Below are 72,089 nucleotides of genomic sequence, written 5' to 3' on the forward strand. Positions count from 1 at the left end.
CCATATGCTTGCTGCTGAGAGGTAATACACAACTCATTCATGCAGGCGCACACATACCTTCCTGCATGCATATCACAATAAACAACAAGGAGCAAGAGCCTGCATGCAAAGACCCAGTTGCAAATATCCATATCTAATATTTATGTACACACACATTCTTCATCGTAAATGCACTGTGACACAACAAGCTGTCAAAACCATTCTGACCTCACCACAGAAAATGATTTTTTGATCTCAGGAAATCTAAATAGGAGAAATAATCAGCCACATGTTCCCTCCCAGCCTTCCGTACTATAAATTCCTAGTATTACAACAATACTTGACATCCTGTCGCTGCAGACCAAGCTTCCTGTTTTGATGCAGTCATCACTTTCAACAAGGGCCGTATATACAGACAGACTCAGGCTAAAGACACTACACAAATCATACCTCTTACCCATCAGGTGTTCCAATAATTACATTTTCTATCTGAGAGTAAAACCATCATCAAATAGGCAAAATTAACCATCTGTTAAGTCTGCTGCACATTTGACATTGTTGTGACGCAAATGATCTCTCTGTGATGCAGCTGCCAGATTTATTTACTGTCGAAATATTAGCAGCTCTCTGAAGCAACAGAAGTGTTGGCCATGGCACAATCATCCACTCGCCCCCAAATGGCTTTAATCTCCTCAAATCATCAGTCTTGTGCACCATGATTTGATGACTTGTGCCACTGCCAGCAGGTGATGTTTTGACTGATGTGGCTTAGGTGGTAATTACTGACCCCAGAATTTATTCACTAGTTTAGCAGTGATTATTAATATACTTACAGAACACAATTTCACTGCCAAATAAAAGCTACACACACACTTGTTGTCACTTTTCGAGGTGATTGCTGAGGTGCGTGTGTCATGATATGTGTCCAGGATCGCAGGAGACCACCAAAATCAGGTTGCCACTTCTGTTTATCCTTCATGGGAAGAGGTGTTGTAAGAATATGCTATGTTGACATGTGACGAGGGAGATAACACTGTTTACTGGCAATACAAGACAGTCTGAGCCCAGCACATACAGTGGCTATAAAAAGTTTGCCCTTTTTTATTGCTTTTCAACTTTAGGTCACTGTCAATTTAATTAGTTTTTTTGGGGGGGAGAATTTTTTAAAAATGAGTTTTTTGTGTGAAAATGAAAACAGATTTCTACAAAGCAATGTCAGTTGATTAAAAATATCAGCTGTAAATTAAGTGATTGCATAAACATTCACCCCCTTCAAGTCAGTATCTAGTAGATCCACCTTTGGTCTCAATAACAGCTTTGAGCCTGTGTGGACTGGTCTCAATCAGCCTTGCACATCTCAGTACTGCTGATTTATGTCATTATTCTTTGCATAACTGCTGAAACCTGGTCAGGTCAGTGTTCATGAGTGAACAGCCATTTTTCAGCCCAACCACAATCTCTCATTTGGATTGAGGTCTGGGCTCTGATTCGGTCACTCCAGAATATTCACCTTGTTGTCTTTGAACCTTTTCTATGTAGCTTTGACTGTGAGCTGTGGGTCATCGTCTTGCTGGAAAACAAAACTTCTCCAATGTCACAATGCTCTGGCAGACTGTCAGGTTTCCCTTTACTTTTCTGTATTCATTTTACCCTCCTTCCAGGACTTGCTGCTGAAAGCATCTCCACATCATGATGCTGCCACCACCATGCTTCACAGTGGTGGTAATGTGTTTTTGATCATTTAATGCTAAGCATAGCATCTTGTCTGTTAGCCAAAAAGCTCAACTTTGCTCTCATCAACCAAAGAACCGTCTTCCAGTTAACTTCAGTCGTCCAGATGCCATCTGGTGAACTCTTTAATATACAGCAGTGGTGTTTTCTTTGCCACCAATCCATAAAGCTTTGATTGGTGAGGAACAGGCAACAGTTGTTGTACGCACAGTCTCTCACATCTCAGAAGAAGCTTGTAACTCCTTCAGGGGAGTCATAGGTGTCTTGGTGGCCTCTCTTACTACTCTCTCTTACACTTTCACTCAGTTTTTGAGGATGGCAGGCTCTTGGCAAATTTACACGTGTCATATTCTTTTAATTTCTTAATGATGGATTTAATTGTATTGTAAGAGACAGTCAGTGACATTTTCTTTTCACAAATTTGGTCAGGGTGTCCTTTTGTCTTCATGGTGAGGCTATAACCAGGAGTACTAATTCACCGGTGACTGGACCTTTCAGATACAGGTGTCTTTATGCTACAATCACTTGAGACACATTATCTGCACTCAGATGACCTTCATTTCACAAATTTTTTAACTTCTAGCACTAACTGGCTGCAAGTGTGTTCAATGAGGGTAGTCATTTTTAAGGGATGAATACTTGAACATTTTATATTTTATTTAACTGACATTACTTTGCAGAAATCTATTTTCATGGTGACATGAAAGAAGTCTTTATTTGGTAAACTCTTGTCAAAGAAGCCAGGTTGAATTGATCGGGATTCATTGTTGAAAAGCAATAGAAGGGGAAAACTTCCAAAGGTGGAGGATGAATGCTTTATACATGTTCCTGTTAATACGTCATTTGTCATTTTGGTTACAAATAACTCAACAAGCATAAGCCCATGCATGTGTCCTGGTTATCGTGGTGATTAACAATGTGGTATTTTCACCTCATTTCAGAAGTGTTCATTGCTTGGGTTTCAACATTATTTGTGTCACTAAGCCAGCTTACTCCGGTCTCTACACAGAGATTACTGCAGGACTGGATTTCATAATAAAATACCTCACTGAAACCATGTTTTGTGCGAGCCAAGACTGTTGCAACATAGAAATAGTATAATAAAATGTAGAAACCAAAAGCCAAATATATACAGAGAAGATAACCCGAGAATAAACATACAATCTGACCCTGCTTTCATTCTCAATCACATTGACTGGTCTAAACATAAGGAATAGTTTTAAATATTTAAACTCAGTGTGAGTTTTCTGATGCTGCTGGAAGGTTTATTTTCGTCAGTAAAACTGGTAAAAGTACTGCAGCAAACTAATCATGTTTCAAAAGTTTTTACTTAGAAGCATCTTAAAACTGAACAAGACTTATAATATGGAACAAGACAAACAATTTGGTATTATTTTAAATCTTTTTTCAGTAAAGTTCAAAGTTCAAAGTTCACTTTATTTGTCTCCCATGGGAGAAATTTGTCTTAGACAAGGCAAGACATCGAGCTGCACTGCAACACAATAAAATAGAACACATGCTATTAAAAAATACATCATAAATACATGACATATAATAAATAAATACATGACATATGATAAATAAGTTTAGATAAGTTAAAAAAAATAAATAAATAAGCAGACTAAAATACACACATTCCCCATCCATACATACATACATGTCGCTCCTCCCCAATTACCTCCCTTTGCTACCTGCACCTAGCCGCTCATTAATGAGCCTGACTGAGACGGGGATAAAAGAGTTTTTAAAATGGTTGTGCCTGCACAGCAGGACTCTGTACCTCCTGCCTGAATTCAATAACTCGTATTCTGTGAACAGGACATGGGATGGATCAGCGAGAATATTGTTTGCTTGCCTGATGGTGGCCTGTATAAATAAGTCCTGTGGCATTAGTGGAACAGAGGTACCCATGATTTTACTCACCATCTTCACCACATTATGAATCTGTGTTTTTGACCTGACTGTGAGAGCCCCAAACCAGCAGGTGATCCTGTACCTAAGTATGGATTCAATGGTTGCACAATAGAAGATCAACATGATTTCTCTGCAGACACCAAAAAGCCTGAGTCGTCTGAGGAAATGGAGACGCTGATGGATTCTGGCACAAACACTTGCCACCTGTGTGTTCCAGCTGAGGTCGCTGTCAATGTGCACACCAAGGTACTTCAAAGAGGTGACCTGTTTAATGTTGTTGGCAGGTATGGACACCGGACTATGGTCACCTACTGATTTGGGGTCGATCACCATCTCAACAGTTTTTTCCGTGTTAATCTGCAGCTTGTTGTTGTCACACCAATGAACAAATCTATCCACAGCAGTTTTATGACTGTCTGGATTGTGGGTAAGCAAACTGAGAATAACAGTATCGTCCGAGAACTTGATAATGAACTGATTTGGCTGAGTGCCGACACAGTCGTTGGTGTACAGAGTGAAGAGGAAGGGTGAACTGACGCACCCCTGGGGGACCCCCGTGCTACTTACCTCTGTACTGGAGAGGACAAAGTTAAATTTCATCTGCTGTGAACGGTTTGAAAGAAAGGAATGATACCACTTGATAAGAAATGGGTTTACCTTTAGCTCAACCCTTTTTCTGAGAAGAATGTGTGATTGAATGGAGTTCAAAGCAGAACTAAAATCAATAAAAAGCTGCCTGACATACGCTGCAGGGTTTTCTAAATGCTTTAAAGCCAGGTGCATCACAGTGGACATGGCATCACAAGTGCTGCGTTTTCTCGAATAAGCAAACTGAAGAGGATCGAGCGATGGCTCCACCTCTGTACGTAAGAGATCCAGTAGGAGTCTCTCCAGGGATTTCATGACAATAGAGGTGAGAACCACAGGTCGATAATCATTGTCCACCTGGGGACATGCTTTTTTTGGGACTGGTATTATAACAGACTTTTTCCAAAGCTCTGGTATGGAGTGTGTATCTATGGAGAGCTGAAAAAGTCAATGCCAGACTGGTGTAAGCTCTTCTGCAAATGTTTTCAGCAGGAAAGCTGGCATGTTATCAGGTCCCATTGTTTTTCCAATTTTTAAGGATTTAAAAACATTAGTGACAGACTGACGGTCAATAACTATTCTGTCCTTATCCACTCTGCAGCATACATTCTCTAAAATTGCATTGCATTCCCTGACATTGTCCGTTTCAAACCACAAATAAAAGTTATTTAACTCATTTGCTCTTGCAGTTTCATTTTGAGCATACAAGGCCTTCCTTGTAGTGTCCATGTTGGTCATGCCTTGGATAGAGTCCCACAGTTTCTTAGTATTGGATTTTGACAGCTCCTGTTCTGCCCTCTCCTTATGCTACAGCCGTGATGTTCTTAGCTGCTGGTTGAGGTTCTTCTGTGCAGCCCTGACTCCTGCCTTATCTCCTAATTTGAAGGCTAATTTTTTTTCTCTTTATACACTCCTTTGCTTCCCTTGTGATGTACGGTTTATTGTTAGGGTATATCTTAACAGTTTTGTTGTGTATAATTGAGTCAACACAATAGTAGATATAAGCAGTGATTGAGTCAGTAGCAGCATATATATCGCCGTCCTCGAAGAAAACGTCCCAGTCCGTGCACAGGAAGCAGCCCTTCAGCTCCTCTTTTTTCATGAGGGACCACACCTTTACAGTACGTAGTTCAGGTTTGTTTGACTTGAAAAGAGATCGATAAGTGGGGAGTAAATGAATTGTGTTGTGACCAGAATTATTGAGCGGGGGTCTTGCTCTTGCCGTGTAGGCATCTTTGACATTACCATAGCATTTATCCAGAATGTTATTGTTCCTAGTACCGCATTTCACATACTGATAAAAGTCTGGTAAACATTTGTCTAAGATGCAATGGTTAAAATCACCTAGAATAAAAACAGGAGCATCAGGTTTGTTCTGGAGATGGTGGTGAACACAATCTGAGATCTGGCTGGCTGCTCTGGTAGCATTCCCACTTGGGGGGATATACGCAACACATACAAAAATGTTGGTAAATTCCCTAGGAAGGTAGTGTGGCCGTAGGGTGACAAACAGCAGTTCAAGATCAGGGTTGCATATTTTGTCCCTGACAGCAAAGTTATGACACCAGCTGTCTTTGACATATATGCACAGACCTCCACCCCTAGTTTTACCAGTCTGCATTTCTGTCCCAGCATTATAAGCTGCTGAAAATGACTGCTTGAAATTATTTTTCATTGCTTGCCACTTTATGAGCTCAGTGTGTCGGACATCCTCATGAGATGATGGATTTGCAGCCAATTCACACTCAAACTGAAGACAAAGCTGCTTCACTTATCGGCAAATTATTATAATATTAGTGAGTCAAGTTACACGCAAATATGAAACTATTCTGAAACGGAGCAAGTTTTGGTTCAGCAGCTCTCCACTGACAGTTCTCTTTCCTTTCTGTATTGGAAGTCTAATTTCACTTTTTGTTTGATGGCATGACTGCATCAAAGTTGACCTGAAGTCCTCACCATCGCCATCAACACAGTTACCGATTAGAAACTAGTCAACTGCAGGAGTGGACGAAACCGTGAGAAACTTTCCGGAAATTGGGAGGCACCTCAGAAACCTTAATATTGTTTAAAATACAAGAAACAGCAATAGCTAATATTTTAAAAATTGCTTTTATTGCAGTATTTATGACGACCCTCCCCTTGTTGAGACGCTGATGTTTTTTTTTTATTATTCAGCTCAATACAATACCCCTCCATATAGATGAAATACAAAGATCGCTGAGAGGGAACCCACATAGAGGAGCGACTGATGGCTGTGTTTTTCTCACTGCCTCAATCCTCTTACCTTCCTGTTTTCTTCTAAGGAGGCTGTTTGGCTCGATGTGAGCAGAACCCACTGCTGCATTATGTAATGTTCCAGGAATAAATGGCCCGAGGTTGTGTGTGAAAATCTCATCTCAACTTGCAGGTGATTTTTTTATAGTAAACACTTTTCTTCAGGGGGAATTTAGCAGGCAGAATTTCAGCTATGACCCTGCATGATTACTTTAAAGCTGTATATGTATCTTAATTTGCATGTGTGGTGAGAGGATCCTTGGCTCCTGTGGATGTGTATACTTGTAGGAGATAGCGTACAAGGGAGTGGGAGGGACTCTGTTTGTGTGTGTCACAGCCACACTGTGATTCACATGTTCTTTTTTCAGAGATCGCACATCTTCCACATCTCCCACTTTCTTCTAGTGTTGCTATTGCTGCCAGTTGGCTTAGCAGGTCGGGATAAATACATGACGACTGACCTTTGTTGTTTCCCAAACAAACAAGATTTCCCTCCGATTTTTCCACAGCTTTGGACAAACCTGCACTGGAATGTGAAAGCATGACCGAATTAATAAGGCCTTGAAGGTCACATGTGTCAGGATATTTCCTGATATGGCTTTCTATCAGGAAAGCTTTTCAGGCAGAAAGGGCAATGCAAATATCAGCAATATTGTAAATTTGGACATTTAAGAACAGTTGGCTCTTTTATATTCCAATACTTAGGCAAGCATGAAATCGCATCTGTAGATCATTAAAATAACTTTGAATGTGTTCAAACTAGGAACTGATCAACCCAATTCATCAGCTGCTCTTTAAATGGAAATGATGTCTAAAGGGCTTTGTCTTTGATAAAGAGCTGTAATAGTTCTGTGCACAGGAGAGGAAGGCGCTTTTAAATTCTCTTCCAAGTCTGATAGGCTTCCTGCAGAAACACTTAAGTGAATTATGCTCCATTTCATCCTAAGGGAAAGAACACACTTTTAGCTGGTTTGAAGTGGCTCGTGTTCTGGGTGTTTAGTGTGATTTGGTTTTGTGGACGGTGGGCCTTTGGCCTCAGATTTAAATGAAAAAGAATGGATGTGGAAAAGGAAGCAACAATTGAGCAGAAAGGCCTTCAGCAAATCAAGCTTTATTTTGTCTTCAGTAGCAGGATCAATTTACTACACTCTGAGGTATGGTAATGTTCTTACATTTAAAATTTTAAAATCCACTTATTGACTTCACTCTGGAGACACTGAAAGAGTAGAGCAATGACTGAAATCAAAATACGATTCACAAGACTTTAACATAACCATCTATGAAACATGAGTTGTCTGATGACGTTGATACGAGGGGACATCAGGACTGCTCTTGTAATGTGAAATAACTGATTTCATTTTTAGAATGAGATCAGTTATATTTTAGAAAGCAGTTGTTTGATGAATTACAAGTTCACAAAATGTATGAATATAAGATGCTGTTGAACCAGACAAAACATTATTGTACCAAATTCTAATCTATACTTTCTGGGAAAAAGGGGTCATAAATTAAGCTAGAAGACAAATCAGGGCATCACAGTTATCTTTAAGACACATACGTGACCAACCAACATGACCGACAACACTAAAAGCATTACCATGAGATGATCAAATATTCAATTTGTCTTGCAGGACAATTATCAGAATAATCCCAGGTTCTAAAATGTTATTGTAATGTAGGAGGCACACTGACTGCACACGTTTCTAAATGACCAGACGTGGAGATGTGAGGATGTGGACATTTGGCATTCATGCCATCAGGAAAAAGAGCTGCTTTGTTTACTGTGTTTAGCTGAACAACACAATAAAAATCAAATGAAGACAACATTATGTGCAACTGCTTCATAAGAGACATGTTAAAAATGTAGAAATACATCATGACATGCATACAGAATGAGTATAATTTAGATGTCTGTGTAGTTTCTTATTCATCCAGGTCATGGTTATCCAAAGTTGTTTAAAACAATCCAACTGGACTTTAAGAAAGTTCCTTGAAGATGTTTCACCTCGCAACATCAACCACCACCAGAACTGAAGAAGTCTCTTGGATGAGAGGTGAAACGAGTATAATTTACTTTTCAGACACACGTGCAGTCAGTGTACTTTCTGTACAGATCATTGCCATGGTCTCAAATTTAAAGACACTTCTTTACAAGGGTCCACAAAGGTCAGCATGAGTCTACATTAAATTAATGTTCTCGTCTTTGCAAGTCAGCACAGATCACTTGTGAATCGTACATGCAGCAAGAATGCAGACTGTTCACATAGTCATAGTCATATGATCAAAGCGGAAGCTTGTTTTAGTATGTATGGAAGTCTTGTCAGGCCCACTGTCACATGGACCCCTGCAGACTGAGACAAATGACCAAACTGACGTCACTCTGACCTTTGCAGAGAGACCTGAAAACAATGACTTCTTTCGGAGAGCGGAGGGACAGATTTATTTGTATTAGACATAGCAGCATGAGCTCGAGGGATAACAACATCAGTTTGTAGGTCCATCCGATGGTCCAGATAAAAATATATCAACAACTTGCAAAATTGTCAAATTATATTTGTGTTTCTTCAAAACATGTGGCTTATATAGAGCATGGTTATCAGATCCTACGTCAACAACACCAATATACAGCTGGGTGATATTACAGCCAGAATCGGCCCAGATATGGAAGTTTACTGTCAGACTTGGGCAGAGGACGCAGGTTATCTAAATAAATATATGCAGTGAAATTCTCATCAGCTTCAATTACTTTGTCTTTGTTAGCATACCATGAAAAATTTTTTTTTTTTTTAAATGGTTGAATGACCGGCAGCAACAGCTTCCAATCAAGCACTGTAAGGTAAAATATATTATCCTAATCCAAATAAAGCGTACAAACAAACAAAAATATCATGTGTCCAGAGAAACATTGTTATTTTACAGATTTTGTTATCAAACTATTAGGAAGAAAACATCTTCACTAAATTGATAGACTGAAAGTATTACAGTTAAACACTTATTTTAAGGATTAATTCAGAATTATTACAATCTAACACCCTAAATACAGTGATATACCAAATGTTTTGCAGTGAAATGGATGTAGTTTACTTATTTCCCTTAGAATATTTCAATCAAATGCCTTCAACAGAGCACTGATGTGCTGAAATTTGTTTTTAAAAACATCCGATTTTGAAAGACGAAGTACAAATAACTATTGATTCGAAAACACTGTTGTTTAATTAATTCAGAAAATCTTTTTGAATAAAAAAACAATTATTCATAATACTGAAAATGACCTTTTTCTTTGTTAGAACCCGTCTGGTGGACTGCAACATAAAATGGAGATGGAGACAGTTTACAAAAATACAAGTTTTATGTCAGTAAATCTGTAAATATTGAGGTGACAAAGTGCAAACATATAGGCAGATATTAAAGCAGCCATCAGAAATGCCTGAAAGATTATCCTCCAGAGCAGTGCATCTTCGTACTCTAATAAAAAAAAGTCTGCATTTTCTTGAATGTAATAATAAGACACTTAATAAATTTGTATCCAGAATTACCGAATTGGAATGCAAAAGTGCACTTCAATATAAACTTGTACAATTTAACTTAAAATTTCAAGGGAGAATGTTAAACTGATAACATGGGCATAAACCAGAGCTCCATATTTAATTACTGGTTATTGCTGTAATTTAATGTAATTAAAAATTCTGGAAAAAATACTGTACAAATAATATACATTTAAAAAAAAAACAATGGAATTTATTGGCATAACATTTAAATAACTGTTTATTTTTTTATTGTTTTCTGTAATATTTTATTTTATTGTTACAATGCATACTCAGACACTAAACTAAAACAGAGAACAATGTACCCTGTACACAGTAACATGTTCACATAGTTGTGAATATGTTATTATGCTGATGCTAGTCTTTAAAATTTCCTACTCATCTTCTAAACTGTTTCACGCTTGTGATGGGGAAACTGAGGGAGTTTTCTGATCTCTGCACATTAGGTAACTTTGAATTAGGCGGTGGTCCTCATGGCCCCTGATCTGTCAGATGTGAAAGTGAAGTAATTTACTTTGAAACATTTCTTGTTAAGTCTTAATCTGCACAATTTTCTGACTGCTGTGTACACATCTCAGCTCTATAAAGCGAACACTTAGTATTCAAAGTATCCCTCAACATCCTGCCACCAGCCCAAGCGCTCATTAGAGCATTCATTTGGATTCTGACTTCAGCCTCATTCCCTGTTATTATTGCATCAGCGTGCATAGTGCACCTGTGCCTTTTTAATATCGTAGAAAACATCTCTGTTTATTAAGTGGGAGCATTTTTGGCTCACAATGCTTTTCTCACAAATATAGCCCATTATTTATGGGAATAAAAAAATGTTTTTAAAAAAAAAAAAGGAAAAGTAGATGACTAATTAAAATTACTTTATATATAAAATTTCCTAAAGATGAGCACATAAAGACAAACTCCATCAAAACTGTGAGCTTGACTGGCATCTTATGTTTATACACTAACCACACATCTTTGTCAGCTTCATTTAAAAAAATTTTTTTTTTAAAATTTGAGTCACTGATTTATCGTATATTCTGGAGTTTACACTTCATTAGATTAAAGTTAAAATTATTAAAATTGCCCCACACAAGCCTCAGATGCATGAAATCCATTCAGGGAGACAGGTGTGTGTGCGTGTTGTGGCCGAACACGACATCTCAGGAGACGTGCTTGGATTGTTGAGGTGTTTAAAAAATGGCAGATGCCACAACGCTATGAATACCCTTGCAGTCTTTTTGACATAGCTGTCCAGTGAAGGATCCTGTTGTGACATTCGTCAGTCCCTGGGGTCACAGATTGCAGAGTGAGTCATTGGGCTGTGGTCCACCATCAGCCTCCTCTGTCTCTGGACTCGGCACGCTCTGCCATTCAAATGAACCTTGTTAGGGATATTGTGCTGCGCCACAGAAAAAAAACAGGTGACGGGCACAATCCTGAATTAGATGGGAAATGTGAAGCATAAAGTGTGGCAGGCGTCGTCTAAAGCGCTTAAGAGCTTGACATTTATATGAGCAGCGAAAAAGAAACGTGAGTGGGTGGCTGGTGGACAGTTTTCGACCAGCATCATTGTGTTAACATCACTCCACTGTCTCTTTCCTGTTGGGTTAGTGACAGCTGACACCTGTTGGTTCTGTAAGCTGTTGTTTCACTTGATCTATCTTCTTCTACCTAGAGGGTTCTGTCTTTCCTTACTGCTGTCATGTTGCATTTCCATGAGGCAGTGCTCTCTGGCCTGACCATCTGTTGGGGTTTTTTTTGGGATGCTAAGCCCAGTCCCTTGCCACACTGCTCTGTCAACAAACCTGTTGTGATACATCTCATGGGAATTCGCTATCCAAGTCCAAAAACAACTGTGACCCTCACAAAACACTCCCACTAGGAGGAAAAGATCTGACCACAATATTGCAACAAAAATGAGGATTTTTGCATGTGTAATAGATTCCTGAAAACACACACCACTTGCTCCCTGATACTTTAATTGCACAGTACTATTTTCATTATCACAGTATCTAGCTTTGATCTAACCATGCTAGTGTAGCATTTCAGGACATACTTTCTTGGGTTTGTTTCTGTTAACATTATGTTACAGTTTACATTGATCATATAAGGGGATTGAAACAAAAACAGCAATTAATTAGTTTTATTTTATTTATTTTTTTAAGTTACAGGTCAAGTGCAGTTTAACTGTCTGTTCCTTTGTTCACACTTACCTTTCTTTGTTCCTTTGTCCTGATTCACCATGCAGGTCTAGTGTTTGGGAGTGTGTCGCCCAGCACTTCCTGAGTTTATGCTTCTGGTGATGTCAGAGTGATTTCACAGGGCCAGACCAAGTGGAGGGGTTTTTCTTCCTTTACAAATGTTTCTTCGGTATTGAAATGCATCATTAAGTAGATACTTTGAATACTTAGCTCCTACAGAGACATTTTGAAATGTGAATACGTTTGTAGTTTGTATAGTGGTATTGTTTGGGGTTTTTCTTTGCAAACAGGTTGTAATGTAGCTCCCCATGCTGTCTGATGATAGAACTGATTGAATTGATGACCATATATAAGGAGTTGGGGTTCTGCTCTCTGGAGGGAGGTGAGGCTGTGTTGCCAAAACATGTGCCTTTATGTTTGATAAGCTAAAGGTTTATTTTGAAATGATTTTTCCTTGAAAATGTTTACTTGTAATTATAGTCTTGTATTGTTTTATTATTTTGAATTTTACATGAATGGAGATTCACTGTAAATACACTCTTCACCTCTATTGCATTCAAGAAATCTGCTGATGCCTGGCTACCTCCTTCCTCAACCTTTCTGCTAGACAACTGTACAGAAAGACATCCTGTCTTTAAGTGTTGGTTGACGACTAAATGGCTGCATGGCTACATTTTTATTTGCATCAGACTAATTATGATAAACAAGAAAATGAATCAGCTTCTCTCAGATTTGCCAAATGTTTTGCTGGTTTTCTCACAGGTGTTAATTAAAATCCAGGGACATCAATGGAAGATACAGTTCAAGCCAACTTTGTAAAACAGTTCACAGTGTACACTATACTATACAGTTTAACTTTATGGTAACTTAAACTTTAAAATCCCTATGCAAATGAAAGTGACTAAAAGCCAGATTTGAAACGAGGGTCATGGTTTGAACATCACTGGTGAACACGACATCTAAAGTGCAGGACATACACATACAACTCAGAAGTTTTAGAACACCCCAATTTTTCCAGTTTTTTCATTGACAATTATGCATTTTAATGTCTCATTGTACTCTGAAATGAAAGCATAGAACTAATAAATTAAGCAAAAAAAAAAAAAAAATTAGAAACCAAAATATATTCTAAACTTTTGACTCATCAAAGTACCACCTTTGGCAGATATAACAGCTGAACATGGCATTCTTTCCACAATAGAAATCAAATATTCTTCAGAAATTTCTTCCTAACTCTGCTGCAGAAGTTCCCATAAATGTGTGGCACTTGTAGGTTGTTTTGCTTTCACTCTTCTGTCCAGTTCATCCCAAACCAGCTCCATGGGGTTCAAGTCTGGAGACTGTGCTGGACACTCCATGTTTTCAAGTTTACCATTTCGTCCTTTTTTCCTGAGGTACTTCTAGCATAGCTTGGACTTATGTTTTGGGTCATTATCTTGCTGCAGGATGAACCCCCGACCAACTAGGAACATATCAGAGGTTACTGCATGGTGCTGCAGAATGCTGTGGTAGCAGTTTTGGTTCAGGGTTCCTCTCACTCTGTACAAGTCACCAACCATGGATCCAGCAAAACAGCCCCAGACCATCACGCTTCCTTCTCCATGTTTGACAGTTGATGTCACACACTGAGGAACCATCCTTTCTCCTACTCAACAGCGTACAAAAATCCTGTGTGATGAACCAAAGATTTGAAATTTTGATTCTTCAGTCCATAATACTTTCTTCCAGTCCTCAGTAGTCCATTGGTGGTGTTTCATGGCCCAGGCCAGCCTCTTTTTCTTATTCTGGTGTCGCTAACAATGGCTTTCTTGCTGCAGCTCCACCTGTCAATCCTGCACCTCCAAGTCTTCTCTTCACAGTTGAAACTGAGACTTCTTACTACGATCACTATTAAGCTGTACTTGAAGCTGTTGTCTTGTGAGCAGCCTATGACCAAACTGTTGACTCTCAGAAACTTGTCTTCTGATTCTGTTGTGGCTTTGGGTTTCCAGACCTCTTCCTGTCAGAAAACTTTCCCCCAGTTGATGGTGAAAAAAAAATTGTACTCACTGACACCTTGATGTTATTTCACAATTTCTCTGTAGGAACTACCTACATTTTTAAGTGTTATGATGGTCTGTCTCTCTTCCATTGTTAACTGCCTCTTCCTCACCATTTTTATAGCAACAGCAGAACAGCTTTAAGTTGTTAACCCATTTCTTGTCCCCTCAAAAAGTCCTTTTTGTCTTATTGTAAAATGTACATTATTTTTCAGCTTTGGGTAACCTTACCTTTTTTTAACCTCTGGCATTTCACCACTTACCTTTGTACTATTTCAAGGAATTTGTTGGACTTGAACTACTTGATTTTCAATAAAAAACTGGGAAAAATGGAGTTCTAAAACTTTTGACTCGTAGTGTAGGTACAATTGTGAGGTATTTTCTTACTTGGGTATATCCATCCCATGCTACTTAAACCTTCTACTCTGCTACATCCTATTGATATTACATATGATAAAGTAATGAAATGCATCGCATTGTTGGGGTATAGTTTACAGTTTTGTTGGCTTCTATAATTAAAAGCAGTGAGATGGAAAATAAGTTGTCAGAAGAGACATTTCCATTCTAATTGTCTTTAGAAACATGATTATTGAAATTTAATCATTTCAAGAATCATTTGATGCACAAAGAGGTTTAATTATCTAATATTTCACAAAAAGGTAAAGATCAAAGACAGTACTTTGTGCTTCTACCAAAATTAACAGCTTATGACAGCTGCAGATAGATAGATAGATAGATAGATAGATAGATAGATAGATAGATAGATAGATAGATAGATAGATAGATAGTATATAAAATTGTGATGCATCTGTTAAAAATCTGATCAAGCATAATATAAGACAATAATGTAACTGTTAAAGGGGTCATGACTGTGGAATATATTTATTTTTGAGACACCTAAGTATAGTTAGTGATAATAATAATAATTCTGGTTTTACTGGAGCTGATTTTCAAAAACGAGCAATTCACTTAATGTGATGTAACATTTTTTGCACTGTTACTTTTACTTAAGTAAAAGATCTGAGCATTCCTCCACTGTGCTGTTTTTGTAAGCAGTAACTGTGTATTTCGACAGAAAATACTGAGCTCAGTGAAGGAAACACTTGATTTTGTAATGTGGTGTCATCCACCTCGTTTGTTACTCTTGGCTACCAGCACATCCCATGTGTATTATGACCTAGTGCTAACTGAAACATTATTCCTCCCATAAAAACACTGTCACTCTGAGACAAAACTGTGTAGTATCTACAATAATTGGTTGAATAGCTCTTTGAAGAGTTATGCAAATACCCAATTTCTCAAGCGCTCGGTCTCAGGGTATAATAATGGTCATTGTACTCTGAAAACAATTAATACAGTGTTTTGTGGAGACTGTGGATTTTCCCCCAGATGATTCATTCTCTGCTGAATGTGGTAAGATAGCAAATGTGACCTCTGACTTGCTGCAGCAGTTATTGTTGGTTAACTCCTCCACTGGTGTAACAGAGAACCTAGAATGTCTGGCTGGGACAGGAAGCATGAATACAGTTGTCACTAATTCAGTATCGGCTTCTTAAAGGTAGTTGTCTTGTCTTATTATCAACTCCAATTGCTTCATCTCATATCTAAAGCAGAAAAAAGTTCCCCTTATGCTGTATGGGCTGCTCAGGCATTTAGCTAGACAATGTTTTTTTTTGCCCTGCGTCACAGGAAAACCATCACACTGTAACTGTTTATCACATCTTTTTACATTCTTTTGTGAAATAAAGACATGCTCCTCTGTGTGCTCAGGGAGTTTTATGACTTCAGGCATGAACTCATTTCAGTCATTCACTCTATTCTTTAAAGTGCCTGTAACTTTCCGATAAGACTTCTTTTCGAAAGTCTTAAAAAATAAACTTTGTGGTGTTGGCAATGTTTTCATTGTAACACTCAGGTTGGATAAGTGCTTCCAGCATGCTGTGCTGCCTGTCCCAGGTGAGCGTCCTTGTTAGCCTGTCTATCCTGCAAAAAATCTCTGCTAATAGAGTCTAAAGGAAAAGAAAAAAAGGGAAAATAATATTTGTCGTCTTTGGTGCTGCTATTAGTGATGTGAGGAATACTATTATTTCAGAAGAAGTGGGTATATAATAAAAGAATAAATTTTGTGTTATACAGGTGATGAAGACAGAAACTTTGCAGGCCTGAGGATGTTGTTGGTTGCCAACATACTGTACGTGCAGTGCAGCACGCAACCAGACAACACTCAGACTGAGTCTCACAGGTCCGTCCTTCAGTGTTCACTCAGCAAGAGAAAGTAAAGGTAAGCCAGCAGTTAATACATCGAAACCTAAAGCAACAACGGAAGAATTTCTCTCTTGAAAAATGTTGTATGAGAAAGAACAATGCATTAAAGAAGATTTGGGGAAATGTGCTTTTCTTCAAAAAGTCAGATAAAAAAGACCCATAGCATACAATACACACAATTATGTCTGTCAGTTAAATACAAGGATGCAGCCAGGAGATACTTACCGTAGCACAAAGACTGTAACAGAGAGAAGCAGCTGGTCTGGCTGTGTGCCAAGATAACAAAAACCAGCAACAAGCAACTCTAAATTTAATAATTAACACAATATGTTTGGTTTGTTTTATCTATTCAAAACTGCACAGTTACGTCTTGGACTCTTAGGGTGTGTTCACACTTGGCTTCAAATAAAATAAAGTTGCTCAGTTAGCACAGCTCATTTGAACAAGTGTGAAGGCTGCCATCTAAACCTTGGACTGACATATGAGCACAGCATCAAAACGGACCAAAAACAGGACAGAATACTCAACCTTGTCTGTCTCATCGTAGCAATCATGCTGCCATTCCCAGTTCAGGACAGATGTTGGAATCACGGTCTCTTTGTTGCAAGTATGGTAGTTTCTGTGTGTGAGGGAAGCATTCCTGTCACTGTTTTGACTCTTTCATACATTTATAAGCTCTTCATGAGTTCTCAGATAGTAGAAATACCACATGATATACACAAATCCAACAGGCACATTTAGTTCAACGTTGTGGAAGTTGCAAAATATGCATCATAAAAGGTGTCCAGATAGAGTGACTTTTTCCATAGGCTCTTTGAAGGATTGTTGTTATAAATGTCAGTGTGACCACTCAGTTGAACAGGAGTAGGATAAATCTTTGCCGCTTTGGACAGGACCAAGAGAACTGCAATACGATTTTGAAGGCACTCTCATCCTTACAAAGACGTTATCAGGCATCAAAGGCAAACCAAAGGGAGTCACTGTGCCCAGCCGTCAAAGGTCCCTCACACGATATGCTGTAAAATTTTTAAATGTTATTCCATTAAAGTTCCTCACTATAGGAAACTTTACAAGTAAATCAAAATGGTTACATGTAACTTTGTCAAATGAATTCTAGACTATGCATTTTGATTTCACAGTTTTCCTTTAAAAGAAAGATGTGCACAGTCATTTAATTTCAGTCCAACACTGTTCACAATTCTCCATAAACATTTCTAAAGCCAGCTGGCCTCATATCAGACGTCACTGGTTCTTAATACAAGTAACTATTAATGATTAGAGACATGCTTTTGTTCACCTTTTCAAACAGGAAACTACACGCTCTACTTCTGATAAAGTATTTCATCCTTAATTTGTGTCCATGTATGGGCAGCGGAGTGTTTGCAGGTTCATCTGGGATTTGAAGTGTCTCCATAACTCTCCCTCTCTGTCTAACTGAACTTGGACCACCTTTTCCAGCTGTATTAGATTCAACGTTATTGCAATATTTGTGTTCTCAGAACTAATGAACTGAACACAGTGAGACAGAGTGACTCTGAAAAAGGAATTGACATCAACCACTGTTGTGTGTTGGACATTATTACTCATATAACAACCTGCTACATGTATCAGAAATACTTTGTATTGTCTATTTTCAGCCTGGACTTTGTGTGCTCCCAAATTTAAAGGACTATGACACTGAAAACAAAAGGTAAAGATGATTTCCAAGGCAAGGAAGGCGTAAACACACAGCCTCAACTATGTGAACATACACGTAATAACCACTCTGATAAAGTCTTCACTGAATACATGTCAGGAGGTTGTATGTGTCTGATTGCAATGACTCATCCTGCCTGATATTCTTCACAGGGTGTAACAGATGGCAGGCATTCAAGGTTAATAGCTCCTTTTATCCAATTACATGAGACTGCATGATAAAAATTTAAATTTCCTTGGAAAACAAGCACCACGTAGAGCGCAATGTTTTCTCTTTTCCTGGAAAGTACATGTGCATCCGCAACACATGCATGTGTAACAAACAACAAACAAAATTCAATTACTGGTTTGATATTTATTATTAATGCACATACATTGTGCTATGTGAAATGATGTCATAAACACGGCTGTAAGCTGACAGTTATTCAGTGTGTACAGCTCAAGTGAAGTGCTTATCACAAGTGCAGTATTGTTATCACATCAACACACTAGTATGTGTATGTGCCACAGCTCCTCATCAAAAGGAAGCAGCTTGTGATGATGTATTCACCACAAAAACACACTTACTGCTATATAAGGGAAGTAAACTGGAAAATACCATGTTGGGTTGAATGTGTCATTGATGGATGACTTGCTAATACAGAAGTGCAACCCATCTGTTTACTGCTACTCAGGCTTGACACTGTATTTTTTTGCCTTTTTAGCGTAACAGCTTTTATGGCACTGATTATTTTCAGCTTTTTGTGCCCAGAGATGAAGTGTCAGGGATGTACCTCCAGGAATCAGAGAAGTTAGCAAGGGGTGCAGTGTTTGTTTTAACAAAGTGACTCACTTCATATCATCACAGAGGCTCAACCTTTGCAAAGCAGAAAAGGAAAGAAAATTTTACCCATATTTTCCCGGTTAAGGTCAAGTGCAAATGCTCACAAAATGAAAGCAAGATAAAATCTTACCCAATCTTAGGTAAGGTCTCACCCTGGGCTGTCCTGTAAAGAGTTATTTGCAATTCACTTCTTGGGAACTTTCTACAGTTCACAAGAATACACAGATATTCGAATGCTACAAGCATCCTGTCTGTATGAACATACAGTATACAATAGAAGTGAGGACATCCTTGTACAATGTCAATTTAATGTCAGATGAATCAAAATTGCATTGAATTATTTTAAACAGTAGAATATTTGGTCTTATGAATACTCAAAAACAAATAGCTTAGAAAGACTATTTTGAAAATGCAGACTGAAAAGTCAGACACTTTTGAATGACATTGCGAACTGATGTCAACCTTTCTAGACAAAGAAAAAAAACTCTTTGGCATGACACTACACAATGAAACATTGCTAAAGAACATAAAAAGAAGCCTGATGACTATAGTGACCACATTCTATGGTCAGCTGATGGTCAAGATGAATTAGTTTGACATGAACCTGGCCACAGTGAATGCGTAGTCCTGACAGTGAAGCACAGAGATGCGAGTGTCATGAAGGTGTTGAGCATGACTTTTAAAGATGGCACCATAAATGCCTGTGGATATACCAAAATACTGGCTGACAAAGTAACTTTGAGTCTGCAGAATCTTACTAGAGGAGGAACAATCCAGCATGATAACTATCCAAAGTACACCGCAAAAAACACACAAGAGTTTCTATAGAAATCCCCCTTGGGCTATTTTGAAGAGAAATGTATAGCAACACAACCTCTCCAGCAAAGAAGAACATCTATTGTAGAACATCTCCAGAAATTTGTATAACACTGGTATCCTCTATGGAAAGGAGGATTGAGTCTGTCATCAGAAATAAAGGTGGAAGTACAAAGTACTAAAAACAAAAGGTATAGTAAAGTGATGCAAATTTAAATCAGTTAACATTTAAGCAATATTGCAAAGGGATGTTCTTAGTTTTGTTCCACACTGTCATTGGTCCAATTTCTAAACCTTTTGCACAGCATGAGTGCTCTCCAGTGGTGATAGGTGAGATTACACATTGTCACAAAAAACTCAATGGATTTGAGTAGTTTTTTTTTTTTTTTTTTAAATTCAGTAATTATTGGGGTGGTAATACTGTTAATATATACAGAAAGCATTATTCGGTACATTTTACACAGAGTAGAGGAGCCCTTGTTCTGCATGCTGATTAATTATTCAGTATGTGTAGAGAAACCATTTTTTGTTTCGTTTTCTCTCTCAACAATATGTTTAATTGTAGATGGAAATGAATTCTTAAATAACAATAAATCAAACTTTGCTTTGACAAGAAGATGGTTTGAGGAGTTCTGTTTACAGTTTTTGTGAACACTTTCATTATATATTAAAAATATCTACACTGATTGCAAACTTTGACCAAAAGGCTGCACCAGTTTGTGAGAATTCCTTACTTCCCTGCCACTTTTAAGCCATTTTGAAATTTCCTATAGTTGTCAGCAAAGGGCCTTAATGAGGCTTTTTTTCACAGCAGAAACTTTTGCTTAACATAGCAGCAAAAACACGTACGGTACTAATAATGTTAACAATGACAGTGTGACAGTCAATCAGCCTGCACAATACTGGGAAAGGAAAAATATTTTTAACAACACCTGGAATTTGTTAAGATCTATTTAAAAATAACTTGACTTTAGCCTACATTTCATCTGTTTGTCTGATGACTCCTTTTAGCTCCTGTTAGTGTATTAACAGATTCAAATGCTGTCAGAGTGAAAACTCATTGCTGCATAGAAAATATATTGCATCTTAAATGTTTTGCACTTCATTCACTGTTGCAAATATTTGTGGTTAAAGTCGCTTTAAAGATATTGTGGTCACTGCTCTGTATGAAAACTGTTGTAACTTAGAAATAAAAGGAAGTAACACAATTTTATGGTTATTTATCGGAACCTGCTAGCCTATTAACTCATCTCTAGATTCACAGGACACTTAAGCTGACCTTGTTCTTGAATTCAGTCTATACTCAGAAAAGGGACAAGGATGGGTTATCTTCCAACTAGGCCCACGGACAGCATAGAATAGACATAGATATTGAGAGAATTTTATATACTAGCTCAATAATATACAAACAGTATACATTGGGTCTGACAGTCGTGGACAGGCGTTTTAGATAAACCCTCAGTGCTGCTTGAAACACACTTTCAAATTTGTGGAACTCTTATTCTATTTGTGAAAATGCAAAAACAAACAAACATACAGAAAAAGCTCCATATCTAAAACCACTGTGTGCAGACTAATCAAATCTGGATTAGATTGTGCCAGAAAGACTAAAGTGTCTTTTAAATGGAGTGTCTTATCTGTAAAAGTTTCATTCTATTTATGAAAATGGAAAAAGAGAGACTTTACTGCTTTTCTTTTTTGCACATAGACCAAATTAGACCAGATCCATATCTGTGAAACATTTACTATCTAAGAATGCAAATTAATTAATTAAATTAAATTATTTATTGTTTCAAATAAAGGAGAAAACAAGAGATTTCACTTCTTTTCTTTTTTGCATGTTGACTATATACAGAGGAATCAAATCTAGATTCGATCCAACAAAGGCTAAAAAGTCTTTAAAACACAGTTTCAAGTTTTTGAAATCCTTACTGTATTTCTGAAGGTGTCAGAAATTTGCCTTTTGATATACAGATCACATTAAATCAGGTCCAGATTTTAAAGCATTATACTCAGCTAGGTGGAATCTGGACTACATTGTACCAGAGAGGGTTTACGGTCTTGAAAACAGACTCTCAGATTTATGAAGGCTCGGTTTTTAATTGTAAAAATGCAAATAAATAGATAATTAAAAATACAATCTGAGAGTTTTTCTTGCATGTAGACGAAGTTAGACCAGGTTCAGACCCAAAACCACTTTGAAAGTAGGTTTCACTGAGCGTTAAGGGCTTTACACAACATTGTCTAACTCCGTTTTGAATCATTAAAATGTGATTAAAACCGATTTGGCTTCTCTCAACTGCCCAACTGGAGGAATCAAATCAGAAGATAACTTCAACAATTCAATTTAATTTGATCACAAATAACCCAATTTTAACATATATTCTTGTACATTATAATATGCTCTTTCGTATGCTGCTGGGTAAAATAATTTAGATTTAAATAAACCAGAGAAATATGCCTGAGAGTAGAAAGTGCACCAAGCAGCCTCTCCTCCGGTCCAGCAGGTGGAGCTCAGTTTAGCTGCAGAGCAGGTTGGGATACGACTAACGACTGAAGATCAACAACCAGGAAAACCAGGAAGCAGCGCGACAACTCTCAGAAATGCTAGAAACAAAACGAACCACGGTACTTTATTTGTCGCATGTAACTTAGATTTAAATTAGTCATTTCCGTGAGTTATGAAGACATAAAATTTGAATCCACCGGCAGCGCTAATAGACTGCACATGCAGAGGCAACACCGGTGCATGGAGCTCACACTGAACAAGGAAATGCCGAAGGTTGCTTTACTCACCGGTGGATACAGGTCGTGTTTTCGACCAGACGCGGTGTGGATTTACAGTGTTTGTTTAGCACCGTGGCTGCTGTCATGTAGTGAGGGACCACCTAGCTGTAGTTGCTGAGGCTCTACGAGTCAGTAGAAATGGAAGACGTCATCACTGTCAGCTCAGACGAGTCCGATGTAGAAATCGTCGGCTGCTACAATAAAGTGGCCGCAGATCCGCTGCCTCTGTCGGCGGTGCGGATTGACGTCGGCGCCGTTAATGTCCGGATCCCACCGGTAAGCCAACAGAATGATGTGTTGCTGTAGCAACCAGCTTTGACTGGATTCAAAATGCTCAAAATATCGCTGCCTTTGCTATGTGTTTGCCTTGACGCACAAAAACTAACGCAACGGAGCCCCTATCTCAGGTACTGACAGCTTAATAAGTCCGCCCTTGGTCAAATAGCTAAACTTCAACTAAATATTAGCTGGCTTGTTAAAGTGAAGCTACCTAACTTAAAGTTAACTGGGTCATTTACCCGTCATGCTTAGTGATATAGAGCTGCTCGAGTACACTCTAGTAACTTAATTATTGTAAAATAATCTTTTGTTGTGATTTTATTTGGGTGCTTTACTTGTTGACACAAACATTTTGGTCTCAGATAGTGTCTGACCTGGTAAACAAAGCTGTTAGCATCATATGCTATAACAGTAACCCTGTCTAAACGTCACCAATGTTTTAACCATGTCATCAATACTGTGTTTATTAGGTAGCAAGCATATTTATATGCTTTACAGTTTGTGCTGCTCAATGTAATATTTTAAATTATATTTAACTTACTTTACATATTCTAAACAATAATCAACGTTGTCACCAAATAGTCAACACCAAATTTTCAGGTAAGCAAAAGTGCTGGAACCGATAGACTTAAAATAGATTATATTTATTTGCAAATCCTTTGCTTGTAGTAACTACATCAAGCCTATGACACAGATGAGCTTGTATGTTTGAGATCATGAACAGATCCTTTTTTTCTCTAAACTTAAGCCTTTCCATCACTTCATCTTTGTCTCATCAGTCTGTAAAACTTTGTTCCAGAATTTTTGAAACTTATCTCTGTATTTTTTAGCAAATTCCAGCCTGGCCTTCCCACTTTTTGCTGATGAGTAGTTTGCATCTTCTGGTGTAGCCTCTGTACTTTTGTTCATGAAGTCTGCTGTGAACATTAGATTGTGATACTTTCACCCCTGCCCTCTGGAGATTGATGTCACTAACAGTTGTTTTAGGGTTTTTCTTTACAGCTCTCCCAATGTGTCTGTCATCAACTGCTGCTATTTTCCTTGGTCTACCCATTCAATGTCTGTTACTTAGTACGTACACCAGTAGTTTCTTTCTTCTTCAGGACATTCCAAATGGTTGTACTGGCTATGGCAATGTTTGCGCAATGGCTCTGATTGATTTTTCATCTTCTCTTAGTTTCACAATTGTTTGTTTTTCACCCATAAATAGCTCTCTGGTTTTTATGTTGGTTACACCTCTAACTATAAATGCAGTCTGCACAGGCAAAACCCAAGTCTGAAACTGAATGTAGACATTGAGCGCTATTTATTGTTTGAATAATCAGTATAATAGGACACACCAGGGCAACAAAATACACCTGTCAGTCACATTTTCTAATCCTTTTGCTCACATGAAAAATGGGCTTGTTCAAACAAGAGGTGCTATCTTCTAAGTTGTGTATCAAATCCAGATGTAAATACCTGGAAATACAAGCAGAAATGTTGATCTGTTGTCTCATATTCATTGTTTGATGTCAAACCCAAATGTTTTCAGTCTACAGTAGTAATAAAGGAATCAGCCTCACTCTTCCAATACTTTTGGGGGGGAGTGTCGATCGATTTAAGTAACCAGATAGGAATGCCTGTTTTTAATTGATATAATGTGCCTCTTTTGAGCAAGATAATGAAGATCTCACACATCACATGTGTCTTTCAGCTTTTCAGCTCAAAATACTGCAAAGATGGCACATTTCCTCATGACTACACAACTCCTGGTTTTAGCTTTTTTTCTACACAGCCTTTCTCAGTGTCTGGAACTATAAATGCAGCTGAGCTGCTGCTGTCCACGCCCCCTTCAGGAATAAGACTCTCTGTGTCTGTTATTGATAGCTTATAGCAAAATGGCTGACCACCCGGCAGCTGACATAGACATGTCAGCTACTGGGTGGTCAACTATTTTGTTCCTTCTGATTTTTAAGACCAACACTTTCTATTGCCTCTAACTTTCTCTCAAAGTGAGTATTTTATGCAGAAACACTGAATTTGCCATCCAGCTGTCATTTTTAATTGTTGTTTGATGACTTTGTCACACAGCCCTGTAATTAGAAAATTACTCTGAAGTGACTGCCAGCTGACGTATAGTCTTTATCGGCTGCGTTTCAGTCACTATTTTTTACATGCTCTGTTGTCTAACAATAGAACAGAAATCTGTGTAATTAAGGCCTTGTCCACACGTAGCAGGGTTTTTGTAAAACCGAATATCCTGTCCCCTCCGTCTAGGAAAAAACTTTCATACACACCACCTCGTTTTTAGAAAAAAACTTCATCCACACCTAACCGCACAAGTGTGTTTTTAAGCACGTTCATAAGCATGCCGGACCTTTAGGTGGCAGTAGTTCCCCAAATCCTATCCAATCAGAGTAAGAATAACCGTCCTTAACGTCGTCCTTCGCCTGTGTTGTTGAATGTGGAGCAGTATCTGGGCTTGTAAAAACAAGCAAGTAAAAAGCGCCTCTACAAGAAGCAGCACCCAAAACCTTGTGAGAGCATCCATACTGTTACCGAATGTAAACACAGGTCGCATATGTGACGTAAGAACATATTTTGTCGCAGGTGGTGACGTTTCGAAACGCAAAACCCCGGTTACTGATGTCCACATGCAGACGCATAAAACGGAGAATTCGCAAATCTTCACTTTGGTCGGAGTTTTTAAAAAGAATCGTTTTTGATGATGTAAATCTGCGTTCTCGTGTGGATGATAGGCCGAATCGTAGAAAAATATCTTCGTTTTGTGAGATACCCGGCTACGTGTGGACAAGGCCTAAAACAGCTTCATAAGGAATTTGAATATATTAAAATGAGCACAGAGCACAGGAGAGAAGCAAGCAGAAGTAAACACTTGCTGAGCTTAGGTTGCACTAAAGCACAACAGGTGCCATGAAAACACAGTGACATGTCCAGTAATTGTTCATTTATTTCAAATTGGTCTTAAAGTTTCCACTATCTCTGAGGGAGTGCAGGAAGACTCTTAGGTTTACTCATGGAGACAACAGCAAAACATTTGCCATCCTTTGCTCATTGGCAGAGACATTTTAAAGTTAGCAGAAGCAGCTCTACAAAGTAAATAAAACTGGTGTACTGATAGGCAAGTGCTCATTCTGAATAGTTTACCTGCAGGCAGTGGGCCGTGAGGGAGCAGGGTTATTCAAAATTTGAGCTGGATGACTATTGTTTCCTCATCTGAAACCTAGCAGTAAAATTCTTACTAGGTTATAAAGTTGGAAGGCTGTCTAGTTAAGGGTGGGCTTCAAGAATGGCAGAAATAGTTGTCTCTTATCCTAACAGCTTTTATTTTGCCACATGGAACCTTTAAATGAATCTACCAAATTGGATTCCAGACATACTGTACACAATGGCAGAAGAAAATGCTGAGCTATCTCCATATGAAGGGCCAGATACTCGGTCTCTGACAACTCACAGCTTCTTTCTCCTCAGTCAGTAGAAATTGGCTCACCATTATGCCAACATTGTAGGTTTTGTGACATTATGCACTGGCTTGACAAAACTATTTAGTTTTACTGCATTCAGTCTTACAACAAATGCTCTGCTTTAAATCTACAAAAATTTATAATGAGGTTGGTATGAAAATCACTTAGTATGTATGTGTTGTTGGTCTTTTAAAGGCAATGCTGAAACATTTTCTTTTTTTTTTTTAACCAGTTGATTAAATGTTAATTCGTGGAGAATGGGTTGTAACAAACATGCTACTGTGGTTATTGACATTCTGATTTTCAGAAAGTGGTACAGTACATATTCGAGAGAAAGTCCAATCACATTTTTGTTGTATTGTATAACTCGCATAACGTTTTCACAGGGTCCTAACAAGGCAATGCTACAGAAATTCAACAGAAAATATTCTGACTTTGGTGGTTCAAAACCAATTTGATTGAGAAATCTAAGACAAAGTAATAAACAATCACAAAGACTGAATAGTACAATTTTCCAGTAGATGGGTTTCTTACTTTTCTTGCTTTATGAATTAGAACATCAGAGATCATATTTTTAATATCTATTGTTATGAAAGCAATCACAGCTTATTAACATTTTTTTCTGTTTATTTTTCTCTTTTCTAGCCTTATATCGACCTCTCAGATCCCCGATGGGCTCCTCCACAGCTGAAGCTGTGCAAAAGGCAAAATTCCTCTGGCGTGGCAGTGGTAGACTTGACTGAGAGCAATGCAAATGGGACAGAGCAGGAGACTGAAAATTTGCCGCCAGATTATTATCAATATAACAAAGAAGGTATTAATATAAATCAAATTTCAAACAAGCAAGATTCTAACTTGCAGAAAAACTCTTTGAGAGACTGCAGTGTTTCTGCTCCACAGCAGGACTGTGGGAAACTAAAACCAAAGCGGAGACGTATGAATTTTCAAACACAGCAGCAAAAGGAGAGCAGTGAAGTGGATGCCCCCAATAACACTCCAGCTGTAAAGTTGACACGATTGCCTTTTCTTGAAACTCATGTCATGGAACTGGAAAAATCTAAATGTTCTGTCCAGTTAACTGAAGATTGCACACAAATGTCACTATGCTTTAAACAGCAGAACAATAACAGTGAAAGACCAGATTGCACTAGTGATTCACGGACAACTATTGCATCAGATGCTTCTCAAATGGAGTCTTCATTTAATGAGTCACCATCACCCTCTGAACACATACCAACTGAAGGAACACCTGAGTGGCAATCCGACAATGAAACATACAGGGAGGATATAGGAAATGACAGTCCAGTGTTCCTTTGGCAAGGGGGAAGTGATGGAGAAGACCTGAATGAAGAGAGCAGGAGCTTGGACTTCAGGGCAGTGAGTAGTGAGGACAGGCTTTTTGTGTGCCCAGTTACACTTAAGAAATTGATGGCTGGTTCAGCCCAAGCCCTGGTGAGTGACTTTTATTTAGATGCTTACATTTGTGTTTTACTGTTGCTGTATGCTAGTCTAAACACATGGCATTTCTCCTTTTTGTATGTTTTTTTCATAGACAGGTGAGGATGATGAACTATTTGAAACCTCAGTGGTGTTGTGCCGTCAGAGCCTTAGCCTGGTTTACAGCACTATTGACGAGAACTACACAGAAGGCACTTTGCAGCTCCTGTCTGACCTACTACAGCCAGGTTACTATCCCCCCAAAGATATCACATCCCATCTGCTCCGTGGCATTCTGCTCGACCCAAAGTGTTCCTATCACCTCTGTGTGCAGGCCTTTAATCTGCTGATGAGGACGCAGAGGTAAGAGGGCACCAGGAATAAAAGTTAATAGTAATGTATTATTTATAGAATATTCCCTTTCAGTTTATAGTCTATCATTTGCATCACATCTCCCATTTTCTCTCTCCTGTTTTCATCTTTGAACTCAGTGATTAAAGCTGCTTTTTGATTGCAGACACCATATGGCTGATAAAACCACAATTCCATGGGATTGGGAGTTACTGACCTCAGTCATGTCCAGTCAGGTAAGGCATCACATAGCAAAATGTGCGAATGTACAAAAACAACTGTAAAACATGTGCTCATGATTTCATTAAACTTACATTTCCTTTCCTTTTACATTTCTCATCCTCTTGCCTCATTTGGACCACACACAGAGACATCAGTGTGAGGTTGTGCGCATGCTCCTAGAATATATTGTGCAGACGTTGGAGGATGACTTTCAGGCCAAAAGCTGTACATCTGCTCTTCACCACTCCATCGCAAAAGCAACATTGTCATGTGATCAGCAGTTTCCTCGAGTCAGGTGCGTTTAATAATTGAGCCTTGTGTTATAAAGAAAGGTAAATTTGGACTAAACCTCAAGCATTCAGTTTGTAGGTTTGCCAAGCAAAAACTAATGCAGCCTTTTTTTTTACAGGAAGTCATGCCTCAAATGAGTTATACTGTGTATCTTTGGAACAAACCATGAGACCATCTGTTGTTTTTCTTTCTAAAGTTGACACAAGAGGTTTTCAACATGAACAATCTTGTTTGAATTTTATCATGGTGGTTAAATAATTACAGAATCTTATGGGAAAAAAGTAATACAGTAATGCATACAGTAACTCACATTTTAAAATCTAAAATAAAAGTTAAAAATTCACACTAGATGGCCAAAAATAGTTTTCGTCACCTTTTTTTCCTGCTTAGGCTGTATATGCAAAGTCAACAGATACTCTACACTAAATTAACACTCAACAGTTCCTAAAGGAGGAGAATTGCGACATGATAATAAAAGTCATCTTTGTGCTAAGTAAAGAGGGATATAGTGAGAGAACCTTTTCTGAGCAGCTTGGAATTAGTCCAAAAAGCTGCCCATGACAACCTTTCAAATAAAACGCTGCATGACTTGAACAAGAACAGCAAACAAAGAGACCAAAACAGTGGTGACCGTGGTCTAATAATCCTTTCAAAGCTATAAATTGTTCACTTTTTGTTGAAATTGTTTATAAGTTGTAGTTTTGTGCGGCTACTTAGGAGCAGGTTTAGTTTGCAACAGCAATCGTCATTTCTACTAATTCCTACCTTTTATGCAACAATCTGTAACTCTACCACTCACATCTTATATATAAAGTATACTGGACCTTTGTTACCATCTTTTTGTGTATATTAAACTCATAGCTGCAGGAAATAGGTTTGCCATGTCAATTGTTTCGAATTGACAGCGAGAAGATAACTTGAACAGAACCCAGGACATGACATTTGCAATATCACACAACATCCTATCACATGGCAACAATTAATACAGGTTTGTATTTAGAATTAGTGTTAAAGAAATCATATTATGTGCATAATTTAGACTCTGTTTATTCTTACAGGGATGTCATCAAGTGGCTGTTTTCTGCCATTATAAAATCTACAGAGCTTGAAGAGAGTAAAGAAGCAACCAGAGAGAGAAATGAGCAAATTAGGTGAGTTACAAGATAAAGGTTTAGAGATGAATCTTTCTTTTTAAATCAGGACTTGTTAGCTCAAGCAGAAGGAGTAACAGATTTGAATGCATTTTATTTTAGTCTGGCTGGTTCTATGCCAATCTTTTGCGCATGTAAGTCTTTGTGTCTTTGTCCCCTGCAGAATGGTGTCCATCTTCCAAAGGATGCTGTCTTTAGCTCTGGAGGTGGACCGTTCTCCTGCTCTAAACTCCGCCAAGCTGTCCCAGGAGCTCTTCGATATGCTCATCAGCAATATGCCTCTACGAGCACACAGGTGAGAGGGAGAAATAAGATGAGTGAATGAGGTTTGGATTATGGGAACCTCAGTTGTGAAAAGAAAAAAAAAGTCAAATATGTAGCAATTAATGCCATTATTATTATTGCTTTAAATATTGCAAGAATAATTAATTTCTCCCCTTTTTTTACACAAACCTACTTAGATTTTTAAACGAGTTGAAGTGTGAAAAATACAAAAAAAACATGCTATTAAAAATGAAAATAATCTTTATTTTAGTCTGTAATTAATTAATTAATTGTTTTTTCTTTTTTAAAATATTGCTGACCATTATTAGTTTTAAAATACAAGGATTGTATTTGTCTTTTGACAAAGAATATTGAAATACATTGTCAATCACACAATAAGGGTTTTACCATGTTTAACTTGCCATATTAATTACAGGGCTGAAATGCAAATGTACTTTATCATTTTGTTAAAAGCTGATAAATTTACAAAATTATATAGTTCTCCCAATAGCACCATCTTCCTTTATCCTCCAGTTTTTCAAGCTGTCTTTGACCATTCTGTTTGTACACCCAGGATGTTATTGCTGGACAGCCTACAGAGCAAGCTGCTGAGATGTAAGCTGTTGGAATATCTGCTGGACTACTCCTGCCCACTGAAAATCTCCCTGCCCATGTCGCTCAGTCTGCTGCTTCACTTTCTGAAGAACTGCACTTTGGCACCAGACCCGACGGTGAATTTCAGACTCTTGTATCTTATATTCATGTATTATCTTCCTGACTAGCCTTTTTACAGATGTAGTAATCCTTTACAAGTCCTTGTTTTGTCAGTTTTTAAAGCTGAGTCGACCTCTTTTTAATGTTTCCCATCAAGAATTATGGATTCTTTTTTAATACCATATGTCTTTCATTTGTTTGGAGAGATTACTGTTAAAGTTAGTGAAAACAGGCCCCTGTTTAGTGTGCAACTGATCCATGATTGTTTTCTCCAGGATGGCGATGACAGGTGGCAGAGGTGGGAGGAGCTGGTCCATCTCCTCTGGATGTTGTTGCTCAGCTATAACAAAGCGATGAAAGGTGAGATACTATTTCTAGCTGTCACAGTGAAATTGTCTCCTATAAATTCTGTATAATAAAGAAAACTGAATTTCTGGTGGTGACAATGGGAATCTGTCTAAGAATAATAAAATAAATGCTTTTTGTACACAATATTTTCAGCTTGCTTGTTATTCAGCACAATTAAAAATTAATATTAAAGCAGATGATCTATTAGAATCTAAACCAAACTCTTCACTGACTGGAGAAGCTTGCCAGTGTTTTGCTGCCAGGAAGCAGACAGAGAGTGCTTGAAACCTGTGTGAAACCTCAGACTCCAGTGAGTGTGCAATATGTGGTGTGATACCATATGAGATTGTATCTGAATCTGGTTTGTACAGTAGAGGGTTAGGCTGATATATATATATATATATATATATATATATATATATATATATATATATATATATATATATATATATATATATGTTCTAAAATTCCAAGGTCCACAAGCTTTAGATGCTTATACCTATTAAATGTCTTTCCCTCTCTGCTTATCATTGGTCTCAATTTATCCTTCTGTCATTTTTCCACACATATCTGTCGTCGGATCATCTGTGGTTACTACTGTGGCTGCTTTCTACTGAGTTGTTTTTTTTTTTTTTTGTTTTGCTACACTTTTTATTTTAAGGTGTTTTTATATTTACTTAAAATCAACAGTAAGAATATTTTAGTATTGTCAAAAAATGTCCATTTGATATTTGATATTTTAATGCTGATATTCTCTCACCCAATGAATGCCTTTAAGCATAGGCTATATTAACCCTTTTGCTGCCCGATGTACCAAATTCCTGAAAATTAAAATATTTCATCACATCATTAGTAAAATTACTTTACTTGACTCTCGCAAGTACATTGCAATTAACTCACAGCTTTTTAAAATGTTATCCACAGGCTACCTGTGCAGGTCCTTCGCTGAGCAAAAAGGCAGTGTTGGCACATCAGTCTACAAGCCAGATGACATGGTGTGGAAGCCCGCTGTTCGTGAAGCTGTGGAGGCCTTCTTGTCCAGATCCCAGGCTGACATCGGCCAAGCCTTACCTCTTCATGTGGAAGAATCCCTAACTTATCTACAGGATCACCTGCTGGATGTTTGTCAGTGTTGAATAAAATAAAACTGGTTCTTATTGGTGTGCTTGTTTTTTTGTAGGTGAATTGTGAAACATTGTATTTTTGTATAAATTTATTGGTACAGCTGTATTTTAAATAAGCCTGTGTTTTGATTGGCTCATATGAAGTCAAAACATAATAAAATCTCAATTTTATAGTAAAAAAAAAAGACGTCAGTTTTCCTTTAAGTTTGGTGTTTGTCCACCACAGATGCAACCATTACATCATTACTTTGAATAACAGCACAGCGTTACAACTGATATCACTGCAAACTATGTACAATGTCTAGATAAGCTACAATAAACTGGTGTAAGGTATTTTATCCATCTATCTAATGGTCCGACACTCATCACTCGAGGATTTTATTTACTGTGGTTCAACAGCTGGTTGGACCTTTTCCACGCTGACCAATAGGATGAGGCGCTGTTATCGGCAGAGAAAAAAATCCTTACAGTCGCCATGATACAGCAGCGGAAACGGGTGAGAAGTAGCTAGAAAACAAAAGAGAACACGCAGTCGTCCTCGCGATTTGGTATGCTCTTGCAGGTAAAGATGCATTCCTCTATGTTAAATCTCGTCTATTTCCTTTCGTTTAATTTCAGCCTTTCTGAATGTTGAATGCGCTGTCGTCATTTTCCGAAGTAGGACTTATTCGGATAGGAAGTCGGTCAGCTTCAAATAATTGGGATCTGTTAGCTGTTAGCTGGCAAGCTAACCTAAGCTAAGCTAAATAGCTCGCAATTGCTTGCAAGTCCAGCATTGTGTGGCTTTGTGTGTGCTCGGCTGCTCACTGTTTATCTTCGTGATAGTGATTCCTGCTACTACATGCTAGCTAGCAGCAGCTAACTAATGCGTTGTTTCGTGGCCTAGTGTTTATGCGCAACTCAGTGCTTTGCTATTATGTAAACAACAGTTGCACAGTATATTTGAAGATAATCTAGCTTAGCACGCTTGGGAAGAACGTTAAGGTTGGCTAATTGGTAAATGTCACCAACTTGATGGGTCTTTTCCGTCTTGCTAGTTAGCATGCGAGCTAGTTAGTTATGTAGCGTTTGTTATGTATAGTTCGATAGCTGACTATTTAGGTTAAGCTAGGCTAATCAGTTAGCGACTGAGAAGAAAAATCGGCTACCCTAGCTATTTTTTACTACAATTTTGTGTTGTGTAAAGTCTGAAGTAGTTGTTTATAGCCCACTTTTGTGAGTTTAGCTTGAAAAGTATTGCACTATAATGCTGAGTTTTACGTTAACTTATGTAACCTCAATGAAATCACAGTCTCTATAGGTAGCTAGTAAAATTTGAAGTGTAATGGTTTACAAGCGATCGATGTGAGCGTATGACTTTAATCACATCTTGATAAAAGAAAACGTGCCTCCTTTAAATGATTAGGATTAGATTTAAGTTGCTTTCACCGTCATTTGTAAATTTGTTGAGTTAGTTTCTTAAGATTGTCAGTGCAGGTATAGTTACCTGATAAGCTAGATACAGCACCTCAAAATTAATCTACAAAAGCCGACCTTAGTTTAAGGCCAAACTTGCTAAATGTATTCTGTTTTATTCTTTACATACTGTGTTTATTAATGCCATGTTAAATTAAAAATTTTCTCTGTAGTGTTATAGGAATGCCCAAGGAAAAATATGACCCGCCGGATCCCAGGCGGATGTACACAATTATGTCTAGCGAGGAGGCAGCCAATGGGAAGAAGTCATACTGGGCTGAGCTGGAAATCAGTGGTGAGTGTTGACAGGGACGCTGCTTTTGCAGGTAACGCCAATGTAATGTCTTTGTACTGCTCACACACATCCGTTGATGCTGGCACAGAGTTGAATCACATTAGACCGTTTTGAAAAGTTAAAATGTAGTTTCTTTATACCAACACTATTGGGCACACCTAATCTCTAGATTGTCACTGATCAAGACTGATAATTTGAGCTGTAGTTCCAAAGTCTCTTGCTGCAGATGATTTTGTTTCTCTATCTGGGAAATTATTTCAACCCAGAAATTTTGCTCAAGCACCATCTATATAATTTTGGAATCAGCTAATCCGTATCAACCCATTCACCCCAGTTATTTCTTTTTTTTTCCATTGGTGCAAAGGGAGTTGATTCTCCTACTCATACTTTTCCCTCTGTGACTGCAGGCCGAGTAAGGAGTCTCAGCACAGCCCTGTGGTCTCTCACCCACCTCACTGCCCTGCACCTCAGTGACAACTCACTGTCACGCATCCCGCCAGACATTGCCAAACTACACAACCTGGTGTACCTGGATCTCTCATCCAATAAGATCAGGAGCCTGCCGGCAGAGCTCGGCAACATGGTGTCTCTCAGGTCAGTGGTTTCAGCTTATGCATTTACCCCTACATTTAGCCACAACAGAAAGGAGCAGCTGTGACAGAATTCACTTGCAAATTGGCATATAGTCATTGATACACAGGATGTCTGCTCACTTTTTTTCTGGTCTTCTCCTATTTTTTATGTATCAACTATTTAAATTTTGTAATTTAATGTAAAAAGACACATTAACATTTATTCTAAAGTTAGTAAAATTGCTGACATTCTTAAAGTAACTAGTGTGGTAAATTCTGTTTTTGAAAAGTAGAAATGATGGTTGTTTCTCAGGAGGGCTGGTTTCTAATGGTCCAATTCCCATCTGTACTCCACAGGGAACTGCTTTTAAATAACAACCAGTTGCGGGTTCTGCCATTTGAATTGGGGAAACTGTTTCAGTTACAAACACTGGGGTTGAAAGGTGAGGGGCTCATCAGTGCTTTTTGTAGCCATTTAACCCTGTAATGTCATTGTTTTCTTGTGTTGATTCAACCTGATTGGCTTTTCCTTTGACAGGAAACCCACTTGCACAAGAAATTATGAGCCTCTACCAGGAACCTGATGGCACGCGAAGACTGCTCAGCTACTTGTTAGACAATCTGGCGGGTGCTATCAAACGCAGTGAGTCTTTCTCTCCACCTCACTACTGTTGTAGGACTGGAACAAGAAATGCATATTGCCATATTGTTGTTCTTAATTGCCCAAAGTTAGGTTAATCAGTATGTAAGAATGGAACAATTGTGAATCTAACCATTCATGTGCTGGTAGCTTCTTTGAAGTCATCATGTGACACCTGTATTTATGGTGGCACACTTATTGAACCATTTTCTTTCTGCTCAGTACCAACAGAGCAGCCCCCAGCCCGGTCATGGATCTCACTCCAGGAACCAGACCGAACACGGCCTTCGGGTAAGAATAACATACACAAAACAGGACTTTGAACAAATGCAAAGGATTTGTCCAGTACGTGGTGGTTAGGTGCACAGTACTAGCTTGATGCAAATGCTCTTCCACCACAATGCGCAGACAGGTTGTTTACCCAACTGCTTATTAAGCACCACTAACTCGTATAATTGCATTATATTTCCTGTAACATCTCACAATAATAACATTCAGTTGGCCTGTCGGTGGAAAGCTTTCATTGAGAAGCAGCTGGAAAAGTTCACTTTAGATGAGAGGTTGCTTTTAACACAGCTTTGTCTGATGTGGGATCAGCAAACGGGGAAATAAGACTGACGTGTGAATGTACAAACAGGGACATGAGTGAAACTACACTCCAAACCACAGAGGTTCAGGTAGAAGCTGCAAAAGTTCTGAAAACTAAACCCAGAGACAGTATACAAACAGATTTCTCTTTTCTCCTGCATAGTTAAGCCTTGGGAAGGAGACTGACTGGGTTTGGCTATGGTCAGTTCTGCTACCCAGCAGGACCACAGCAGCCCAACTCAGCATGGCTATCCTGTGCTGTGAGGCTGAAGGTGTATTGAACATTACCACATTTGGTGTGACTCAATATAGATCAAGCTTAAAACCCCCCAAAAAACTGTCAGCCACAATTATCAGTCGTTTTGACAACTGATAAATATATGACTATATGCCAGCACTCTTATACAAGTGCAGGTTCTGACAGCAGTAAGGATTCAAAGATGGTTTTGTGTGAAAGGCACTGCTGAGCTTACAGCAATACCTCTAACACTTGTATGTCATCTGTACATGATGCCGGTGGTTGAACTGGAGTAAAACTAACTTATCAAAAAAAAAAAAAAAAAGTCTAAAAGAACCACAGATTTCATGCAAATGTAATCCTCTGTTTCCCATGGGTTAAGCATGTACTTGGGGTGATTAACCTTGTTGGGGTGATTGTAGCATTCTGACTGATTCAGCGTTGCAGATTACAGATGATTGTATTGCCACAGTGCAGCTTTTAACAAGGCTTTATGTCAAATCTGTGACATTTTCTATGTATACGACAGGAGAACTAATACAGCAGAGATTTCTGTTTTATTTCATTTACATAATTTAAGGCTAGTAATTGACTCAGTACAGAACTCCCTCTCCACCTCTTAAGAATCTCTAAGAAAACCAAAATTCTTGAACTTTTGTATTTCCTTTGTCTGTTTCCTCCCTCAGCACTGTTCTCAGTGATGTGCTACAATGTGCTGTGTGATAAGTATGCCACAAGACAGCTATATGGTTACTGCCCCTCTTGGGCTCTAAACTGGGAGTATAGGAAGAAGTCCATCATGCAGGAGATCCTGGGTTGCAACGCAGATATCATCAGTTTGCAGGTGAGATGTCAAACCATGTGTTTTATGCATCAATGCAGACCCAGTAAGATTTTTTTTTTTTTAAATGTGGTTTGTGACAGGAAGCGAAATGATTTTGACCACACATCAAATGAATACACTGAAATCAACTACTGCAAACTGTTATGCAATCCAGTAACACTGCAATAAATGCTCCCTTTGTAAAGCAGTATGTTCAGTGTTGACACACTGAACCGTGACACCATTTTCTCAATTTCCGAGAATAGGCCCAAATTTTTTGCACTTTATATAAGGAACTGATTATTGCTGGGCGTTGATCAATTATCAGTCAGAACCGTCTGGCTTAGTAAGAAATTAGATTTGTTCATAAAATCAAAAATGCCCTCTTATTAAAAAAAGAAAAACAAACGATTTTGAAACCAAATAAAATTCACTGGAGCAAAAAATACATCTCAGAAGCCAAACATAACTTTCAAACATTATTTGTGCAATTATGTAGACTCCTGGTCTTTTTATTGATATGTCCTTCTGTCTAGAGTTTCCTCTGCTTCTTTCTTACTGCTCAGGTTTTTGCCTTCACCGTCAGTTTTGCTTTTGCGCTGTCACTTTTTATTTGTAGTTTTGACACCAACCTCTCATGTTGGCAAGTGTTTTTTAGGTATGTCCCCATTGACTTACAAGTTTTTGGGGACTGCTCACTATATATATAGTCTTGCAAGTCGGGCCCATGTTAGATGCTTAAATACTCCTTTCCTGCTCTCTGCGCTCACAGATTCTACATTTAAATTCAGTAAAGCTGTTCTCATTTCCATATTTTTTGGTTCTGTTGTCAGACAATGGAATGAGTATGAAATAGCGACTAGAGATGGATATTGTTAACATTTTAATGGTGTTACTACTGAAAAGAACAGATGTTACTTTATTTTCTTTCTTTTCATGTTTCCTTTCTTTTTTACTTCTAAGTGGGAAAAAAAACCAAATCAGATTTTTTGGCAGTGATTTTACTCTGCAGTGTTAATAGATTTACTAAAAACAAAAGGTTTGAGTACTTTAACCATTGCACACATCAACGTTCAGTTAGAAAAGGGGTGAAAACTAACAGTTTCACTATTCAGTAAATCCTCCCTGCTCTGACTTCTTAGAAACTGAAACTGAAATTCTGAATAACAGTTCAGGTGATGCTCTAACCACCTGAGACTGATTTTTTTTTGTTAGTAGCCATATTTAAGAAATCATCTGACTAATGGTTACTTTTAATCATTAACCCATGTTTGTATAATTTAGTTAACTTTGTGTGTAGCCAACTAACATGCATAATAAACCTGGAGCAACAGGAGATGAACTACTAACCAGGCTGTTGAAAGCTGCATTGCTCTGTCTGTATGGGATGATCTTTGGCCGAATGTTTTTCTAGTGAAGTGTAATCAAACTTTTGAACATTTAGTTCTCTCCTGCATTGACAGTAAAAGCAGAGTAGGAGCAATCTCTCCTCTAGGGAATAACAAAATTGAGTCATAGTCGAATTAAAAACGGTTGTTGAGAAAAATGTGCAAGGTAATGTTTATGTAGCTATAATAAATAGGAAATCTATTTTCTTAATTTTTCCTGACCCGGGAACAGAACCAATAATTTTGGAGCTTATCGATCATTCAGTCTTTAATAATTTGAGCACTGGGGCCTGTTAAATACTGGGGTTTGGTGCCGATCCGTAATGGTGAGTGAAACGTGGCCCATTACAGCTACCTGTTAACCAGCAGTTGCTTCTAACCCATTTCTGAGCTGCTTTCACAACTGCTGCGTTGTCTGACATAGTCATAGTACACATTCATGGCTTTTGCTATACTTGCATATATTTCCATGCAAAATGACCACTTGCAGAAAGTTTGAAGTGACACAATGTCCATCTTATTTTTTTACCTCTCACACAACTGCAGCTTGTGTATCCTGGACGGTGAGCTTACACTCAAGAACTCAAACTTGAGTTTTCGTCAGTGACATCTTAGGCGAATTTTTTGATTTAAATTGTTAAATCCTCCAAGCATTTCGAGGCCATAATTTTTGCCACCTTTGTGTATCACTACCATGGTTACAGTTGCTATTCTAGTCTGTGGTCAGGTTAATGGGAAAGGCTCTGTGTCCATGTCCCTCTGCACTGCACCGATACAACAGATGGACTCTTCTCAGTAAATCCATTAAATGTTGGTTAATGTTATCATTTTCAAACTGTGGCTGTTGGAACAGAATGGCTCCATCTCTGTGCATCCTGCTCCCCTAGCATGAGCATCACCACATACCTGTTCCCTCTATTATAGAGCAGCAACTCGTTTAGAAGATGCTGCACTCACCTTTTCACTATTATATTGTTTACTGTCTGGGTTACCATGGAGAACATTAAAACAGATTTATTTCTGTAACGAGCATTTAGAGGATGACTTAAATGAAGTAATCCTGTTACTTACTCATTCATTGTGACAGCAACATGAAAGACATAAGGCTGGAAGTGATGTTAATGTACATCCACATCATCTATGCTTACCTTTTTGTAAATGTAGTGGTGCTGCTTACATGTTTGTAGTTTGTCCCAGCTCTTTTGTTGCCACTTCTTGTCTAATTGTTATCAGGTTTACTTCAGAAATCAGTTTCTTCCTAGAATTGGACACATGAAGTTACTCAAGTTAAGATGTTCTTGAGTAATTTCAGTACAGCAGATCAGCTGCCTCTCATTGCAAGATATAATGGATTGCAGAGGAAATTTAACAATCAGGAAGTGTGTGATTTATTCGTTGTTTGAAAATGGTGCATTTTGGTATAGTTGTCATCTTTAGTTACCACTTTTTACTTAGTTGCAGTTTTGTGCAATGTATTCATATGCCACTGACTTGCATTAGAATTCACAAACATTCTGATCTATTTCAGTGATGATATAACTTACTTTTCAATTTTGTGTCCTAATCAAAATTCAAATCAGTTTTATTTGAGTAGTGCCAATTCACAACATGTATTATCTCAAGTGTATTGACATAATGAGGGGAATTATAGAGAGAACCCCAACAAATATTTTTGGTGTAGCAGAAGCAGGCTTTATAAGCACTCCCATATATTTCTGAAGGGCTTTAGAAACAGGGTACTTCATTCAGTGGAGTCAAAAACAATGACTTTCAAATTAGTTATCTATGGGTCCAACCAGTTTATTCATATAATACATACTGTAGTAAAAATAGCTAATGCTGCTGTACATTGAATTTGTTTAAATATCCATAACTTGAAGACCCTCTGATGTATAGTGTGAGGGATGTCTGGGTTGGCCAGCATTAGTGTCTGTTTTAAGTTAATTTTGTATTTATAAAGTGCAGCAAAGAAAAAGTTCTGAAAAAATGTAAATGATAAAATAATTACAATGAAATGTAAAACTAATTACATGTTTTCTTTCACCTGTGTCCAAACGTCAGGGGGACAGGGCCATTTCTGAAAATGTATAAACAATCCTGTTTATTCATCAGTACAGAATTATCATGAAACATTTGTCTTGTTTGTTGGTTTTGTATCTTCTCTTCCTGCACAAGTATTCAGTCATGAACAAATCTTGCCTTAACGTTTACACATAGTATTATAGTATGTGATGTCGTACACTGTCTACTACCCAGTCTTGTATTAAGAAATGTTTACTGTGGAACACGTTCTCCCCTTTTTTAAGGCGTTATCTGTTGTACTTGAACTGTCTGACTGTCATGCTTTCCTCTTGTTCACCCTTGAACTTATTTTTTTATTACAGGAAGTTGAGACAGAGCAGTACTACAGTTTCTTCTTGCCTGAGCTGAAGGAGCAAGGATATGATGGGTTCTTCAGTCCAAAGTCACGAGCTAGAACTATGTCGGAGTCTGATCGTAAACATGTGGACGGATGTGCAATTTTCTACAAGACAGAAAAGTATGTGCCTACAGTTATTCCATTATTTTCCCGTGGCCTATCATTCTTAGTTAACTAAGCTATGCTGCGTTTTACTATTGTTAAACAGTGTGTTTTTGAGGAGTGGACCAGCAGTGTGGCGCTACCATCGCTGTCCTACCTCATCAGTTTGATTTGCCAGCAGCTGAGAAGATCTGGTAGATAATGTAGTCTTCAGACAATGACACCATCGACTGTACATGATAGAGCATTTGCAACCTACATGTTTACCCAGCTTTCGTGCATTAACATAATTTTAAGAACAAGAGAGTTCAGTGAGCTTGTATCTTCCATTTTTTGGCTCTATTAGACACTAGAATAACACATGCTGTCTGAACCTTCAGCATTTGAGATCGATTGTAGACAACTGCAGATATTGCATTTTGACAAGGAAGAAAAAAATAGTTGGAATAAATTGGGTGATAGTTCTGATTCTGCTGCATCAGTTGTGATAGTGGTATTTTTCCTCACTATTATCTGACAGTGTTGTATAGGAGTTGAAATGGTGTCACAACATAACACTATAAATTGCCCAGCAGAAAGCATGGTTTACTATGTAGCTTAAATAATGCTGGTGTTAAACCAGTATTTTCTTAACCCTCCTGTTGTCCTCATTTACGGGCACCAAAAAATATTGTTTCCTTGTGTGAAAAAAATCCAAAAATTCAGCAAAAAAAATTCCTCAAATTTCTGAAAATTTGCAAAACCTTCAGGCAAAAAATTCCAATAGTTCCTTTAAAGATTTCCTTAAAAGTTTTATTTAAAAAAAAAAATCCCCCAAATTTGACGAGAAAATTCTTCAAAAGTTTCGCTGTGAAAATACATTTTTTTCCCACATTTTCAAACTTTAAAATGGGTCAATTTTGACCCACAGGACAACACGAGGATTAATGGAGGAGTTTTGTTGATGGTTTTCAGTCATTAACATGGCAGTAATCTGAGGGTGACATTATACATGGTAGTGAAATTAAAGCAGTGTAACCTTATGGTATTTATATGGCTGTGTGAAAAACACTTTTTTCAGATTTAAAACCCACAGAAGGCTCAAGTTTCATCCATACAGCAGCTGACAGTTCTAATGTTTGATGAATTAAATTGAGTGGATACTGTTAGCCATATAAATTCACTCTCATGAACTCATAAAAACTGTACATGTGGAGTGACCCAGTAACTGAGTGGTTTGAGTGTACAGCACATGGGTGTAAATACTCAAAACTGCATATCTCTAGTTTGAGTCCCAGCAAGCGGGACCCCTGCTGCATGCCATTCCCCGTCTCTCTTTTCCTGTCTAGTTTCACTGTCCCTGTCACTTGTAAATCTTTTATTTTCCTCCAGCTATAAAGTGATACAGAGAAGCAGAGTTGTAAAGACAAGTCGGGAAAATTCTTACATGCTCTCTGTGACTGTATTTAAAGCATATTGAAGGGTGTCCTTATTGCTCCGATATTTCGAGACATTAGGTTTTAACAAAGAAACTAAATGTAACTCAGTCTGGAGACTTACCGTGGGAGTTTGGGAGAATCATATTCTCCCTTCAATAAGTAGATTTAAGTTCAGTTCATGTTTTGATTTGCAGTTAAGAAGTTCTAGATTCCATCTATTTGCAGCATATCTTAAATTATTTACTTGTTTCGTATTCCTTAATTTATTCTTACCATACTTAAAAAACTTGTTCTAAAAAAGTCTTAACTTTGTTATTCTGTCTTTATCTCCAGGTTCAGTGCAGTGCAGAAGCATACAGTGGAGTTCAACCAGCTGGCCATGGCTAACTCCGAAGGCTCTGAGGCTATGCTGAACAGGGTGATGACAAAGGATAACATTGGGGTAGCTGTACTGCTTGAGGTCCGCAAAGAGATGATGGAGATTTCCTGTGAGTAGACAGCATATTATGATGTATTGTACTGTAATTTTGAATCCTGGCACCAAATTAGACACGCGATCTGCTTCATATGTTTCCCTAAAGATCAGCTAGTCCTGCTGGTTTTAAATTCAATGAGAAGTTAGATTTCCAATACAGTGGATTATCAGAGGTGTTGCAGATGTATATGGTGCAAAGATGACTGTCTTATATGCATTTAATTTGTCTTAAATGCTGTTGGTGTAACTCCTCAATTCTTCCCCTTCTTTCAGCTGGAAAGTCACTTCATGGTATGGAGAAGCAGCTGCTCCTGGTAGCCAATGCCCACATGCACTGGGACCCAGAGTATTCTGACGTCAAGCTGGTCCAGACCATGATGTTCTTATCAGAGGTGAAGAACATAGTGGACAAGGCCACACGCAGTCTCAAGTTGTCCTCTGTCTCTGGTGAGACCAATGCCATTCCACTGGTGCTGTGCGCTGACCTCAACTCCTTGCCTGACTCTGGTAAGTAAGCAAGACTAATACAGTACAGCTGTATCTAATCAGAGAGAGTGTATATAAAACTTATAGAATCACTGAATGTAGCACAACAATAGCATCAATGCAAGAATGGATAATTGCAAGGTTGCGTAGTTTGTTTATTGTTGCCCTCAAGCAAAATTGTTAAGTTATGCTGTGCATAGCGCAATGTTAAAGGTATGTTTATCAAAGAGCCAATGTGAGTAGACGACTCCTTGGCCTATTATGGGCTTTAGAGCGGAAACACTTAGTGTTAGACAGAAAATTAATGGAAAAGGTGTTTGGGTCATTGTCTATTGCACAAAAAACAGTTACCTGAAGATGCTGCATTAGGTTTGACAGAATTGTGGTGGGCATACTTGACATTTATGGACCATTTATTGACCAATTATAGTGAACGTAATCATAGTTCAAGTTAAGTTTTTGCGCTTGGTTAGCAAGGATTAAAGCCAAGTTTACACTGTGCCTAGACGTTGTTGCGCATGGATTAAACCGTCAAATTAAGAAGAAGAAAATATTGAACCAGCTGAAGTAGTTGTAGTGCACAGTTGCTTAATTATAGGAACTTGTCTCCCAAAAGTAGGATATAAAAATCTAAATATTTGGTCAAGCAGGTATTTTATCCTTCCTATTGTAATTTAAGAATGTATAGTAATTAATTCATGCAATTTCTTTCTGAAAAGGTCAAATTATAGTAAGAAAGAATGTGCTATGGCTCTTAGTTCATTTTAGTTTTAAATGTATTTTCCTGAAATAAAGATAACAAAGTTGTGAGTTGAGCAAATGTTATGATATTATTGGAAGAGGGTTTTAACAGAATGGTAACTTGGTTAAGTTACTTCCAGAACGAGGCCCAATAAATGCTGCAAGATATTAACCAGTATGATTAATTTGCTGATGAGTCTAATTGATCCATTGACATTTACCAATCCAACTAGGGCTGCAACTAACGATTATTTTAATAATCGATTAATCGGTCAATTATTTTTTTGATTAATCAAGAATCGGATAAAAAAAAAAAAAACCAACACATTTTTAATTTCTGCCACTTTATTCAGAAAGAGAAGATTTGGAGTGACAGAGCAAAAAAGATCATTGTAGCGAAGTATTCGTCTTCAACCATCAACAGAGGCCTCATGTCAGTGACCATCATGTTGAGGATTCTCTCAGTCAGGACAGCTGCTTGCTGTGGTGGACATGATGTCTTTCTCATCATGAAGCCTGTTATTTTTTGCTGTTCATGAAATGAGACAGATAGTATAGGAGTGTGTTTATGGGAATTTTTGACCATTCTTCCAGAAGCACATTTGTGAGGTCACACACTGATGTTGGACCAGAAGGCCTGGCTCTCAGTCTCCGCTCTAATTCATCCCAAAGGTGTTCTATCGGGTTGAAGTCAGGACTCTGTGCAGGCCAGTCAAGTTCATCCATACCAGACTCTGTCATCCATGTCTTTATGGACCTTGCTTTGTGCACTGGTGCACAGTCATGTTGGAAGAGGAAGGGGCCAGCTCCAAACTGTTCCCACAAAGTTGGGAGAATGGAATTGTCCAAAATGTCTTGGTATGCTGAAGCATTCAGAGTTCCTTTCACTGGAACTAAGGGGCCAAGCCCAGCTCCTGAAAAACAACCCCACACCATAATCCCCCCTCCACCAAACTTTACACTTGGCACAATGCAGTCCGACAAGTATGGTTCTCCTGGCAACCGCCAAACCCAGACTGGTCCATCAGATTGCCAGATGGAGAAGCACGATTCGTCACTGCAGAGAACACGTCTCCACTGCTTTAGAGTCCAGTGTTGGCGTGTTTTACACCATTGCATCCGATGCTTTGCATTGCACTTGGTGATGTATGGCTTGGATGCAGCTGCTCGGCCATGGAAACCCATTCCATGAAGCTCTCTGCTGAAGCACTGTTCTTGAGCTAATCTGAAGGCCACATGAAGTTTGAAGGTCTGTAGTAATTGACTCTGCAGAAAGTTGGCAACCTCTTGGCACTATGCACCTCAGCATCCGCTGACCCCGCTCCGTCAGTTTACGTGGCCTACCACTTCGTGGCTGAGTTGCTGTCGTTCCCACACACTTCCACTTTCTTATAATACAGCTGACAGTTGACTGTGGAATATTTAGGAGCGAGGAAATGTCACGACTGGATTTGTTGCACAGGTGGCATCCTATCACAGTTCCATGCTGGAATTCACTGAGCTCCTGAGAGTGACCCATTCTTTCACAAATGTTTGTAAAAGCAGTCTGCATGCCTAGGTGCTTGATTTTATACACCTGTGGCCATGGAAGTGATTGGAACACCTGATTCTGATTATTTGGCTGGATGAGCGAATACTTTTGTCAATATTGTGTGTGTATGTGTGTGTGTGTATATATATACATACATATACACATATATACATATATATACATATATATACATACAGACACGTACAAGCACCATAAAAAATGCTTCATTACATAGATTGAGATGTAAGAAGTTACTTTAACCCGTTTGGTCTAAATGCAGTTCATCCTGCCTCACTCCAACACAGACCAGTGTCTTCACTCAGACTTTGTGGAAAATTAAAACTTGAGGCTTAATCTTTAAATTATTATCACCATTGTTTGCAAGCTATGTTTATAAGTCATATTCAAACCCTGCTTAAGCTGATTAAAGTGAAATAAAAAGTATCTCACACACACACACACATACACACACACACACACACATACACACACACACACACACACACACACACACACACACACACACACACACACACACACACACACACACACACACACACACGTCCTATCACTGTCATTAATCAGCTAACAAACAAACGCTAGCATCAGGAGAGCTACCAGAGAGACTAACGTTACGTTTCCTCACTGTAAAACGGAACAAACGTAGGATAATGTAGTGATTTACCTGTTGTTGAGCTCCTTCATCCTCATCGGCGACTCCGTGTTTCCGTTTCAGGTGCTTTATCATTATCGTGGTGCTCCTGTGCGATGTCAGATTACTTTTGCAAAGCTTGCATGTTATGCATGTTTTTTGTTTTGTGAGGTGTGAAATGCTCCGACAGTTTTGAGGACTTCGGTCTGTTTTCTCCGTGTCGGTCATGTTTCATTTGTTGAATTTACTTTTCCTTTGAAAATACTGCCTCCACTCTGCATCCACCTTGCTCTGTTCAACTCGCTCTCCAGGTGGAGTTTTGTTTTTTAAACAAAACTTTATTTCGGTCAGCCAGCACTGATTTAAAAAAAAAAAACAAAACTTTATTTCATTCAGCCAGCATTGACAAAGCTCTGCAGGTGAAGTAGACAGCTCTGTGACATGGCGAGTGACGCATGAATCGCGCAACACAACGAATCGATAACAAAATTTGTTGCCAACGCTTTTAATAATATATTTTTATCGATTTTATCGATTTGTTGTTGCAGCCCTAAACCCAACACAGCAAGACACTCTTTTCTGGTCTAATCCTTATGGACAATTAGGATGGGATAGATTTTTTAGAGCTTTTTGCATCACAGCAGCATTGGCATATTGACAGAACATTCAATCTAGAACAATGAATGATCAGGCTCTATTACATATCAGCCTTTATATGGGGAATTAATGAAATGTGACAAAGAAAAAAGCAAGAAATAAATGTGAAAACACTTCTATGTCTACAAGAGAAGTACCAAGCGAATGGTAGGAATGGAACAGAATTGGTAGCACTAGACGTGTTGTTGGTTTCTCCTTTAATACGCCTTATTTTATTTGTCAGGTTGAAGATAGTCCCTATGTTTTCCATTTGTTCTGTCGTAGGTTAAACAGATCCAAGTAAAGACAGTGAAAAACAATGGTAAAATTTGCAAAGCAGGAGTGATTAAATTACTGTTGTTGTGTACTGTTTTATGCCGCTAGTAATCTACAGTAACCAAAATTTCTGCCTCAGTGAAGTGCAATTTAGTGGCACATCTAATAACCGTACAAACAGACTTTATTTGGTCACATGTGCCACTTGACTTTTTCTTTTTATATTCTGATGACGACGACATCTCTCTTTCTCTGTTCAGGCGTAGTGGAGTACCTGAGTACAGGCGGAGTGGACTGCACCCACAAGGACTTCAAGGAGCTTCGTTATAGCGACAGTCTGACCAAATTCAACTGCAATGGCAAGAACAGCACGTCCAATGGCAGGATCACCCACGGCTTCAAGCTGAAGAGCGCCTATGAGAACGGCCTGATGCCTTACACCAATTACACCTTCGACTTCAAGGTAATTGTACAGATGGCACTCAAAATTTCATTTGAAATTGTATTTATTGTTTTGTGGCAAAAAAAATATATCGTATGAAGACTAGAATGCATAAACTATAAAATGTTTGAAGGAGGATTGCTTGATATATTTGCACTCTATCAAGGATCAGTCAAGCAAAAAATTTTGCAGAGGTCACTTCTCTTCTTCTCTCCTCAGGGTGTCATCGACTATATTTTCTACTCCAAGCCTCATCTGAACGTGCTGGGTATCTTGGGCCCTCTGGACCCTCACTGGCTTGTAGAGAACAATGTCAGCGGCTGCCCACATCCTCACATCCCCTCTGACCACTTCTCCCTCTTTGCTCAGCTGGAGTTGCTCCTGCCCAATGTGCCCCCCCAGGTCAATGGGCTCCATCTGCCTGCACGCAGGTAGTGAGACCCTGCCACACCACCAGGGGGAGCTGCAGCCACAGCCTCTCCCTCTCAACCCTCCCTCCCACTACCAGCTCTTTCCCTCCACTTACACTGGAGGAGGAAGACAAAAAAACACAACCTGTAAAATATTCGTACAGTGAGGTCTGGCTGACAGGGATTTCGTATAATGTTATAGATATTCTATATTTTTCTTTTTCTTTCTCTGTTTTTCTTTTATGTTCTTTTTTTAACTGCTCGATTCAGTCCTGTTCGTGTATCATATTTTGTGTTTTTGGACTCCCTTTCCTCCTCAAATCCACCAACCCCACCCACTTTGCTTCTGTCTTTCAAACTAGAGGGGATGGTAGCTCGTTCAGATTTGTCACATAGGGCACTGTTTGGTTTAAGAGCAAGGGGAAACTCAAAAGTGGCTGAGGGAATGACATTCACCCAAAAGGCTCCATAGCTGATGGTCTGCCTGTCTGTCTGTCCTGTATAAATCTGAAACCAGCAAAGACAGCAGACTTGTCAGTCTCAGACCTCCATCATTGACTTGTGCTTGTTTTCCCCTTGTATTTTGGGCAGCCACCATATTTTCTCAGTCTTTCTAGAATACGCACATTTGTGGAATCAGATGTGGTAGGTTTAGAGCAGCTTTTTGCTGGTAGTTGCATGTCCCCGGAGGTGGATGTAGCGCAGCTCGTACGAGGTGAGATTCACTGCTGTCATTCTGTGGTGCTGAGGCCTTTTGTGTGGTCATGGCCTCCCGTGGTGCTACAAGGTAGTCTACACCTCTGACCCTGGCCCTGGTACATTAGGTACCAAACCCACAGATGCCTAGAGAACCAGAATTGCGACCCTACATTTGCCTGGTTTCACATGGGCATTATGTAGTGTTGAGTTATCAAAGAAAGATGTTGTGAGAAACTGAGAGCAGCTACCATCCTGTTTGCAGACAGTTTCACCCCAGCTTGTATAGTTGTTAGGCTAGTCTTGTGCTTAGGAGCTCATGTGGCCCATGTATCACCTTTTTTGAGCAAGGGGCAAGGGATTTATGCTGATGGGCAAAGCGATGGAGGGCTGTCACAAATCTTTTCTTTGTCTTGATTGCTTTTAGGCAGAGAGAGCGAGTAATGGCTGATACACAGGAATAAAACCAGCATTCCTCTCACTGTCGGGAGTTGCCATCCAACTCCACACATGCAAGCTTGCAAAGACACACACACACACACGCACACACACACACACACACACACACACACACACATACACCCACTTGCATACACACACAAAGGTAATTTGCAGGCAGATCTGTAGCACTGTCTCCGAGGCCAGTAGTGACTTTCCCCAGCCATAAATTCCATACACAAAAGCAGTGGTTTTTTCACAAGTGTTTGTACAGAATAGAAATCTAGACTCAGTCTTTACATGATTGTATATGAACCACAAAAGACCTGTTTTCTGGCGTTTTTTGTACGAAGAGTAAATTATGATCAGATTTGAAAAAAAAGATTGTATTGTAAACTATGGCTAAATTTTTATCCAGTTAATGTTAAGATGAATTGATATTACCAGCTTGTACAAAAGACGTAAGAAGAGGTTGTTCAAGGCGTTCGCTGTCACTACTTTGCACTCCCTAAAGATTAACTGTAATTAATGTCAGTATCAGTATTGTTTTATTTCTTTCTTCCCCTTTCTCTCTACCCTTGGTTTGATTTGCCGGCATATTGCTGCGATGTAAATAGACACTTGAGTAAATGCTGCCTGTTGCTTCTTGCCCATTAACAAAGCCATTGATCCACACTGCTGCCATCAGTTCTAACCAGAGGACATGCAAGGATGAATCACATCTGTTCTTCTATATATCTCACTCAGTAGTGATGTGTGACTGACACAACCTATTTAAATCCCACATGTACATCGTGCCTCACTGTAGCAGTTGACGTTGTCTTGCACTATTTACATGCGACGAACGCCTGAACAACCTTTTCTCCTTTTATTTTTAAATACTGTTGAGACATTTGTGAAGATTTTATGTCCTTTTTTGGTTTTTGTTAATGTTTATTTCCTTTTTTATGAGCTGTGACAATGTTATGATGATGTGTATATCCTTCCTATTCATTGAGCTCTCTAGTAATCAGGTATGCTTTCTCCACGACCCTCTCTGCTTTCCTTACGGAACATGAGGAGGGTGTCTTATCTTTATAAATCCACTGATTGTTTGACTCCCTCTTTGTACCTTAGCACAGCTCCATGCCCAGGCCCCACAGATACCTTAGCCCTTAGCTTCCTCCCTGGCCATGAATTTTAAATCTCCCTAAGCCTGTCCATCACCCTAATACCTCCCTCTCTAAACCGCCCAACCTTAGACTTTACCTACACTATATTATTCAAGCTGTGTCTTTTAAACCCCTTTGCTCAACCACTTTGTATAGTTTTCCTACCCTTGTCACTGCAGCTATAGTGCCATTTGTGGACCCCCTACCTCTGTATTGGAAAGGGTGGAAGACCCACTTTTCTCTGCTTTTTGGATGAACAAGGGATGAGGGTCAGTGAGCTTAGCTGTTTTTGTCTCTGAATGCCAGGCTAACACGTGGCTATGAATCAGATTTGTTACATCCCGGACAAATAAGTAAAATCTTTTGGCAGTGAGATGATTCCTTCAACAATTATGCTTTTACACGGATGTTGAGCACTTAGTAGATTCAGACGCAGCTCCCCTCACTCTCTGTCCCATCATATTAGTGAGTACAGATCTCATTACTTTAATGTGTATGTTGAAATGACATTTTTAAAGCAAGAGGGAAGCAAGTAAACAGGAAATATAAATTAAGTTCTCAGATCGAGGTCTCTTGTTCCATTTGTTGCCCCCTACATGTTTTTTTTTTTAAACTTTTTCCAGTGGAAACCAATGTGTCCAGTTTGATTTCTCTCCTGAATGGCATTAGTATTGTAGTAGATTTAAGGGGTAGCTTTTTTGTAAAGTGTGAATAAAAGATGTATCTCATGTTTCCTTTCTAAAAAGATAATGAATTGTGTTGTTGATGTGTAAATCATGAATTCTATGATGGTGTTATGTTCGCTACATTGTTTTTACTCAATATTACTTTCCCCATCTACTCATCCCATCACAAACCAAATCCTCTGTAGAAATTATGATGATGCATTGTCTTGATTGGTTGATTACAGAAGTTGAATGTTCCTGATAATGCCTCACAGAATGAAGGATTGAGTGCTTTTTGGCGGAAAAGAACCTGCATCATTGGTATCGGTCAAAACCTTCAGCACAGGGATATTCGGTTTCTTTTTTTACTTTTTCAGCTTTATTTGGATCTTGTACGGCACTAGCTGGAGAGTGCTAGTGCCTGTAGGTTAGGGCAGCAGAGCTGTCTTACTCGTGGCTGCAGTTCAATACTAGAGAACACTGTTTCGACGGGTGTAAAACGTGTTTGTAAGACTAAGCTACTGATGTGCCACTAGACTTGTCCTGTGATGATTTTTTTTTGAGTACTACTAGTCCATCTCATTCTGTTCTTGTGCGTCACAATGGTTTAATCTGTTGAACTAGTTACCTACTATTGATAGTCACTGACTTGACTCTTAAATCTTTTCGGTTTTTGACAGCCCCCTCCTCTCCATCACTTCTTGTTAAACCACAGACCACCGAAATCTGTCAAATCAGAGCTATGGCACCCTGTAGGCTCCAGTGAGCGATCACATTGTTGGCTTTGTACTTTTGTCACTGTTGCATTGTGTTTCATAGTTGGCTCGTTAGTGAGTTCCCAGGCTGCATCTCTTTGTAATGGTGCGCACCAAAGCTGCTTGTAGTTCTCTGTTATAGGGCGAATTCTTCCACCAACTAGTCATATTTCCGATCCAAATCATAGTCTTCATGAATTGTAGGGCTGTAAGGAAAGCAAGGTACTCAAGTCCTTTTCCTTGAATCACATGAGCACCCATATTCATACTTGTCACTGTTGTTGGAGTTTGATTTCTCGATCCATCAACTCATTTCAAATGCGTCCTTTTTTTCCCAAAAACTTGGCAATAATACCCAGAAACATTCAGACACATTCAGATTCTTTCAAAAGTTTATCTGGAAAATGTAGCTATTTCATATTTCAAACTGTGGTTGTTTATTTTTTAAATTCTCCCATCATCAACCCTCCAGACTGTTTTGTTACCTGAACATCTTTTTACCCCACCCCCTCCCTTTTATCATCCATCTTGTATATTTGCTCATCGCCTTCTCCCTGCCAATTTAGTGGTAGTTGTTCAATGATCAGGATCGTCTATCTGTAGTCAGCTGAGTACATATATTGATCTGTGTCACTGTGTTTATGCACTGGACCAACTATTGTTTACCATTCATGAAATACCAGCAAAAAAAAAAAAAAAAGAATAATGACAAAGCACTTGCACAATGTTGTAGAATGTCCATTAACCCAGATGAGAAATCAAGGCAGCTGTTTTCAAATCAACACATACTGTTTTAATATGAAATTGAATGGTAAACAATGCTTTCTGTTGTACCCCTTAGCCGTCCTCTCGATTCTCTTTGGACTAGTTTTATTCTGTTATTTTTCTTTTTGACTACAGGTTCTGCTTGTTTCCTTCACACCTACCCATGTATTTTCCTACTTCTGGTTGAAAATAAATTCTGTATTATCTGTTTCAAGCTGTGTCACCTCTTATTCTTTGCAATGGATATTGAAAATATATTCTATATCTGTTCTCCTTGTCTTGCCTGCTTTTTCTTCTTCATTTTATTTCCTCTCATTTCACAAACTTTAACACTTGACAAAATACATGGTGATTGTGGGAATTATTTTTTTTTTAGTATTTCTAGGTTTATTCTTTATCCATTAACTGCCTTATTGGAATAGATAGATAGATAGATAGATAGATAGATAGATAGATAGATAGATAGATAGATAATTAGTCCTGAGGGAAATTCAAGATTTTTTTGTGAAAGCATGCAGATCACCATATTAGAAGACAAATGTGTCTGCTGTCTGCCATGCTAAACAACAGTGTAGTTTTTTTATAAGCTACATTCAGAAGTATTGTGTGGTGGTTTTTGAAGTTGCAAGTGTGTCAAACAGCTGGTGGAGGCTGGGTTATGAGGCCCAAGAGTCCGCAAGTTTTGCAGTTTGCAGGGTTTTTTTCCCCCAACCAAACATCGCAGCAGCGTCATTAAAATATCTGAATATCAGTAACTGTTAGCTTGAAATCTGCATAGTCATACGGCTCTCTGTGACACACTTTTCCCAGACTGTTGGGTTAAAAGGACCACCTTGGTTGAAGCCTTTGTGTCAGCAAGTACACTCACCCCCCCCAGAAGTGTCCTTTAGTAAGACACTAAACCATTATTGTCACCGCGGGTGCTGTTTTGTAGCTGAGTCTGACCTTTGATTTTCCTCCAGAACAGCAAATGAAAAGAGAATTTCCCATTGGGGATCAATAAAGTTTAACATTAACATTTAATACCCTAAATAGGCTGGGGATGACAGTTTATGTATTATCATTTGTGGGCACATGGTGGAGCCAAAGGATCACCTCCAGATAAGCATTTAGCGTCCATCTGTCCATGCAATCCACTGACAGAGTTGAGCAGGATTTATGATGCCAGGTCTGAAACCGGGAATAGTTTTCAGTATCCTCTGTCCAATAAAAACATGCATGAATTTTAAATCAAGAAAAAAAATAGTTAAGAGCTGAAACTTAAGGGGGAAACCATAGTAAGAACATATGGAACTTAGTAAGTAAATAAAATAATCATGTAAAAACTAAAATCATATATAAACCACCATTTTATGAAAGAATTATTAAAGCTTAATTTGTTGTAAAATTGAATGTAATAACTATAATTTTTATTTTCAAAATTACCTTTTCTTCAAAAGCCTGTGATAATTTCTAAATGTTCCATTTTCAGAATTTGATTGCACATCATATTTATAACAGTGCAGATGCAGCCTCTTTCTTTCCATCCAGTCACATCTTGTAGCGCAATCTTACGTTTAACATCTGCTGCCAAAGTTGTTCTGGAAGCTACAGTAGAGAAGCAACTTCCAAGAACTGTTAGAGGCAGCTGATGTAGAACAACACAGGGATAGGCATATATAGTTGGCTAGCTAGCTTGGTCTGCTTATGAGCTTGCATTATTAGTCAGCATCAAATGGCGGCAACCTAAGAATCCACTGGCTGGATGAAGGAATCCATCAAGCTGAGAAAGCCCTTTTGGGCTTGGTTGGTTCAGGGGTCTCCTGAAACAGCAGCCAGGTACTGTCAGACCATAAAGGCTGCAGTAGTGATGGATGCAAACAGTTCAGGGTGGCTATGGAGAAAGAGTTTCAGTTGACCTTTGGGAATTGCCTTCCGACCATTCAATACATGGTAAAGGGCTTGGCTGAAGCTGTGTTCAGCCAGATGAGAGGTGGGACAGCTGATCCGGACTAGGGACAGTATCAGACAAAGACTGGAAAAAAAGACTCAGAGTCATTATGAAACCTTGGATTCGGTGGAAGCATTGCAGATTCCGTACTCGCCATGGAGTTTGACCATCCAGCCCAGGTGTGTTTTGTAGACATGGAAAAGGCCTATGACCAAAGAACACAATAAATGACTGTTGGACTCGACCAGGGTTGCCCCGTGTCTGAGATCCTGTTTGTCATATTCATGGACAGAGTCTTAAGGTGCAGCCAAGGTGAGCAGGATGTCCAATTTGAGAGCCTCAGAGCTACATCTTTGCCTTTTGCAGATGATGTGTTTCTGTTGGCTTCTTTGAGGTGGGGGTAAGATGCTACTTCAAGAAAAGAGTTTAAGCATCATGTCATCTTGTACACAAGTGACAACATAAACCGTACTGTCATGGTGAAGAAGGAACTGAGCTAGAAGGCAAAGCTCTTGATTTAACATTCAGTCCACATTTCAACCATAACCCATGGTTATGAGGTCTTGGTACTAACTGAAAGAATGAAATTGTGACTATAAGTGACCAAAAGGATTTTTCTCTGTAGGGTGACTGGGCTCAGCCTCATAGACAGGATGAGGAGCTTGCATATAGGACGGTAGTTTGGAGTAGAGTTGTTGCTCCTTTGTGCCACAAACCAGCTGAGATGGTTTGGGCATCTGATTAAGATGACTTCTGGGTGGTTTTCTTGGTATGTCTGACTGGGAGGAGACCCAAGGGTATTCCCAGAATTTGTGGGAAGGATTATATATCTCATCTGGCCTTGGAATGCTCTGGAATCTCCTAGGAGGAACTTGAAGAATTGCTGGGAAGAGGAGGACACCCGGAAAGATGAAGAAAATGGACAGATGGACCAAAGTAAAGAGTGTTAGCACTATCAGCAAGCTCACATTGCCTTGAGTTACTCTAAGTAGAAACTGCTTCTCTTTTTGTTTTTCACAGAGTTGCGTGTCTCTGAGAAACATTCAAGGTATGCAAGGAGTAACTCTGATGTAACCAGTCCACATTAGCTCCCTCTGTTAGCACAACCACTTCTCTTTGAAGCGTGCTAATAAGTCAAGCTAAAAAAAATCTGTTTAGCTAGTTAGCTAGATAGGTAGGTAAGTCGAATGTAAAGATAAGTTTTTGTCTGATTTCGTCAAAGTTACTGTCATTGTGCCTTTAGCAAACTAGGAGGAGCTAACAAGGAGCTAACTTGCTAAATCTGCAGCACTTGACTTGATCAGTGCTGTCATGAGAAGTCGTAAACGTAAACGTAAACGCTACAAAAATTATACTCTAAGGCTTAATTAAATGCCTATATAGTATATAGAACCTTTGTTTTGAGAAGTGCAAACAAAGTGTATTTTTAATGTTTATACAGTTAGAGATATTTATAATTACTTGGGAGTTAATTATTGTATATGTATACAGTATTTAATTTACAACCTGTAAATGATGACTGACAATTACGACAGTTAATTCTTGAAAAAGTTGACTCTTATCTAGACCTTCTGACTAGCGCTGTCACGTTTACTTCATTAGTCACTTAGTAATCCAATACAAAATTCACAATAGTTTTGGTAACTGCTTAAGTCATTTAGTTGAAGTAATTCATCAAATAAAAATGGCAAATATTAACTGGCTCCAGCTTCTAATTTGAGTAGTGCTGAGTGAAACTGTAGCTTCTGATATGATTATATCTCGGACTTTGTCTGTATTTGTAGTTGAATCTATGGTGTTATAGATATGTCTACCTGTATTAGAAATACCCAACCAGCAAGTCACTCTTGCTCCCATTAACATCAGCTAAGATAGCATTGTTCAGCAACACGGGATCTGAACTTGCGGTGCCTCTATCCGAAATGACAGATGTATTTCTAATGCACCACAGAAGTTCAGGAATACAGTAACACAATACTGCTGCATTTAGTTGGTGTTTCACCCATTATAATCTAATGTGTCACAGCCATAATTATAACAACCACTGTTTCAGAGGATGCACACACTGAAGCTTGTTTTGTGTCTAACTGAATGCTATTTTGTGCCTGTGAAATATTGTTAGTCGTCTTGGCACATACTCCCTATGAGAACGTCTTTTCATTCTGCTAAGTGTATGAAATATACAAGGCTCAAAACAAGGCTTGCAAGTAAAGCAAGTTTTAGTCTGAATCTGAAACATTACTGCGAGGAAATGCAAAATATTTCTAGGAAACACAAAACTTACAGTGAGGGAAAACAAAAGGAATCCACACATCTTTCTTCTCAAGAATAAGCATGCATACTTTCACTCTATGCTTTACAATTACTATGAATTCTATATTAACAATTAACGTATAAACTATTTATATAAATCCTCGGTAAAAACAGATTGTTAAGACAATCTTTGTACTGTGATAAACCTGCTGGTGTAGAGCTTTATTCAATACTGACTTGGTCATTTCAGGAAAAGTCTTTGAATCAATAATGACAATTCTCAGTAATTGCAGTCCTTGATGTGAGTAGAAGTAGAAAGTTTTACAGCCCAGCAGTCTGCTAACTTGTCTCTCTTCATCTTGCCACAAACCAACACACAGTGCTGGTGAGATTGCTGCACAACCAGCTTTTAATCAGTGCGATATTCGCTCCCTCTATTTGTTGTGTTTGTAGACTAAAATGATTAACATTTCCTTTTGACTGTTGCCCCCATACTGGCAAAGAATGTTTTGCAGAACACACCAAACTCCAATACTTAAGTGCTGCAGCTGTACCCATGAAATTAGTACCAGTCAACAAACCTTCAGGGACGTGAGCCACCATCTCTTCATTATAATGGTGCAGCACATGATGAAGTGGTCGCAGAAGAAACCTGACATACTCACCAACAAATGTGAGCAAATCTTTACCAGATGCCCGGCAGGAAAGACAGCAACACAAAATAATAATAAGATGATGTGAAATTCCACACGGCAAAACAATCATAAACAGAACAGATGTCAGTTTTTAGCAGACACACACACACACACACACACACACACACACACACACACACACACACACACACACACACACACACACACACACACACACATCTATACACAGCTTTAATGCAGCCAAAGTTGTGTGCAAGAAGCCACAATGCTCCTTATTATTACACTGAAATGGACTGTAACAGCAAATACAATTCTCACTTGACTGTGCTCATATGGAAATCAGGGGCTTTAAAAACATGCAGCATTAATTCAGAGGAGTTAATCTGTTTGAAACGAGAGTTAGGAAGTTGGAAGACAACATCAAGGGCTGTCCAAGAGGCAATTTTCCCTCTTAAGGTCACAAACTATTTCTTATTTTAAGTGGAATTTCTTGTAGGAACAGCTGGCCAAATGTGTTTTTGCCTGTTAGTGACCGTGAGAGAGAGAGAACGAGGACATTTGTTCAAATAGAGAGAAAGACAGTGGGAGAGAGAAGTCAGACTCCTCTTTACTTCAGCCCAGTGTTGGCAGTCGATCTATCTTATGTTGACGTGGCAGCATGATTGCAAAGGCTATAAAGTTCTTCGCAGATGTAGTCTCTCTGTCTCTCCTCTCTTGTTCCTGGATGTTTTCCTGCTTCTCTGTATCCTCCTTTGCTCCCTCCACACTCAACTATCCTCCCCTCTTTCTTAAATCCCTTTCCTGAAATTCCCACTAGTGTGTCCAAGTGTGTGTGTGCGTGCGTGCGTGCGTGCGTGCGTGCGTGTGTGTGTGCGTGTGCATGACTACTAGGCCAGTTGCCTGTGTGATGTTCAGCCAACTCCTAACATGCTTTTAGAATACTTCTTTGGGTTTCATGGTTGTGGATTCAAGTTGTAAAGCTCCAGAAATGAGCACATAAAATATAGCTGCGTGTGTCTAACGGTGACTGGATCTGCCAGACCAGACGCAGAGCTAGGGCAGCTGACCTGAAAGTTCCTGGAAATGTTCATTCAGTGGAAATCAGCTCAGAATGATCCTGGACCTTCACTGAACAGTGACAGAAGAGAGTGAAACAATCTGGTGCAAATCTGACCCGAAAGGTTTTTACTGTGGAGGGAATGACACCTGAGCATTTGCCTCTATATAAACAGCACATTTGTGCCAGTGTGTGTGTGCATGTGTGTGTGTGCATGTGTGCGTGTGTGTGTTTTTTATTAGTCTGTTAAACTAAGAGGTGTGACTTAGTCTTATTAGAGAGCAAGGTGAGATGCTGGAGTCACCAGCAGCGGCTTTGAGATATGCACTGTAAAACACTTTGTCAGTTCAACTTAAAAGTTTCCATGTTGCTTTAAAAAAAATGATGCATCTGAACTTCTGTAAAAGATTTAAAGTGTTTAGTCTAAGGCGGTGTTTTCACCAAACTATTCTTCCCTGAGGCCAGCATATTTTTTCCATTGTTGTGCAATAAAAGGCATATTTACACTGCGCAGAAAATGCCAGCCATGTGATGAGGTGTTTCGCTTTGCAGTTTTCCATGCACAACTTGAAAAATGTTATTTTTGGGGTCAAATGCTAAACCCGTCACTGTCACTTTTCACCCAGTCGTCCAATGACAGCGGACAAAGGGTGGAATAAGTACTGCACCGACTAACCGTCACTTTGTGCTTGTATAAGTGCTGATCAACAATAATGGAGGTGATGGTAATATTGATGGTTCTGAATATCTGTGTCTGTAACCGATGACATTCTTGGACTACCATAATATTATTATGAAAAATGTTGCCTGGAGAAACATTTCATTTGCCATGGATTTACCAGGAAACAGCCAAGTCATCCAGTTGATTGGTACAAAATTCTGCATCATAGCGAAGTCATGTGAGCTGAAATAATGCAGCGCCCCCTGGGTGGGTGTAACCTCACTGAAACATATTAAGCGTAGTTGCATGAACTCAGTTCTTCATTGCAGCTAAGGTTTTACAGCTCTGACTGCATAAATTCTAAAGTGGTCTGGAAGTAATGCTTGAAAATTCATTTTACTAAAAATTTGTTGATGCAGCCAAAAATTTCAGTTGATTCTCCTCTGATGTTTTTACAGTGTTTGCATGTGTTTTAAGGCCTTTTCCTGTAAGAGCAGAGTGACCAGGTGGCATCCCGACCATATGTGAAAAGTATTACGCAAAGTCACCTGTTGTCAGTGCGCGGTAGGGTCAAACTCACCAGACCAGAGAGCTGAAAATTTACCAAAATCCACCATAAGCTCTTAACTGCTGCCTTCGGTTTGAACAGCATCCACATTAAGGCTTCATGGAAAGAAATATGACCTTATTTTTAAATGTTCTGTTAGGTTCCCCATTGCTGAGTTTTATTGTTATAATCTGGGACGAACCTTCTTTAACATATTTTAAGATGTCATGTGCTGTTTATGTCACAGGCCATAAAAAACATAATAAAAAGCCTGTGCAAGGCAGACACTCAGCTCAAGTATATTTCCTGCAGACTTGCTTTGGTGCACAGTATTTTGGAAATTAATCTTTTCAGCAGTCAACTCCAACATAAATAATACTGTTCTGCTGAATGTACTAATTCAAGCTCTTCCTGATTTAAGTTATTATCTGTTACAAAAATCCACACTGATGTGTTCAAAGGGATGAATTAGACAATGAAAATTTGCTTTTAAATAATGAGGATTTCTCAGAGAACCCAACTGGATTAAATGTTAGGATTTGTAGCGTCATGAGGGCAACGACAATTAATGCAACCTTTGTTTACATACCAAATGTTGTATGGTGGAAATAGGCAGAAGAAATGTTACATAAAAACAAAAAGTGAAAAAGAAGTGGAACAGACTTAAAAACCTAATTAAGATCGAGGATGCACCTACCAACAAGCACACCTGCTTGCAAATGCACACATGAACATTCCCTGCAGCAGCAGCAGCACCCCTGCCACCAACATATATTATCCACAAAGAGCACAGAAAAACAAGGCTGTTCATCTGTGAAGTCATGCCAGGAATTCACAGCACGTATTCTGGAAAAAAAAAGGGAAAAAATGCATCCCCTGCCTTTTCTCAAAACAATTCAATGCAAGTTTATTTGTTATTTAGGTGCAAGAGGTCAAATATGAAATGACCCGCTTGCTTGTCTTTGCTTTAATGGATTGTGTATTGTGGTTACATGGCAATCATTCATGGCAAATTATTTTAATTTCTTTTGGCAAGTGCTACAACCCAGTAATGACTTCTCACTACTTCAAATGATGTGGGACCAGCAAAGACTGATTCAGCTGGGTTTTTGCATGGGGCCTCCTTGGCTCTTTGGGATTGGTCTACCTTGTCGAGACTGAGGGGTACAAAGTCTTTGCATGGACGCCATGAAATTAGAAGTGTGAAAAGGGCTCTGTTTCTCTATGTCTTTGTCAGTAAGTCTTGTAGCAGAAAGCATGTGGTGACTGACCACTGCACTGGAACAGGGTCGCAATCCCTTGTCTCTCTGCAGGCAGCTGCCACCATATGACTCCCTCTCTGTGTCTCCAGTGCTCGCTGTGCTAATTGCTCTTGGGGTCGGGGAGCATTCATCTGTCACATGAGGCTTGTACACACACACATCAGTGGGTCATAGGCTGCCGCAAAGACCGCAGTAGAGTATGACAGCTCCTGTTTATTTGTGTCCTTTGACTGTGTGTGTGTGTGTGTGTGTGTTTTCAAAGCCTAATGAGTGAAAAGGGAAACAATGACGGCTTGAGCCTTGGTTCAGACTGACATGATGGTATGTTGCAAGAAAGAAAGACATCAGATAAGGGTATACATATGCAATATGTAGTTGTAAGCACCATCATTATTTCTGCAAAGGTGCACTTTGACCTGAATAACACAATGGAGAGCCACGTCAGATATGATCTGTTGCCTTTTGCTTAATAAAGAGATATTTTGACATTTTAAAAATATGTCTATTTGGTTTCTTACTAAGACTGAGAAAAAGACATTTTTACCGCTCTCACATCATAACACTGAGCTTAGCTTCCGATTCATAGTTTAGATTTGTCACGTAATGGAATGGTTAAGGGAAACTTAACTTACAGCGCAAAGAGACTCATCAGTCTCCCTTTTTTTCACATTTCAAGGAGATAAACCCTTAATGCTGCTTGAAACCTACTTTCAAATTTGTGAAGCCTTTATTTGTTATTTGTATAAAGTGAATAAAGGAGAATTTTTACTGCACTCTTCACAGGCGCATCAAATGAAACCAGGTCCAGATCTAAAACCACAATATATAAACTGGTTAAATCTGGATTAGATTGTCCCCAAGAGTCTCTGATTAGTTAAACCTTTGTTCTATTTGTGACAATGCAAAACAGTGACTTTTTACATTTGGACCATGTTAGACCAGATTATGGACTGCATTGTACCAGAGAGGCTAACCTCTTCACAAATCAACAAGTGTATTTTAAAGTCTTTATAGCCTTTCTGTCACAGTCTATTCTAGATTTCACTTCTCTGTATATAGTGGTTTTTCACATGGACCTGGTCTACTGTGATCCAGATGTGAAGAAACTTCTTCTTCTTAGGGCTCCTGCAGAGGGCGGGGCATCCCGTCCATGTGCGTCAAGCCGACCAGATGAACCTGTTTCTTCCACTGCTGGTGGTCTTGTGCCAGCAGCTCTGCATCCTCCACAGCAACTCCATGTTGTTTGAGGACGCCCCAACAACGAGTGAAGAAACTAGTAAAATCTTAATTTTTTGCAATAAAGTTAAGGTTTAACAAATCAGAAATTGTGTTTAAAATAGTCTTTCGCCTCTCTGGAATAGTCTTGTGCTTAGTTTCCCTTAACTTTGAGCCTAACTGCTGCATCAGAGGCCAACTTAAGTGTTGTTTTCAGATCTGAACTAGCCATGACTTACTTCTGAATCGCTGTTGTGGTCAACCAGATCAGTGGCAGTAGCTAGTGCTGATTCACAGCACTTCACTTCCTCATTAAAAAACATATTAAAAAAATATTTGGAGACTGCAAAAGCCACAGAAACAATTAGAGTCTGATGACTCGGTCATAAATAATAGGCCTGCCATATACAGTGCTTGTGTATAGTTTTCTACTGTACTTAATGTGACAGCTTGCATTCAGCTGCACCGACTGAATGTCCAGCTGAACTCTTGAAATCAGAATCGGTAGCATCTGGTTGTGTAAATGGCGACGTGTTCAACTGCAGTTGTGCATAGTGAGGTGCATGGATCAGTGATGTGTTCACTTACTGAGAGGTGTACCATCAGTGATGAAAACACTTAGCTTTCGAAAAAAAAAGTGAACAAACTATACAATCAGTAACTGGGAATCTGTGAGCTAAACAAAATAAGGTTATTGGTCAGTTTCACTTCTGATCTGTACAGCAAATATGAGGCTGGACAAGCAGCTGGTTAGCTTAGCTTAACTTGGAATAAAAATTGGAAACCGTCAGTTTCTGTTCGTATGGCAACGAAATCCACTTCCCAACCGTTTTAGATGTTCCTGATATGCCAATTATATCTTGTTTGTTTAATGTGTACACAAACCTGTGTTTAAAAATTACAGTTTTTACAGGGTTACGTGTGCAGTTATTTCTTGGCCTGCCACAGTGACTTCTCAATCTTATCTTCAGCGTGATGTTGCTAGGCGACGAGTAAAAACTTTCCAGCAATATATATATATATATATATATATATATATATATATATATATATATATATATATATATATATATATATATATATATATATATATATATATATATATATATATATATATATACATATATATTTGCTGTGGTGGCTTTTCCCTGCTGACGACAGTTGTAGTATCTGATCTGAAATATATGTTGCTTGTCAGAATACAATGTGTTCTTCTGCTGAAGGAAGTCATTGCTGTGATTAGATTGGGAGTCATTATGTCCAGGTAATGATAATTGATCTCAGGGGCCCTAATGGCTCTTTGGGTGTCTTAATGATAGGGGTTTGATCAGTAGGGTCTTGTTCTATGACCAGATGTCTTGTAATTTGGAAACATATGTTCTGACCTCATACTTGTCCAAAGCATGTAAAAGAGACCTTTGGTTATCATTCGGGGAGGTTCATATTGGCTCTGAATCCTCCCAGGCAGTCTCTCTGTCTGATCGATGCTGTTCTTCTTTATAATAAACTTATTGTTAAGCAAGTCAGTGTCAACGGACGTTTTCTTCAACATCTGCACATCCTCGATGTCTAAGAGAAACCACGACACAGTCCTGTGCTGATCTCTTGCAACACTGAAAGTTTAACTTTATTCAGTCTTGACCCCACCTTGACTGAACATTGTAGGTGCTGTAAAAAGTTGAAAGCTACTATCAGATTCACAATTAAAGATAGAGGACTGATGTAACTGCTGTTAAGTGTGTTTGAGGCTATAGGACGTACAATAGCCATTTCATAAACTAATTATAACAGAACCTAAAAAAGTTATAGAAGCTTTAAGGATAAGGATAAACTTTATTGATGCCACAGTGGGGAAAGTTCACCTTTACAGCAGCTCCAAGGTATTTGCAAATTCCTGTTTGCTAATAATCTGTGAATATCATATCATCAGCCATACTGGTATTGGTATTATGTAGCAGTAGATTTTTAACAGACACCTGGTCTTTATAGCTGCAGCCAGCATGGTGTGATGCTCCTGCTTTTGCCGTCCCAGTTTACACTCAGGGCTGCTTCCCTGTGGTCATTCCAGATGTCTCAGATAGGGATTGTTTAACTCTAGGCTTGTTTTAACACCCTTACCAACCACACAGAATGAAACTGACATACATTTGCTTTAAGGATCCCACACTGTGCCTTTTGTTTTTAGCAAGTCATGTCCCCAGCACATGTCTTTAAAATTTTCATCTCACAATACTGTAAAGATGATTTATTTTACTATGATTGTATAAGCCCTGGTTTTAGCCCTACTCTAAATGGGCTGTTTTAGTGTCTGTAGCTTTAATTGTAAATGACCTGTTGCTGTCCTTGGCACCTTCAGGAAGAAGACTCTCTCTTCTACAGCTGACTACATAGCAGCTGAAACAGCTGGAAATCAGTGTCTTAGGCCTGGACTTTTAATGGCAACTAACTTTCTCTCTGAGCCACCATTTTACATGGAATTACAGCCAAAATCACAGCACAGCACAGTTTCCTCATGTGTCTGAGTTTGTCAGACAACATTGTGGTTATAAAATCAATATTTTGGAGGCACAGAGCAGTAGCTATGAAGTGACTGCTGGTTAACATGTAGTTTTAATAGGCTGCGTTTCAGTCACTATTTCATATCCGTTCCATTGTCTGGTAACAGGCACAAAAAATTATGTGAATGAGAACAGCTTTCATTGGAAGCTGTATGAAAATACAGAATATGTGAGCAGTGGGATCAGGAGTGAAGTATACAGATGCAGTTGAGCTCATAGTGTACTGGAGCAAAACAGGTGGCATGAAAACACAGTAACACATCTAGTCCCTGTGTATTGGTTACAAATCTGTCCTAAAGTTTCCACCATCTTTCAGAGCTCTAAGTTCTGAGACTACGATCAATGCCAATGGTAACATTAGCCACGTTAACCAACAACATGATAACACAAAAAAATTTACAATTTTTGCAGTGACATTGCCATCGATAATGATAGTAATCCACTGGGTCTTCAGTTCCTCAGATGCTGAGAGTGCCGGAAGACTCCTGCATTCACTCTTGCAGTTGAACATTTGGTGTGGTTTGTTGCTTATGGCTGAAAAAGTTCAGAGTTAGAAGCAGTTCTACAAAATAAATAAACCTGATAGACTGAGAGGTAGCTGCTCATTCTGAATGATTCACCTGGAAGCAGTGAGGGGGCAGGATTATACAAAGCTGAATGACCATTGGTTCCTCAGCTGGAATGTAGCGGTCCAGTAAATTTTTTGCTTGCAAAGTTAGGAGGCTATTTCATTGTGAGGATGTTTGTTAAATGGCAGAAATCTTAGCAGCTTTTACTTTACACCTCCAAGTTTTTAAAAACCACAAAACACAATAAAATTACGGTGGCCGAGAGGTGCAAACCAAATTTACATAATGCAAAACACTTTTACAACCTCCAAGACAAATTTACAAGCGACAAAACACTTTTACAAGTTCGAAAACACTTTTACAAGTCCGAAAACACTTTTACAAATCAAAATGTAACCGGAAAGGGAATGTCCCAACTCCAGGGCTGAAGCGGAAGTGACGACAAGGAGCGGCTAATGCACTCTGTCGGTCTGATCTGCGCCATTTAAACACTCTAAAGACCGACCACACGAAAAACAAAACCGCGTCAATCGGTTTATATGTTCCCCACAAAACGGGCAAAACATCACCCGCTCGTTGTCTGTTGCATTAGCCACTCCTCGTCGTCACTTCCGCTTCAACCCCTGAGTTGGGACATTCCCTTTTCGGTTACATTTGGATTTGTAAAAGTGTTTTGCCGAAATCCAAAAACACTTTCACCTCTCGGCCACCGTATAAAATGGCTTATTTTCACCATATGATACATTTAAGCTAAGGAGAACATACAGCAGGAACATAGAAAGGAAAAGGGATGAAGAAAAGCAGGAGGATGAGAACCACAGTTGGCGCTGTAGTAAAAAACAAAACATGACCTAAAAAAAATGGTATGCACTCCCCTGTAGCTGCTTCTGTAATAAATAACTTGAGCAAGGTTTAATTGTAAGCATCCGATTGCTGAGTTATGCTTGTGTTGCTGTCAGTGCTGCCACGGTTATTGTTGATGCTGCTGCTGTTAGGGTTTGTGGGAGAGAACTAAAGTCTAATGTGAGAGGTTGCTGACTGCGGTTGTCCCTTTGTTTACTGTTGTTTAGTCTCTAGTATTTATAGGTACAGTGCTGCCTATTTCAGCTAATTATACTGTGGACGCCATAGGGGTAATTGCAGTAATGACTGGTTGGCTTTCCAAAGCATTCAGAGCTGTTTTCCTCTCCATTCATTTAGTTATGGGACACAATAAGGGAATTTTTGTTTGTGTGTGTATGTTTTCGTGCATATATGTGTGTGTGTGTGTGTGTGTGTGTGTGTGTGTGTGTGTATTTCCCTAGAGCTGCCTACAACTTTACATTGTGAGATCACTGAAGGGTGGCACCTTGTGGCATTTTTTCATGATGAGAAAACATAATTCATTCTCAGCTATGAAATTGCTCATTTGATGGGGAGCCCATGTCTCCTGCAACCTCCACGGCTCATTTAACATGCAGAAACAGACCCCAGGAATGTTCTTTTAATCAACCTTAATTATAGTTTCCCAGACTCTGCTGCTCCCAGGTCAGCTGTTAATCCAGGCTTCAGGTTCAAAAGTTCAGAGTGTCGTTTGTTCAGACAGTGACGGCCCCTAAATGCCTTCTGCCAAATACTAAACAACTTAAGCACCCACACAACTTAAATTCATCACATTGTCTGCGTCTGCACACCTACATATCAATGCCCGCACAGGCTGATGTAAATGATGAACAACGTTGAACTCTGTGTTTTTGTGTATATCTGAGCACCTCAGTTCAGTGATTGAAATTCTGAACATCCCTGGCATTTAGTTTTATGTTTTTGTGGTGTAGCTCATTTGCAGCTGCATCAGGAGAATGCAGACAGGTAATACAGGTAAGCAGCATTTACACATCTCCAAGAGAGACTGCTGTCTGCGTTGTGAGCCTGTCTTCCTCACGCTCGCATGTAAACAACAAAGATTTCTGATCCAGTCCCACACAGAGGAATATGGAGAGCTCAATCAGAAGAGCTTGAAAGATAATTCAGCCCAGATCCAGTCAAACACACACATGTGGAGCACGGATGTTATCGGCATAGTTTGGAAGTGCGGCTGACACGTTTTCAAAACACTGCGTGCTGGGTTGAGAGCGTGCTGGATGGGTCAGTGAAGTTTGACAGGAGAAAAACAGTCTGGTGTGAGCTGAAGATATACATCTCATCGCGTCTGTCCACAAACTCACAACCTCAAAAGGCCTCATGTTTATATATGGACAATTGGGTTTGAAACTATTTTGTGAAAAGAAGTGGAGAGCAATTTGTGGAAAATCAAAAATATGCTGTCACTGTAGATAAGAGACACTTCCATTCTAGCTTCAACAGAATTTAGCTAAATAACTGTGTGGTCTGACCAAAATAATGTAAATGTTGACATGTGGTTGTGTGAAATAGAGTTTGACTAGTGCAGAATTTTTGTAGCTGATATCAACATCAGTATTTCAGATTAAAATAACTATATAGTGACCCATATTCCTTTTTTCACAATATAAATGTGGAACACAAGGACTGTTTTTAGGTAGGAATCTCTAAAGCGCAGTAGCTACAAGATGATTAAAGGAAGTGATATTTAAACAACAAAGACATCTCTTGTGCATGTGTGTGATTTTTAGCGGCTACATTTGCTTTTCCATGTCTTTAGGGATATGAAACAGACTGAAAATTAAAAATGATACTGGTTAAAATGCTCACAGCTTCCAGTTTGTCCACAATTATGCTGGGCAAATGACTTGAAAACTGTAATCAGTTCTGTTATCATATCACTTTACTAATTACACAGCAGAAGTAATGCATTTCCTATTTATTTTCATTACTCGTCTAGCTCCTTCAGTTCCCTTTAAACAACTCCAGCTCCTCCTCACCCATACCTCACATCTTGCATTTCACGTATGTGGAAACAGAAAACAAGAATTTGTGATTTAACAAGCAGGCTGCCCTACAATTTGGAGGGATTTCCTGCACCCCACTCCACCCCACCCCCACCCAGTAGCCAGCTCAGCCTTAGTGGCTGCACACGGCTCTGCAAAAGACCAACTTCAGCTGCAGCCTCACACACACTTTACCTCCACATAAAACTACGGGACTCCTGCACACAAATGTCATGGGCCAGATACAGTGACGTCAGTATTAAAGGGATTCTGACAGCTTGAGAAAAAGGAAGTGACAGAACAGATGATCATATCTCAGGTTTACTGGATGTCTAAGGAGATTTTCAAAAGCACTTTTAAAATTACAGCGGGGCAGTGCTGATCTGGGCATGTTGCCTTAATACTGATGAGACAATGACACATGATGCATGTATTTGATTGGCCAATGCTGCACTTTGAAGGATAATGTCGCATTGCGACACCATTGGTCACATTTATTTATTTATTTCATTTTTTTGCACTGGCACCCCACTACTTCTCTGTCTCATTTCAAATGAATGAGAGGGCTGTGTTACAAATGCATTAACTTTGAGATGAGAAAAACAAGAGTCCATGTAAAATGCATCTTGCCCTATTTTAAAAAAAAAACAAAAAAAACAAAACAGAACAGAATTGTCACATACTACGCTAAACTATGATAAACATTAATAGAAGTAGTCTGTGGTGTGGGTCAGCCTGTATTATAAACACTGAAGATTTGATAATCAAGGTAGCCTTTCACCAATGACTCATTCATCTTTACGCATTATTCTATCCATGATTTAGCTGAGATTCTTGATTCATCAGACAGTATGTAATTAATATATTTCACATTTCTGTACTGCAGTGTTTTTGCAAACATTCTAAGTTAAATTGACTGATAATATCTTCCTACCAGTGTGTCAGCTGGCTCTAAGTGTGAAACTGAATGTGCATGAAAAACGAAAAGAAGGCATTAGGGACTGTGATTTGATGACAGCTCTGACAAGAAATTGGGAGCCAAGAGACAAATGAGTTGATTGGGTAGGATAGAGACTTTCAGCTGGTGTATATCAGCGTGTGTGTTCAGTTGGAGGGCATTTGTCTCTGAATATCGATTGCTATTGAGTAGAGCAACATCTGAGAGCAGCAACACTGACAGCTTCCTCTGTGGCCTGTTGCTGCTTTCATTTCTTCATTTCATTAGGCAATCTTTGTTACTTTATCATGTACTACTTCTTATCTCACTCGGCTCATTATGTCCCGCAGCAATCCTCAAGGCCAGTGCGTGAATGAGTGCATCTCTGCCCACCTGTATGGGAATGAGAACGCTTGTTCTGCTTGTTGTATGCACCTTGTCTCCACACACTAATGCAGCCTGCAACAAGCAAACTCACTGCTTTACTCATTATTCTGTCCATCATACTTGTTTAAATAAACTGAGTCTTTGGCAAGGCATCAGCTTCTGCCTCAGTTCTCGTTAACAAATCCCGATCATCCAGCCTGGTTGCTGCTGCCAGAGTTATGACTGATGAGACAAGTATGGCATGCTAGCAAATGATGCTGCCAAGTAAGGGTCCCCCTCAAGCACTCTGGTGGTGTGTTGGTAAATTTAAGCACAGCCGAGCCTTATTCTGGAGAACTCGCATTAATGAGATGAATACATAAGATCCAGACGCAGCTTGATCTTCAGTCAGGAAAACAACACGCAGGCTATATTTGGCCTCCCCCCACCTCCAGCTCTGTTTCTGCTGATAAGGTTAGTGATTGTTGTTGTCGGGTTGTATTTTTCTTCCCTCTGGGTGAAGCAAATGGCATTATCAATGTGGTAAACCAACTTCGTGAAGAAGGGATTGGCAAGGAGCTACTGTAAGAGACAGAAGGAGCAGAAGAACTGAGGTGAGAAGAGATAATGATGCAGCTGGTGTGCAAGCCCCCTGAGAATTCTGGAAAAGCGCCTTTGTGTCCAGTGGCAGCGATCACATGGTGGCTCTGTTGTCACGAGACCAGGTAAAGGGCTCCGATTGCATAACCATGAGCCACTCTGACATCATCCCCTTTTTGGTTTATTATCTGACATTGTCTTGACTCAGCTTGCAGCCGATCCATCAACCTGCTTTGTGTTGGGCAAGTGTAATGCAGCTGTTTGTGCGAGTGTCTGTGTGCGTTTGCGTGCACATGTTTGGAATTCTTTGAAACCCAGCAGACACACAGATGGGTATTTTATGACTGTATTAACTTCCTTGGGAAATGATGCAAGTCTTCTTAATTTCTCAGTACAGTCCCTCGTGTCAGATGTTGCTTCAGGTGGTACTGTGCCGCTAGTTGCAGTGTTTTGCTCGCTTGTGAATACTTTTCAAGCTAAAACATATATTTTAGGTGAATGTTCCTGGATTGCAGATGGCTAAGAAGACAGCACACCCACAAATTATTCCTGTAGAAGCTGGTGGAAAACTCCAGATTCTCAGCAGTGTACAGAGCCTGTGTAGCTCAGTGTTAGACAGCAGAGAGGTGGCAAATGTCTGTTGTGTAAGCAGCGGGAGCCTTTGAACTACCTCCTCCTGTTACACAACCAGCGAGGGCACCTGTACTCGCTGCCCTGCCATCACTTTAACCTGTGCCTGGTGACACCTGAATGTTTGTTGTCAGAAACCAGTCTATTAGTTTGACCCTGTACCTTTTCTTGCAGAAATGGCAGCCTTTTCCTTCCTGTCGTCGCTCAGCCCTGCAGCTGCCAGCGTGAAGCAGAAATGCCAGGGAACACTGAGATGGCTCTCTGTGTTCCTCTGTCCCTCTGACCCCCAAAAAGTAGAAAGAGAGATGCTGCTGAGCATGGAGTCAGAGTGGAGGATGATGGATAGCTCTAAGCAGCGTAATGGTGTTGGCCTCCTCTACAAAAAGAGAACAAATATCTGCCAGGGCTGTGTGATGTGTGTGGCCCCTGCATCCCATCATGCACACTGTATGGTGGTTTTTCTCGTGTGGCTTTCCCTCGGATGTACCGTAGGCGTAGAAAAAGAGAGCCCTGTGGACCGAGAGGGATGGGGGACTTGATAGGGAGAATGAGATGAGACAAAAAGCAAGAGAAAATGCACCAGGGATGGATGAGGGTTAGTGTGACATTGAGAGGCAGAGAAGAGAGATCTCAGCTCTGTCACATTGCTTTTCTTCACACAGTGCAGGTAGGTGGGTCAGCGGCTCTTCCCTGGTCTAATGATCATCCTACAGGCTTGATGTTTTCTCTACTTTGAAATGTGAATGCAGGAGACCTCACTGTTCTGTCATTAACAGGTGTTTTTAAACACAGTAGCATATTTGCAAAGATCTAATTTCTGTACAAACATGAAACTGAATTACATTAGAAATATGTTTTTTGTAAATGACTTCATCTTTTCTACGCTACATTCTCTTCATCTATACCCAGGGCTACGGCCTTTGATCTATATTTTAGACAGTCGAAGTCCGTGTTCAGAATAGATAAAGGTATCACAAACTTGATACTCCTGTCTCATAAAACCAGGCATCTTTGTTCATAAATTATTGAATGCCAGCGAGAGCTGTGGCCCTGAGGGGTTTTGGAGGAGACCTTTAGCTGAGCAGAGACTGCTTTACACCTGTAATATAAATTAAGTGTGGGCAGAGGAGGGAAAGGGATGGACACCTGAACCTCATCCGGGAAGCAATAGCTGCAGCCTGACTTTACCGACTCATGATTTATTACTGCTGGATGGAGCAAGGCGAAGGTCTGAATCCTAAAGTCCTCCTCCAGTGACCTTATGGGCCATTTTTAAACAAGCAAATGGTCAGTTTACAGACAAAATATGACCATGAATCTCTCCTGACTGCTCCTGCTGCACGTCTGAACTCAGATCTTTATTGCCTGAAATAATCTTGCATTGCATAATTTCTCTTTACAGAGAAACTCAAATATTTAAACAAGGTGATGAGGTTGCAGCCTGAGGATCTTTATGGATTATATTTAAATTTTCCTTTCTGTTGAATAAGTCATCCTCTGTTGACAAAAAACAAAAGTAGACTTAAAGGATAATTTTGGTTTATTTCAACCTGGCATACTTCCATTAATATGGTTATTGTGGCTCTAGAGGTCATTCTAACTTT

General features: G+C 39.1%; 2 protein-coding genes across 2 annotated transcripts; both read left to right on the forward strand.

Moving 5' to 3' along the window:
- Positions 1-22,405: 22,405 nt before the first annotated feature.
- simc1 (SUMO interacting motifs containing 1) lies at positions 22,406-32,335 on the forward strand. The gene is made up of 10 exons (XM_023271689.3): positions 22,406-22,930; positions 27,046-27,852; positions 27,953-28,200; positions 28,355-28,424; positions 28,557-28,705; positions 29,760-29,852; positions 30,016-30,147; positions 30,691-30,847; positions 31,106-31,190; positions 32,103-32,335. Exons 1-10 carry the CDS (start codon positions 22,793-22,795, stop codon positions 32,312-32,314), a joined length of 2,091 nt encoding a protein of 696 aa, XP_023127457.2. The 5' UTR covers positions 22,406-22,792; the 3' UTR covers positions 32,315-32,335.
- A 392-nt stretch (positions 32,336-32,727) lies between these two features.
- LOC111569508 (CCR4-NOT transcription complex subunit 6) lies at positions 32,728-52,629 on the forward strand. Its single transcript, XM_023271668.3, has 12 exons — positions 32,728-32,864; positions 33,931-34,052; positions 34,460-34,646; positions 34,982-35,067; positions 35,163-35,267; positions 35,487-35,555; positions 36,777-36,934; positions 40,686-40,840; positions 42,574-42,728; positions 42,989-43,222; positions 47,298-47,500; positions 47,699-52,629. The coding sequence occupies exons 2-12, from the start codon at positions 33,941-33,943 to the stop codon at positions 47,912-47,914; spliced, it is 1,680 nt and encodes a 559-aa protein (XP_023127436.1). The 5' UTR covers positions 32,728-32,864; positions 33,931-33,940; the 3' UTR covers positions 47,915-52,629.
- The last annotated feature ends 19,460 nt before the right edge of the window (positions 52,630-72,089 follow it).

Source organism: Amphiprion ocellaris, chromosome 13 (genome assembly GCF_022539595.1).
Source record: "Amphiprion ocellaris isolate individual 3 ecotype Okinawa chromosome 13, ASM2253959v1, whole genome shotgun sequence".
In the NCBI taxonomy this organism is placed as follows: domain Eukaryota; kingdom Metazoa; phylum Chordata; class Actinopteri; family Pomacentridae; genus Amphiprion; species Amphiprion ocellaris.

What these genes read in the sequence shown, in the direction of transcription:
- simc1 (XM_023271689.3), top strand. Translation starts at nt 22,793, where the DNA reads ATGGAAGACGTCATCACTGTCAGCTCAGACGAGTCCGATGTAGAAATC. An exon ending in ATGCCTCTACGAGCACACAG is followed by an intron (nt 30,148 to 30,690) that starts GTGAGAGGGAGA and finishes TTGTACACCCAG; the next exon opens with GATGTTATTGCTGGACAGCC. An exon ending in CTTTGGCACCAGACCCGACG is followed by an intron (nt 30,848 to 31,105) that starts GTGAATTTCAGA and finishes TGTTTTCTCCAG; the next exon opens with GATGGCGATGACAGGTGGCA.
- LOC111569508 (XM_023271668.3), top strand. Translation starts at nt 33,941, where the DNA reads ATGCCCAAGGAAAAATATGACCCGCCGGATCCCAGGCGGATGTACACA. An exon ending in GGCAACATGGTGTCTCTCAG is followed by an intron (nt 34,647 to 34,981) that starts GTCAGTGGTTTC and finishes TGTACTCCACAG; the next exon opens with GGAACTGCTTTTAAATAACA. An exon ending in AGAGATGATGGAGATTTCCT is followed by an intron (nt 42,729 to 42,988) that starts GTGAGTAGACAG and finishes CCCTTCTTTCAG; the next exon opens with CTGGAAAGTCACTTCATGGT.